Consider the following 72,089-nt stretch of genomic DNA (forward strand, 5'->3'; position numbering starts at 1 on the left):
TGTGTTTGTCCATTGGGATTCCACTTTTACATTACATTTAGTTACAATGGGTATGGCCCATGGTGGTGATGTTGGCTTGACAACTCATGACATGAATTTACAACATTTCTAACATGTACTGGTTGGTCGTGGTGTCCATGTCAATCTATTGCGCTACTATGTGATGGATTTACTCTCGCATGTGCTTTCTCTTCTCCTCTACGTGTCTTGGTGCTGCAAGGTCTTCGATGGTCTTGGTCTTGTAAGATGGTTCCATGCATGTGTTCCTTTCACTTACTGCTTGGTGTGCTTTGTTCGTCCGTTCAGCTACAATTAAGTCTTCTAGCATGTGCACTCCTTCATCCCATTCTTTGTCTTGCCATGATCTCTCAATGTCCCTGTCCCTGCAATTTACTCATGACAGGATGACATCAAATCGAAAACCTCCTAGTCTAGCATGATGTATTATTTTTTGTGTTCAGGGCCCAAGACATATGACAGGCTGGGAGAGGGCCCAATAACTGCGAATGCACAGTTCCAGGTGACAGGGCGGGAGGAATGGTCACTGAGACTAAGATGGATGCAAACCTATGCACAAACCTTAGAGGAGAATGAACCTAGCCCTTAAGGACATAGTGAAGGAAGAATTACAAAATTTGTTGGATATAGGGTTCATATACCCCATCTCAGATAGTGAGTGGGTGTCCCCTCTAGTCTTAGTCCCAAAGATGGGAAGTTGAGGATCATTGTTGATTACAGAGAACTGAACAAGGTCATAAAGAAAGACCATTTCCATTTTCCTTTCATTGACCAAGTTTTAGATGGTCTTTTGGGGAATAAATTATTTTCTTTCTTGGATGGATTTAGTGATTACAATCAGATCCCGATTAGCCCTAAAGACCAAGACAAGACATAATTCACATGTCCTTGGGGTACCTTTTCTTATAGAGTACTCCCATTCGCTCTATGCAATGCCCCTGCCATTTTTCAAAGGGAAGTTTTGAGCATCTTTACTGAGCTTGTTCATGACTCTGTGGATATCTAGATGGATGATTTCACTCCATATGGATGTGACTTCCTAGAGGCTCTCTCTAATCTTAGTAAAGTCCCGAGAAAATGCATTGAAATGAACCTCTCATTTCGTCCTGATAAATGTGAATTATTAATGAATTCAGGGACTATTCTTGGCCATTCCATATCTTAAGAAGTGATACAGGTGGACCCAAACAAGACTGACATCATCAAAAGGGTCCCTACCCCTCAAAAGAAGAGGGATGTTAAGAGTTTCTTGGACTTAACTAGTTATTATAGAAGTTTTATCAAGGATTTTAGTAAAGTGGATTCACCATTGTTTGGATTGTTGGCCAAGGACTCATATTTTTGTTGGTTAAGTAGTTGTCAAAAGCCCCTTGAAATACCAAAAGAGAAATTGGCCACTGCACCCATATTTGGGGGTCCCAATTGGGATTTTCCTTTCCATATCCATATTGATGCATCAAACAAAGATGTGGGGGAAACCTTGGGGAAAATAGATGATAAGTTAACCTATGCCATTTATTTCATTAGTACAAATTTGTCTAAGGCTTAATTGAACTACACTGTCAGTGCAAAATAACTCTTAATTGTTGTACACTCAAACAAATTGAGGCACTATATCACTGGATACCAAACTTTTGTGCATATTGATCATGTAGTTATTAAATTTTTGATGAATATGCCTAATCTAAATGCTAGGATCATTAGATGGTTGTTATTGTTACAACAATTTGATTTGACTACCATTGACAAGCTAGGAAAAGAAAATGTAGGTGCATCTAGACTTTACTTTGCATATAGGTGATGAAGGGATGGTCGAGGATCAACTTCCAAATGAGAACCACTTTTCTATCTCAGTGTTATCTCCTTGGTTTTCTAACATAGCCAATGATCCGGTTGGTGGGAGATTTCCTCCAAATATGTCATCTAGGGAGAAGACTAGAATTGTAAGGAAAAGTGCCCCTTTCACTTGGATTGGGGGAAACCTTTTAAAACTAGGTCCATGATCATATTTTTAGGAGATGTGTCAGGGAATAGGATATCTTTAACATCCTCAGCCTGCCATGATGGGCCCTCTGGGGGTCATTTTGTTGTCAAGAGAACAGCTTCAAAGCTTTACAAGTTGGATACTACTAGCCCACTCTCCATCAATATGCAAGAAGGTATACCAGTAGATGTGATAAGTGTCGAAGGATGGGGAAACCCACACCCAGGGATGAGATGCCTCTACAAACGCAAGTGGCCTTAGAGACATTTGGAAAGTGGGGCATGGATTTCATTGGACATCTTAATCAATCATCAGGGCAGAAAAAGTACATCATTGTGTGCATTGATTACTTGATAAAATGGGCTGAGACAAAAGGTGTCAAAGCAACAATAGAGGAGAAATTGGTTGAGTTCTTAAGGGATAATAGTTTCTACAAGTTTGGGTATCCAAGGGATCTATTCACTGATTAGGGGGCTCAACTCACGTCACATTTTTATAAGAATCTCCTGAGGATGCATAATATCAAACAAAAAACATCTACTGCCTATCACCCTCAAGAAAATGGACAAGTAGAGGTTACAAATAGGGCATTGGGGAGCATCTTCACCAAGGTTGTGAGTAGCAATAGGATAAGTTGAGCAGACAAATTAGTGGAGGTCACTTGGGCCTATAACACCACTTGGAAGACAACTATTGGGTTCACTCCATATGATTTAGTTTATGGGAAGGAATCTATGCTATCTATTGAGTTTTAATATGAAACTTTGAGAATGGAATCCCAATTAGACTTAGATGTCACCAGAGCACAATAAGACAAGCTTCTCAAATTGAATGGCTTGGATGAGTTCAAAATGCAGACCCTCCTACACACTGAAGTTATAGAATTGCAAAGGAAGGTTTGGCATGATAAGCATATCAAGGAAAACATTTTTCAAGAAGGGGATTGGACCTTGTTATATGATTCTAGGTTCAAAGATTTTAAAGGAAAATTAATGACAAGATGGTTAGGCCCATACCTGGTAGAAAAATGTCATGACAATGGAGTTGTCCAAATCAAAACCATTGATGAGGAAGGGATCCCATTTCTTGTCAATGATTATAGGCTAAAGTTATACAAGAAACATATGTCTAAGTCAGAATTCATCAATACATCAGTAGAGAATTTAATTTGATTGGGAGTGGCATAGCTTTCAGTCCACAAAACTTTTAGATATTTATTTTGAAAAAAGAAAAAAAAAGGCTTGGATGAAAAACTCTGAAGCATATGAGGCCAACTCTTGGGTTGAAAACCTCTTTGAGGCAACCTAGGAGAAAAAAGAAGAAAAGAAAAAAATAAAGATCCGTAGGTGAAAACCTCCCTTGAGGCAGCAAGGGAAGGCATCCAGGTTCAAAACCTCCTCTGAGGTAGCCTGTGTGTATCAAGAAGAAAGAAACGAAAAGAAAAAAGAACAAAAAAAAAAAACAAAAGAGAAAACACAAGGAAAGAGTTTATACCATGTCTGCTGACTTTTTTTTCATTTTGCGAGATTATACACATTGGCATATTTCATGGCTATAGGGCCAAAATTCTCAAGATTTCCTTCATTATTCCATCCATCCACTTCCTGTACATCATCTCCATTCATGTGATGAAATACAAGGGTCGAGTTGGTAACTCATGCATATTGCTCCCTCCTCACATCTATACACTCAAGATGTGGATCCCCGTCATGTTGGTCCCTTTGACCATGGCACTTATCCATGAAGTCTTTTCCCCTCTGTACCATTATTATTCACTAACAGCTATCGATTTAAAGGTGGACTGATCAAATGTTACTTCTCCTTGGAGGTTGGAAACACTTAACAAGGTGATCCTTTAGCCACTCCTACCTAGGGAGGAAACACCATTGTGAGTTCAAAGCCCTAATTTTGGAAGGGAAATCTTATTTAAATGTTAGATAACCCTTTAAATTCAAGACTAGTACACTTAGATGTAAAAATTACTAATGTCCCTAATGATTAGTTGTTTTCACTAGAGTTTATGTTGTGATTGTCAAGTGGTTCCGCAGCCCAAGCTTTGGGCACCCTACCCACAGGTACCCAATGCATTTGAGAAGTATATTGGCACCCAGAGGTGAAGTATTGAGAGCCTTGGGTCTCCAAGCAATAGTAGCACATCACACCTACCCTTGGACACCTTCTGCACCCAGGATGTTCTCCCACATTGCATTACATTCGATGACTCTCCGGGATGATGCCCCTGGACTAGCATGCCCACAGGTCGACCTTAGCATTTCCTAAGAGATGGCGGTTGATCCAAAGCCTAGAGGAGGACGGTCTCAAACCTTGAGACAAAGGAGATCTAGCACCACCTTGGAAGCCCTCGGCATTGGAGCAAGGATTGACACTATGGCCATTTGGAGACCCATGAGACGACATTTTGTCCCCCAAGGTGAAATTTGGGGCCCACAGAGAGATTTGACATAAATGTGAAGGCCAACCTTCAATCGCAATTTTATAAGGCTTCTACACCTTGCTTGGCACCAAGAAGGTTCATTGCATGCCTCATATAGCCCTACGCATGGATTATGTCAGCATTTCAGCTCACAATTGTGGGAATTTCACTTGGTTTTATGTTTTGACTGGGGGTTAGCTTGTAATCCAATTCATCATTGAAATTTTACTTGAGATCTAGGGCCTTTCACGCTAATTAGACATTGTTCCTCCTCATATAAATAGAGGAGAGATCATCTTGTCAATCATCATCACTTGGACTTGGATAATTTGACCTCTTTAGAGATTTCAACCTCTTGTTCTAATGAGAAAGATGTGATCTATGGAGCGAAAATTGTCTTGAGCATTTGTTCATCTCTGGAGAGGTCACTTTGGATCAATAATTGTATTGTTTCATGCATAGTCTTGTAGGTACCTTGTTTATTGCAAATTTCTAATTTCATGTCTAATGTATGGAATGAATTGATGATCTAATGTAATTTTGTGCCCTAATTTTGTTGAAGATCAATTTATTGGAAACTAGGTCATATTATTGCATGCATTACTCATAGTATGATATGTGAATGGCAATCCCCTTGGTGATCTCATGTTAGCTCTCCCAAGTGATCTTTGATCCCCCACAAACGTGATAGTTAGGGTTTCGATGCTAGGGCATCAAAATATCCTTACTCTGCAAGATTAAATCAATTTTAACAATCAATAGACTCCATTGACCCTAGGACTATGCGCTGGCCCTCCTTGATGCTCTCCTTGATGCTGATCAACTCTACTCTTTATCCATAAATTTTCTCTCTTATTTCTCTTGACCTAATGTGGCCCCTTTAAGGCCAAGCAATCAAGACAAGGCTTGATGTGAATTCCCGGGGAAGAAGAATTTTCAGTGTAGAAGAGTCAATGTCAAGAGGATAGTGCTTGCCACAAAATCACCCCTTTTGATAGGCATTCAATTCAATTTCATCCATAAAAAATTTTGCCCTAGTTGTTTGCCCTAAGGTAAACCCTAGTTTGGTTTTAGCTTCAACTTGGGAGCATTTTCAGGCAAGTCTGAGATTTGGTAGGAAGGTGACCTCCAATCATGCTTCTTCATGTCTCACTTCTTATTCACTGCCCCTATCTCATTGATGGGTTCCCTACTGGGAGACACTTGGATGATTACAAAAGGTTGCAAATCCTCGTGGCACTGAGTCGAGTTGCTTGCCATCGCCATTTTTTGAAAACATTGATATAAAATCACCTTTCAGGAGTATCCTTCCCCTTATCTTAGAAGATTTGAGCAGTTTTAAGCAGGAATTGCCTTTGCTTGTGAAAGCCAAACACAGTGTTTTCCGTTGTGATGTTTGAGTCCCTTTAGATTGATGTGCAAGAGCATATGCCTGGTCTTGTGGCAATTTTTGAGGAGAGAACTTCCCAGTACCTGTGTTGTTCGTGTGATAACTCACTGACCTATGATGTATAAGCAGCATTTCAGGAAAAAATATCCATTAGATTTTTGAATGTTGGAAGCAGATGTATCCTCCTGCAGCCAATCTGGGAGCTCATCCTTTGTTCGTGATGGGCTTTAAATTTACCGGGTTAGAAAAATAGTTGTTCAAACAATTCACCAGATATAAAAACCAATCATTTTTAAAATTACAGGCTTCTTCACAACTATGGAGACTCAAAGTGGCAAAAAATGTCTAAACATTTCTGGAACCCAAAAGCATGATAATCTTCTAATAAATAAACTCACTCCATGTCAGCCTCAATAACCAAAAAAAAAGCCAATGAACAAGTTCGTTTTAACTCCAACATTAACATATACCAGAAAAACAAAAAGGTATTAGGAAGATAATTGCAGCAGGTTACAAAATTTTATAACTTACCCCAAACTAAGAAATGAGAGGCCTATGTTGGCATCCTTCAAATGAAAACTACTCAAGTTTTGCTGAACAACTTAGTATTATTTGTTTTACAAAGATCCAGTAAACTACACGAGAAGCATGAGATGCTTAATATCAGCCTCCTCAAATTCATAACAGATAAAGCTTTACTGCACTGCCACAGGAAAATCGACCTTAGAAAATGAATCAACATACATTTCAAATTAGTCCATAAATAATATTTGTAGCCAGAACAGAAACCATTGCCTTGAACATTAACTAATCTATACAGCATTTGGCATAACAACATTCCCTAATTCCTGTGCCTGAAAATATAATACAGTTGATAAGTTCTTTGCAATTAAAACTCATCTCTAAGGCCCAGTTCAGCCTCAAGATCATCATCTTCTTCAAATAGTTTCAGTAGGCGTGCATGTTGTTCTTCTCTCTTTTTCTTTTGCCATTTCTTATAAAGAACTGTTGCTATACCTACAACTGCCAGAATTGCAAAACATATGATCATGACATTAAGCCCCGAGTTGCTCTTAACAGAGACGTGTGCATCTCCATTTGTTGGATCATCAGACAAACCTGCAGACCATTGATGCACACAGAATAAGCCACATAAAACTCTCCACAAAGTATCTACGATGCTGTGCACCAAGTTTTCTACGATGTGCACACGAACTTCGAAGCAAACTAAATGCAGGAAAAAATGAAAACCTGCAACATATTCAAGGAATGCACCTTTGCTTTAAGAGATGGACAGCCAAACAATTTAATTGGGTGACATAGAATCAAAACACTACAGTGCTCTAACTATTATAAATCTTTGACTTAAATTAAGTGTATCATTTTTCTTTTCACTTTTTATTTTGAGGTAAAGCTCAGGGTTAAGACAACTCCATGTTTATTAGGCACATTCTCATCGTGTGTAATATACCCTTTAACGGCCAGATCACTGTGGCATAATCATTTTAAATGAAATAGTAAGGGGATGCAACATCTTGATACTTATGTTATGGTTTGCATCATGACAGTTTTGCACTTCAATGAAAACGGTTTGTGCCTAATCATTGCATATTAACAATTTTCATGAACACAGGAAAACTGGATTGCATTGACACGTGGGGATCCTTCTCCCAGAAAAATGTCCTAGGGGGTTGATCATTGTTCTTGCCCTAGAGTTTGAATATGCACCTTTTTGTGTTTTTATTTTTAGAAGGAAATTATTTATTACCCTTGCTTTGTCTAATTTCTATTATATTGAGATATGTGTAATCATTTCTTAAACTTAGCCTTAACTGAACCACATAAAGGTGGTATACATGAGTGGGCCTTGTTACAACAAAATCTAGCACCCCCACATGATATAAATTCGCACACATCAAGGGGCTAGTTTGTGCAACTCAAGTAGGCTACATATTGTCACTCGGTAGCTCTTCCTCTCTCTTTAGGTCAGCTCTTCCCCAACTCGAAAGGGGCGCTTCCCTAACAGGTGGCATTGCTAGGCTATAGGATGGGGCACAATGTGATTTAATGAAGAGTTAGTCTAAGAAAATTAGGTGGTAGTTGTAGCATATGAAATAGGATGGCAATAGAAATGAAATAAGCACAAGATAGGAAAATGAAGCACAAAAAAAAGGAATGCAAAGAAAAAGGAAAACAGTGCCAATCAATCATGTGCCAACAGAATCACAAGGCATTGGATAAAATGAGAGAACTAGTGAGTCATAAACAACTACTTGGAAGTAGGTCATATGGTAGAAGAGGGTTGTTTACAAAGAAACTATTTGATACATTCATCTTTGAGGTGTGTCTTGTTACCTGTTACCCACCACCAGTGGGTGGACCCCATAGGAGAATTTTTTTCTCCTAGATTTGTCTTTAGCCGGCAACCAGCAGCCCCTGACAGCCCCCAATGTAGCGATGCTATGCCAGATATCTCCGCTCCCTGAGCCAGTCATATGTCCCCTCGCTCATCTGTCGAGATCATATGTTTGAAGGTAGGTCATCCAATCCTAAAGGTACGATTTTCATTATGTAATTGGGTGCTTATGCTTGTTTTTCTTGGGCACACTTGGGTATGGATTACTGGGTGACATGGAAGGAGGAAGGGTTTCAACTGTAATCTTGTTCCCCTACCTCAACTGGGGAGTTAATCTTCAACCCTAGTCCCGTGAGATCTCCCCTACTGGCTTACAGCTTTAGGATGGGGATTACTTGGGAAACCCCGATTTAGGTAGCATGGTCCCATTTTCCTGTTCCACATTTTTCACTCTACTCCGCACATTACATACCCCATTTCATCATTCCCTCTCTGGGTCCACATGACCACTAGGTCCACAAGGCTCTAGTATCCCCCTCCCCTTATCCACATGTCTGTGTCAGCCCTGGAACGATACCCCGGAGGTTGATGTAACTAAAAAAAAAAAGATAAAAGCATAATATGTCCACATACAACAAGCAATGTACCAAAAAATGCAAAATATGGTCGGGACAATAAATTTAGCACGTGGGCAAAAGCCAAATGTGAGCTCTACCCTCTATCATTATGACCATCACCCTAGTTGCTAGGGCCCCTAAGAGTGCCCCCTGCATCATTAAGGAACCCGTGTATGTTCCAACCCTTGATGGGCGATGAACTGCCCCACCTTAAGGGGGAAATCACAATGATATCATACATATCATGCTCTCATTCCCTAGAGCCCCTGTTAGAAAATCAGAAAGACAGAAAGATTTTCTTGTTCTTGATAATTACTTGTGATGTTTCTTATTATTACGATTCTTTATATCTTCTTTCTTTAGTTCATTAAGTAATTACCAAAAGCAACAGCACATAAAACAATAGACACCAGATGTAGGCACATGCTAGGGGCAAAACCACCCTCAAGGGGAAAAACCTAGTTAAGATAATCCTTCCTTTCAATAGTATTCTTTGAGACTCTTCACCCTAGACCAAGACCAGACCTTCCCTCCACACCAAGTCAGCTTCCCAGAATTTCGACATCTTTCCAAAAACTTCGACTAGGCAACAATTTACGACAACTGGCAGCTTCTAGCAACAGTGAAACTTGGAAGACTTCGATCTCCCAATCCAAGACATGAAACAGAGAAAGAGAAACACCAAAATTTCGATTTTCCTTCTCTCCTTAGACTTCCCCAAACTCGCATTCACTTCGACTCTCCGGCAGCAGACTTCGCACCTTTTCCCAGCTACAAGACAACTTCGCACTTCTTCCCAGCTACAAGACAACTTCGCACTTCTTCCCAGCTACAAGAGATTTTCTCACTTCTTCCCAGTTACAGGAGAATTCGAACTTGTGTGAGAGAATGCTGCTCCAAATGAATTCAATGAGCTTGTTTTTATAAGCTTCTTGTGGGGTTGAATACGTTCCTTAGGCCGACTTGATCTTCTCTTAGGCCGACATGGTATGGAGGTTACATAATTCATATTTGACTCAATACTTAAACTTTTTACATGATTCAAAAGCCCAAGGAGGGTCTCTTTAAATTCACAATGACTCTATAGACTCAAAATAAATCCTAGAAGTCCTCAATGGGGACTTTGACCTAAAACATGGTGACCCAAGCATGAAACCCATGCTTTAATAAGTCACAATAATAATAATAATAATAATTCTTTTCTTTATTCTTTTGACAAGTACATTACATGATGACTCAAGTACATTAATGAATACCGAACATAGTTATTTTTTCCAACACTCCCTCTTAACTAGGGAGGTATTAATAATGTACAAATACAATGGAAGATCTCAAACTATATGAACCATGAAGAACTTTAGGCGCCGCAATGCCATGGACTAGATTTTTGACCAGGGCAATCTATCCAAACAGTCACTCAACAGTTTAGGCACCACAATGCCATATACTAGATTCCTGACCAACGCAATCTATCCAGGTGGGACTAAGATGGACTCAAGCTTTCAGCGCCTTTAGGTACCCTCGGGCTTACTTGCTAACCATCAACCCAAAAATCCAGGTGTGTATCCAAAACAAAGCTCTAACTAACACTACTTTTCCAACTTCAGGACCCAGACATCAACACAAAATGCCAGCCAAATGTCTTCCTAGGCAATGCTTCACTCACAAAGCCTCAGCACCCCTTGATCTAGCAGATCAAGAATGCCCAATCTCTCCCAATCAAACTGATTGGTAACCAACATGCTATCAAAACCTTCGAGAGATTCACCTGTTCAAACACAACCCCAATCAATAATAAACTTTCACATGTACATCATCAAAACAAGCCTTTGGGGTCATACTCAATGCTGCTCCTCAGCTCAGTAGGACTATCAACCGAATCTTTGATAGAAGATTCATCAATACTTTCTTTTCCTACTCCTCATGCAGCAACATATCCTCCAACATTCGTTCTTCATTTAAAATCAAGTTATGCCCTCCCTCTCAACCAGAAAGCATCATTTTATCCAAACTCCCTCTTAATCTTAGGAAGTTCTCTTCTATTCATGCTTTCTTAGGGAGATCAGCTTCTTCTTTTTGTCATCGAAGAATCTTTCGTGGCTTCCAACCATATCAGAGTTATCATCATCCCCATCATGCTTATCACATCAATGAGCATCTTCACCATATTGAAGATTGTGTACCTACACAACTTAAATAGCAAGTACAACCAAATCTACGAAAGCATGATGTTAGCCATATCAGAATTACGGAAGCATTTCATCTTTATACATATCAGATACCCAAACTTAATTACAAACAAAAGACATATACTCTTCAACATCTTGCTAAGGACTTTATCATAAACCCTAGACTACTTCATAATCATTCCATCTAGGGTTTCAATGTTTCTTCCAAAGGTATGACATACCTTCCTTCAACATATCGCAAACCCTAGAAACAATTCACACAAATATAGATCTACAAGGCATATAACAACCTTTCAAATTCATATGTTAAACTTATCGCTAGGGATTCATACAAATCCTAGATTTCATACAAAAGAATCAATCAAAGTCAATCACAGCTTAGTCATTAACCTGACCAGCTTCCACTAGGGTTAGTTGTAAACCCTAGATTTCTGATCAATATTCAAAACTCAAATTTCAACAATCTTTCACAAATCTCAAATTATCATATTGCCACCATTCATCAGAGATTTCTACTTCGACTAAGGTCCAACTCCAAAACCCTAGAATTCCATTTTCACAATTTCAACAATCTTACACAAATCTCAAATCATCATATTTTAGAGATTTTACTTTGACTAAGGTTCAACTCCAAAACCCTAGAATTCCATTTTCACAATTTCAACAATCATTAAATACATAGATCTCAGATTGTTACATTTCACACTAGATAATGTTACTACTAGGATTTAACTACAAAGCCCTATATTTTCATTTTCAACAATCATTTAATAGATTTCAGATTGTTATATCACACATACTAGACAATTTAACTTCACTAGGGTTTAGCTATAAAACCCTAGATTTCCAAATATCATCATCCTAGAATCTCAGACAAGGATTTCCATTAAATCCTAAGACTTATGACCATCAATAACTAGGTCAACACACATATCTAGGAATTCATACATATAATACATAATCATATCATATGTCCGACAACATTAATATATCCGACCTAGACCAAGCTAGGGTTTCCACCAAAAGGACATATCTATATATGCCTAGATTTCATCATCATGCAAATGCATTTCATATCATGTGTTAGTCAAACCCAACTTCACAATGATCAATAAGAGTTAGATATACAAAGTTACAAACTAGATTAGACTAGGTTTGATCAGACAAACACACATATCAAGGAAATCATTTCTATGAAAATATAAGGGTCTTGCTCACACATTCCACCAAACTCTAATGAGCTTGCTCACACATTCCACCAAACCCTAATGAGCTAGGGTTTCAATGTAGAAACGTAGGAAAACCAACATTACCAAAACTTCAAAGGTTCGGGATTTTAGACCTTATCATTCAACCTTAACAAGTTAGATTTTCCCGATCATACCAAAATCCCAAACATGACATCAAATAGCATTTCACAATCACCCTAAGGAGTTTAGGGTTTTCAGACATTCACATTAACATACCCAAAAACCTGTCTAGGGTTCTACAAAATCAGTTAAGAATATGAGTGGGGTGGGTAGATTTATCAAGAGATGAATCACCCAAACAAGAATCACTATGATTCAATATAGGTAAACATAACAATGTTAGTAATAGATTATCAAATGAATAATCCTTTCAATCAATGTATTAAAGCATACCTTAGTTCCTTGACCAACCATGTCTTGAGAGATCCTACTTCATACTACTTGCAGATGATTTTCCTAATCAAGACAATAGAGGGAGAATGGTGATTAGTATTTAAGATAAGCAAAAACTAAATGAATTCATGAACTCAAAGATTGAAAGGAAATGAGATACTTATCTTTGGGAGTTGTTGGGGGCTCCCTCCAAAGCTTGAGGGACACCTACAAACTTATAAAAACAATAAAAATATCTTTTCCAAAAATATGTTAAAACCTATAAATTCTAAAACACATAAAACAAGATATATAAAGCTACAAGCAAAGGACTTAGTTGTGTAAGTCCCTAATGTCTGACTCTTCGGGCTTGACTTTCTTTGAGTCTCCTTCTTCAGCAAAGTTGGCTTGATCCCTTCCTCAAGATCCAAGCCCGCTAGAGGATCATATTGACACTTGTAGGGGAAGCATTGAGAGCCATGGGTTTCCATCATGTGACAGGGCATTATCTCATGCCATGGGTAGCCTTAGCACCCGCAGTAGCTTGTTCACTGCCCACATTATATGAGAGATGATGCCCTTGGACCCGAAGTGCCCCCAATCAGCGTAGCATTGTATACAAGGTTTGGCAGCTAATCTGAGGCCTAGAGGAGGTTTGTCTCATCCTGAGACATGGGCAAGCACCATCTTTTGTGCCCTCATTTGGAGTAGTCTACAGGCTTATTCTTCATCAGGAGACCCATGAGACCATTCTTCGTGCCCTTGAAGGTTGAGCCACTTCAGAGCACCACATGATGTTTTTATTGGAGATCAAGGGGCCACCCCCTTATGAAGCCCTCTTCTTCATCATGGCACCTTGAGGACTTGATTAGGCCTTCCAACGGCCATCCTTCACCATTGCTACATCATTTCGACTTCACTTTGGATGGCTTATCTTACACTTTTATGGCTAGCTATTTAGTGGGCTTGTCACCAAAGTTATTGTTATTTTGCACATTAAGGTGAATTTAGGGGCATCTTATGCTAATTCAAACTCTTAGAGGCTCGTATAAATAAAGTGAGACCTCATTTGTATCAAACATCATCATCACTTCTTGGATATAATTCTCTTGGAGGAATTTCACACTTTTCTCTTAGTTGTCTATTGGAGATCTCTTAATGCATTTCGATATTTTTGGAGCTGAAATTTCATTTTTTCTTGGAACCATCTTCTTGATCTTGGATTGGATATATCTCTTGGTATCTTGTAAGTAACCTTGTTGAAGGTTTTTACATGAAAAATGTCTAATGTGTGGAAATTTTGTAACTAACTCTTTCTTTTGTGCCCTAATTATTGAATATTATTTTAAATATTGTTAGATTGCAAATTTGTGCATATTAAAAATTGATAACAAGTAGATGAATGTTCCTAGTGGAGTAAAACTTGTTTTTCTTCCATAAAAATCCATAGATCTTGGATGAGTAAATGTTAAAAAGTTCTTTCTAGGGCATCACTAATTTTGAATCACAGACTCTGTAGCCCAAGGGTGCGGCACTAGTCCAAGAAAATTTGGTGGTCACCCCCCTTCTCCTTCTATTTTTCTCCTTTTTCAAAATTTCGGCCCCTACCCTAGACAGCTAGTTAGGGCTGCCTGCGAATTTCATTAGAGGGGTGATCTTGGAAATATGTTTGGATAGCCATTTGCATTGGTGTCTCCTCTAGTGGCCCTCCAAGTTTGGAGCAATTACCATGGTTGGTTCACAATAAAACTCAAGCCTTAGCTACATATTTGGAAGCCATCTTGAACGTCTTGGGTTGGAGGTCTTATTGAGGGTCATTGGCACATAAAACTCTGAGAAATCAATCATTCTTGACCCCTTCCTATCCTAAGCTTGACCTAGTGATCATATTGGAGGACTTCCTCTCACAATTACTCAAAAACCCTTGGTCTTGCTTGGATTTATTTCTAGGTATCTCTAGTAGAGCAAAACCCCTATTTTGAAGAGGACTCATCTTGCAAAGCCCCTAGAGTGGTCTTCCCGCACCTTGAAAGTTTGGATCCTAGGCATACTCTTTATTATTGAATATCCCTAACCCTAGGTCTAGGTCTTCCTCATAGGTCTTTCTTGGAGAGCCCTTAGCTTCTATTGACGCATTGAGCCTCTCCTTGAATGGGCCTTGGAAATCACTTCTTGCCTTGTCATTGATCCTATCATTTCGAGTGATTTCCTTCATATCAAGACTCCTCCCATCCGTGAAAGTTTGTAAAGAGAAGGGGACATTGGCTAAGGTGACAATGGGTCTTTGTCCCATTGTTGTCATTTGGTCTAGCAGTTGTCCCTTAGGTACCCCTCCTAGGACCCTTCTAGATTGTGTGGCAACATTCTTGGCGTCGTTGTCGGGGAGGAAGCAGGTCTACCTCCTTAATTCAATATTTGAAGAGGTGTTTCTTATAATGACAATATATACATCAAAGTCAATGCTGTAGGGTGGAGCAAGCATCTCTTAAGGAACCTTGAATTTACCCTAGTGACTCCACAATTCTTTGTTATGCAAATATTAAGGAAATGTCCCACCCCATTGTTCCCTATAATGAAAAGGATCAAGGGATCATTGACCATCTTAAACTTGCTTCATTCAAACCATTGAACTTTGATCAAAGTAAATGAATCTTGACATGAGTTTCCTCCACCATACAGCTTCCTTTCCTACTTCTCATGCAGCAACATATTCTATAAATAGATCTGGCTCTTTCTTATCTCAGCATCCCTTCAAAATGCATTCTCCAATTTCTTCTCTCACTCGTGGCCTTCACTAAAACTTACAGTTGCTAGTCCTAGTCTAGTGCATGACACATGAAGTAGAAAACCATATCCATCACTCCCCTTAACCAGGGAGGATCTAATTTTCATCCAAGGTCGCTCTCAACTTAGGGAGATTTCTTTCATTCAAGCTCTCTCTTAACTTAATGGGAAATGCATTCTCCAATTTCTTCTCTCACTCGTGGCCTTCACTAAAACTTACAGTTGCTAGTCCTAGTCTAGTGCATGACACATGAAGTAGAAAACCATATCCATCACTCCCCTTAACCAGGGAGGATCTAATTTTCATCCAAGGTCGCTCTCAACTTAGGGAGATTTCTTTCATTCAAGCTCTCTCTTAACTTAATGGGCTGAACTTCTTTTCTACGACATCGGAGAATCTTTCATGGCTTCCATCCTTTCAATCAGAGTTATCATGACCATTAAAACTTTCTTCATCATGCTTATTATATCAACTTTACTTTACGAGCATCTTCATCATCTTGAAGATTATGTACCCGTACAACTTAGATAGCAAGTACAACCAAATCTATAGAAGCATGAAGTTAACCATATCAAAATCATGGAAGCATTTAGCTTTAGATATCAAATATTCAAACTTAGTTACACATACTTTTCAACTTCTTGCTAGGGTTTTTGTCATAAACCCTAGACTATATCATCAAAACTTTGAGCATTTCATAACAACCTTCATTACATCTAGGGTTTCAATGTTTCTTCCAGAGGTATGACATGCCCTACTACAAACCATTGCAAACCCTAAAAGAAAATCAAATAAATATAGATCTATAATCCATCTAACAACTTTTAGAATTCATATGTTAGACTTACAATAGGATTTAGAGCAAAACCCTAGATTTCATACATGAGCTTTAACAATCAAGATCAATCACGGCTCAATTCAAAGTAACAACATGACAAGTTTCCACTAGGGTTTGTTGCAAACCCTAGATTCTACTAATTCTCAACAATCATAACTAAAATTCAGATTTTAGAATCTTACACAAATCTCAAGTTATCACATTGTCATCATATATAAGAGATTTGGACTTCTACCAAGGTTTAGTTACAAAACCCTAGAATTCACAAATACTATCATCCTTCGACTAGGGCTTAGTTCCAAACCCTAGGACGCATGACCATTAACAATTAGGTCAACTCATACATCTAGGATTTCATCATCATGCACAAACATATCATAACATGTGTTAGTCAAACCCAAAGACACAAATATCAATAAAAGTTAGACATATAACAAACTTGATCAGACTAGGGTTTGATCGGACAAACACACACATGCCAAGGATTTCATTTCTAGGACATTATAAGGGTCTTGCTTATACATTCTAACAAACCCTAATGATCTAGGGTTTCAATACAAAACATAGCAAAGCCTAATACTTCAAAGGCTTGGGATTTCAGACATTACCACTCAACCCTAACAAGTTAGGGTCTCACTAACCATGTCAAAACCCCAAACATGTCATCATCAAAGCATCAAGCATATTCTCTAGACTTCAACAATAACCCTAAGTAGGCTAGGGTTTCACACATTATCATCGACATACCCTTGAGTTAGGGTTTTTCACAATGAACCTCTCTAGGGTTCCACAAGAGTAATCAAAAGATATGAGGAGGGTAGATTTATCTAATGATGAATCACCCAATCAAGAATCTTTAAGATTCAAGAAAGTTAGACACAATGATGTTAGCAATAGTTTATCAAGAATGAATATAAAGAGAGCAAAAACTTGTAGTTCAAAACATACCTCTTGTTTCTTAACAAACCTAATAATTCCAATGCTTTGTCTTGTGAGGCCTTCTTCCTTGAGTCTTCAACAAGTTTTTCCTAAACAGGGAAAATATGAGTGGAAATGTGATTATTATTTAATGCAAACAAAACTGGACAAGTAAGGAAAACTAAAAATGAAACAGGTAGTAAGATACTTATCTTTGAAGGTTGGTGAGGGCTCCCTCCAAGCTTGAGGGATACCTATAACCATAAGAACAAAATAAAAATGTTTTTACAAAATATGTTAAACCTACAAATACTAAAAACCAAAAATAAAATAACTACAGCTTAAATCAAAGGACTAAGTAGTGTAAGTCCATTAAATCCAGTTCTTCGGGCTTAGTCTTCTTTAGAAATCCTTCTTCAACTACATTGGCTTGATCCCTGCTTCTTTTCTTGTTCTTCGGATTGTCAGGACAGTCACTTCTATAGTGACCTATTTTGTGGCATTGATAGCATTCTATCTTGGACATATCGACCTTCCTTCTTGGCCCTCTTGACTTCTTGGAGTTTCCTTTCTTGTGAGAAGCGGAGTATGCATTTGAAACCTTTTCTTCTTCATTGTTGGATACTAATGAGATTCTCATTTCTTCTTGGGTGCAAGCATTCCATAATTGCTCGAAGGTAGGAGCTTCTTTCCAACTGTTGAGACCTAAAGCAAAAGAACTCCAAGTAGGTGGTAATCCCAATAATGCAGTGATTACTAGCTCCTTTTCCAGTACAATTTCATCTATGGCTTGAAGTTCATCTCTAATTCTAGATATCCTCACAAAGAAGGAAGCCACAGTATCATCCTTTGTCATTTTTGTAGTCCTTAACTCATTCTTTAAACTTTCTACTTGATCGATGTTCTCGATAGTGAATAATTTTGACAAAGCTTCATACATTTCTTGAGCATGGTCTATATTCGAAATGTATGGGACAAGATTGTCCTTTATGCTTTCTACCATCAATGCCATCGCCAATATATCTGACTCTCTATACTTCACCTTGTCTACCTCACTGGTTTCTTCAGTAGGTCTCTTCAACCTTCCTTTGACTAAATTCAAGACCTTGTACTTTTCAAGAATGAGGTCAATTCTCTTCTTCCAAGACCTACAGTTTGATGCTCCTTCCAATTTGTTCTCTCTTTATTATGTTAGACATTGTCCTTGAAGATAGTGAGTTTCTTCTCTTATAAGAGCTCCTTCTATGATCCCTTGATCAATCCTTTAGATTCCTTCCAATAGATACTCAAAACTGCCTTTTTCCTCCTTCACCTTAGCTCTGAAACCATGTTAGAAAATCAAAAAGGCAGAAAGATTTTCTTATATAGATAATTACTTGTGATTCTTTTATCTTTTAGGATATCAAGCAATTACCAAGACAATAACACAAGGACAACAGATGTAATCGGATAGCCAAGGAAAAACCCCTATCTAGGAGAAAATCCAATCAATAATTCTTCCTTCAATAGTTTCTCGAGATAATCCAAGACTCTAGACCCAGACAGAGACCCCCTCCACACCAAGTCAGCCCTCAATCTTTCTTGCAGATGACAACCCTTTACAAGCAACTTCGACCTGGAAGCAGCAGCTTCGACCCAGTAGCAGCTTCAACCCAGCATCAGCTTCAACCAAACTTGGAGATCTTCGATCTCCCTTTATACACCTCATAACTGAGTGAGACTTGTCCCAAAATTTCAATCTTGAGGTCTTCTCTCCTTCTAGAAACTCGCACATATTTCCAGCTCCTTTTCTAGCCCTTTACCAACTTCACCCTTTTCCAGCTTCCAGCTTCATAGAATGAGATGCTTTAAATGAATTTGAACTACCTTGTGTTAATAGCCTTCCAGGGAGGTCGAATTGCTTGTCTTGAGCTCGACTTGATCTTCATGAGGCCAACTGGATGTGGAGGAGACTAAATTCATTTTTGACTCAAAAATAATTCGTTTTACATGATTCGAAGCCCAAGAAGGGTCTCTTCTAATGTACAATGACTCTAATGACTCAGAATAAATCCTAGAAGTCCTCAATGGGGACTTTGACCTAAAACATGATGACCCAAGCATGAAACCCATGCTTTAATAAGTCATAGACATAATAATAAAAATATTTTCTTCATTCCTTTTGATAAGTACATCTCAAATACATTTATGAAGACTGAACCTAGTTACATATTTCAACATGCCTAGAGCTACTAATTCTACCAGCAAAAAAAAGGATGTTATGTAAGAATAAACCCCTAAAAGGTCTTATTGTTTTCAGTTTGTAACCAACAATGGCATCGCTTGCCATTTGAATTTAAGTAAATGGGCCTATAATCAACTATGAACATTGAAAAGAGGTTTAACATTATGAATGTAAATTAAGCAGATACTAAGGGCATGATGACTTGCAGGCTACCATCAAAAGCCTATCACTTAACCTAATCTGCAGCCACGAGCTTCCACCCTAGAGTGAAGGTCACAAGTCTCCAAGCCCTTTTCCACAGGTTATCCCTGCATTGCAATAATAGTTTATTATCATCCCACTCCCTTAGGGGAAGAGCCACCCAGACTCCTAAAGGCACTTAAGGATTTAAATAATGTTTTCAATGGTAACATTATGCAACTTTCTGACCACAGCTCTATTGTCCTGAGATATGATGATGGTGCATATCACTTCTTTTCTTGGACCCATTTTCACATACATGGCTAATGTAAAGAAAGTAAAGTAAGAACATGAAATCAAAAACTAGAAAGAATAGAATGAAAGATGATGCTTGGAGGCTATGAGGTTTTGTGTATGGTCTTGTCAATCCCTACTACTGCTCTTACTGCTACTAAAATTCACATGATTTACATTTCTTGACCTTAATCGAGCATTCAATTTGCCCTTCAATCTAGTTGGGCAGGGCCCTGAAAATAGCCCATATTGTAGGTGCCAGACATTTTGGTCCATCACCAGAGGAGGATAATGGCTCCAAAGTAAGCACATAAGTTACCCAAGGTGTTTCATGAGGTAGTAATGCTCATGTTCCCACTATTGTTGATCCTATTAAACCCTAACAAATATAAGCAAGCTTGTAATGATTATAGTTGTCATCCCCTAGTTGGCTATTTTGTTGGCCACATCCCTCTAGAAAAATGAACCAAGCTCAGTTTCATGAAGCCCAAGACCCATTTGGTTGGTGTTGAATTTGTAACCATGGTCGGTCTTCATAATGTATATTTGGTCACTTGTTGTATTTGAATTTATCATTGTAAAGCATGTTTATAAATGCTTGAGTCAAAGGAAAACTTATTTTGAGTCGAAGTCCCATTGCAACTTTTTAAAGATGAAAATTTCAATTTATGAAATGTAATTTTTGGCTCCAAAAGTGACAACTCAACTTCCCTCCAAGTCAAGTTGGCCCTGGCTCCAATAGATACCCATTCAACCTAGACCGATCATTATATAAAGGCAACACCTCCTCTTCGACTTACCATTCAATTTATCACACACAAGACAAGTTTTGGGCAAGCAAGCGAAGGACAAGAAGGATGAAATAGGACGAAGGAGGAAGTCTAAATCTCTCTTTTCTCTCTCTCTTGCAACTCGCACATGTGGACTAGTCTCTCTCTCTCTACGATTTGCAAATTTCTGGGCATTCTGTTGCAAGGTGTCGAAATTTTCTGGGTAACTGGGACAACTGTTGTAGTGCCGAAATTTTTGGGGCAACTAATAATTGTAGGAGGGGAAATTTATGGGTCAAACAAGTAGAATGAATTGTTGGATCACATTGGATGACTTGACTTGGAGGAGAAGACCAAGTTTGACCATAGGTCTAGCTGTGTCTCATTGAACAAGAAGAATTTCTAAATTGAAAAAGGGTGTTGGATTTTTCCCCTTAGTGGGTTTTCCCAGGGTAAATCTTGTCTTCTTTCGTGTGTTGTGATCTTTATTGTTATGTTGTTGTTTATGGTTGAATTTTTGAGGTATAATTGTTGAATGTTATATTGGAACAAGTTGAAATAATACCTACATCAAAAGTAATTATTAGAATTTTAGAAATATTGTGCTAACCCTAATTGCATTAAGAAAATCAACAATCAACACATCATTAGCATCAAGAATTTAACAAAGGGTATTTTCACATTTAGATTTAAATAGACCTCACAAATATATTATGTAACATGGGCAATGGGTTTGTAGGTGTTACCACATAAAACGACATATTACCTCATGAGATCATAAGTAACAACCCTACCAAATTTGGTAGTCTAACTCATTTTCGACAGTGCATAGCATACATTTTGCACTCGGGAGGTCAATGGACATGAAGTACGAAGCTTGCCACTTTCTATCCTCCCTATCGGATTTTCACTTGGACCCCTTTGCATGCAACTTTCTTCACATTGCATGCATTATTTCACTTAGAATTTGAAGGTTGCGTACATGATTGGAGCTTGTTAGAGTGTTGACCATACAGGAGCAGATTGAAAATATGATGTACACTTGTTGGGGCCCTTCCCTCATTGAATGACTTACTTTATAGGGAAGACGATGAGTTGGCATACCTATGCTAACTGAAAAGGAGCCTTGGGACCATAAAAGGCCTAGATTTTAAGGAATGATAAAGGTTGATCCTTCAATACATAGTTTGGTTAGTCCATATTTCAAGGATAAAGATGTGATTCCTTCAAGGAGGAAGCCAACAAAGAAGGTTATCAAACAAGAGATTGTCAACCTTGATTAAATTAAAGTTGAATGAATGTTGTTTAAAGGTTTAAGCACGTGGTTAAGGAGGTCAACCTTGACTTGTCATCATTGATCTAGTTTATTGTAACAAACATAAACATATAATACAAATAAGAATTAATAAGTATAAACTAATAAGTTATGAAAGGATATGTCCTTTGGTTGAGACATGTCTATTCATGAAGGGGCACCTTGGCTTGTATATAAACAAGGCCCCCATTTGTAACCATATCATATCAATATCCCTTATACATTCAACATGCTTATATAAATATATTACTCGTCCTATAAATGGATACTTACATATTCTAGATATTCTAAATATTTTCGCTGCGTATATGAACTATGTTCGTTACATTGATCAATTCAACAATAAATACAAGAACATATAGTGCCTTACTCGAATTAGCTCTACTTCACACTCAAAACACCATGTGAAGCCATACATCAACGATGCAGGAGAATTTTGGGTCCTAGGGGTTGGTCAATTCATGCCTTATACTCCGCCCTCATGTAGATGCAGCGAACAAAACTAGGAAGAGACCACGTGGTCCTGTGCCAAATGCTTCACCAAAACTAGAACCTCCATAGAAACAGTCATGTTGGCATCTACCTGACATCCTTCGAGAAGCATTGCCGCCGAAACAAAATGTTGAGGTGCCAACAATGCCCTCAAAGAGATGGGGACAGGCCTCTAAAGCGCCTGTTACACAGAAAAGGGGCAATGTAAAGGCAGTGGTTGGCACCCATTTCCAAAGGCAAATTCGCCATTGTGGATGCGCCAAAAGGAAGTAGCAATAACCAGAAACGCAATTGTTGAAATTCGTCCCCTCACAAAGGACCACGACCATGACAACATTACGATCAACCAAGATCCTGAATATGAAGAAGAAGATAACAATGCCATCATGGTCGTGATCTGTTTCTTTTCTTTGCAAGGGGATGGATTTCAACAATTGCATTTCTGGTTATTGTTGCTTCTTTTTGGCGCATCTGCAATGACGAATTTGCCTTTAGAAATGGGCGCCTTTCGTTGCCCTACATTGCCCCTTTTCTGTGTTACAGGCACTTTAGAGGTTCATCCCCATCTCTTTGAGGGCACTGTTGGCGCCTCAACATTTTGTTTCAATGGCAATGCATCTCGACGGATGCCTGGTGAATGCCAACGTGACCAGTTCTATGGAAGTTTTGGTTCTACTGGAGCATTCGGCGGAGGACCATGTGGTCTCTTCCTAGTTTGGCTTGTCGCCTCTACATGAGGGCGAAGCAGAAGGTGTGAATTGACCGACCCCTGGGACCCGTAATTCTCCTGCATTGGTGATGTATAGCTTCACACAATGTTGTGAGTGTGAAGTAGAGCTAAGTCAAGTAAGGCATTGTATGTTCTTGTATTTATTGTTGAATGGATCAATATAACGAACAAGGTTCATATACACAGCAGAAATATTCAGAATATATGGAATATGTAAATATCCATTTATAGGACAAGTAATATATTTATATAACCATGCCGAATGTAAAAGAGATATTGATATGATATGGTTACAAATGAGGGCCCTGCTTATATACAAGGCAAGGTGTCCCTTCATGAATAGAGATGTCTCAACCAACAGACATGTCCTCTGATAGCTTATTAGTTATACTTGTCAAGTAAGGGTAGACCAAGTGGTTGAGGTGGGTTGTTAACTCCCTCACCACCCGTGTTCAATTCCCTGAAATGATAAGCTTAGCCTATATTGATTGGGCTCAAGGAATAGGCGACCCCAGGGAGTTTTCACTCTGCCCATGGTTGATACAAGACGTCTCAGCTCTTAGTCATTGGGTCATTACTATCAAAAAAAAAATTATTAGATATATTTATTAATTATTATTTATATTATATATTTATGCTTGATACATTCCCTTCCCCTTGAGAAAAACTTTGTTCTCAAAGCTTATTGATGAAAAGGCTTGATATCTTTTTCTGTCTCGAATGTCTTCCTGTCTCGGAACTGTCATCTTCGATCATACAAGACGATATGAATTTCAAATCGTTGTACAAAATTGTCATATTATGGAATGATCTAATTATCCCATATTAATCTTCTATGGAATCTTGCGATTACTGGAGACTTAGGATGAACCGTTACCATACGACCGGATTATGGTGACATCAATATTCTTTGGAACATAATTCAATTTTCTTTGGTCAAAGTGATATGGACTTGCAAACTAGATGAGATGTCTGCTTTTAAGATTCGGGTGTCGATACGGAGTTCTTGTGATCTGATTTCCCATTATCCTGTCTGTGGCGATTTCTTGATTGACTTGAAGTATTTGATTTTCTGCACGTACAGAAGTTACTTTGTTAAATCTTCACTTGTAATTTCCATCGATTGAACTACAACATCTAAATATATTTTACTTCAATTGGTTTGTCATCTTCTTGAGTTGTGATATTGACTAGATCGGTATTCGTTCCTTTTTCCTCAACTTGCACTTTCATATCTTAAGATTTCAATGCTTCCCTCTCAATATTTTGTACTTTGGTTTCCAATGATTACCTATCCTTCTTAAGCTTCTTAATCTGCAAAGTAGTTTTCACTATGGTCCTTGAGCCGAGAAATTTCTTCATTTTTGTCAGCGACAATTTTGTCAACTTAATTTTTCATATTTTGCACTGACTTTTGACTTTCTTGAAAAATTACTTTTGAGATATCTTGTATGTCTTCTGGTGTTACTAAATCTGACTTCAATGTCACATCCTGTAGTGTTATTTTTTTCTTCCCATAGAAAAATGTTAAAAACTTCTTCTTCATATTTAGGATGAAGGACCCTAGTGTTTCCATCCAGGGTGAACCCAAAATAATGTCACCTTGATCGCTCAATATGGATCAAATAGAGAATTGCGATATTAGACCACTAGGACACAAAACACTATGACATAGCCGATTTACATTTGACTCAGGAATCACCAATTGGTTTGTGAGTTTTTGTTTTATATAATTTTTATTTTTGGCAGGCGAGATAGAAATAGTAACATCTTTTCCTACCAAAGTCCCCTTAATTCTAAATAGCACTGAAGCATAGTTATATGCTAACAAACTGGATTCGTCCTCCCCCCCCACATATCACGAATCTTGCATGTTGGAAATGATTCTCGAGAGACGTGTCTAATTCGTGGACCGAGCGTGTCTGAACATGAGGGATTCGTGGACCTAGCGAATCTGATTCGCCAGAGCAACGTGTCATGAGTTTGGGACACATGTCCCTCTTGAAAAGTGTGCCACGGCTCTATAAAAGTCCAATTTGGGCCGCTTTCTTTTCATTGTAATGCGTCTCTCTTGTTGTGGGTGTGTGGGAGCAAGTAGCAAAGGGTTTATAAGTGTTTTGGAGGTGATTCATGTAACTAGTAAGTGCATTTTTCTTTCATCCTCTTGTTGCGAGAGGAATTGGAGCACATATGGGAATTTTTATAGCTTGAAGAGGAGCATGCTTGAGCAATCCAAGGCAGAGACAATGGTGCATGTGCACACCAACCTTCGTCTTATTTACAGGCAGAGGGAGGAGTTGTTGAAGGGAAAGACAAAGATGTGGGATGTGTTTCCTGATGATATGAGTTTAGACAGTAGCATTGAGTTGGCATTAGCCAACTTGGATCTTAATGAGCCAATGCCAAAGCCTATAACTTTTGATGATGGTGATACTCTTGAGGGGTCATCCTCCACACCAGAAGATGTAGAGATTACATTGGATACAGAGGAGGAGGATGCAGTGGAGAGCAGCAGTGACCATGACAATGATGTTGATTTTTATGATGATGATTGATGAGCTACCTACTACTTTGTAGTTGTTTTGTATTTGCTATTTCTATTTGCCATTGTCATTGCTTGTCAGGAGTCATGACTCAATACTTATGTAACACATTTGGATTTTGATGACTTAATGAGAAAATTGTAATTTCTTGTCTTCCTCCTCTTGTCTTTCTTATCTATGTGCCCCGTGTTGGACACTTGAATTTGTGTGTCCTGCATGTCCTGTTTCCCCATGTCAGGTTACTTAGGTTATATGGAGTTTCTAAAAATCTTCCTTCCTTCATCTTATTGATTTTTGATCTTCCAGTGTTTAAAGGCTTGAAAACTTTTAAATATTACTCCAACAAAATATATATATATATATGAACTAACTTTACATATTCCCTCTTTTTTTAATTTTTTCTTTTTTTAAATTTTTTTATATAACTTCTAATTTTCTCCCCTATTTCTAAAGTAACTTTTTTTAAATAGATTTTTAAAATATATATTTTATAAACAACAAACAAATTGGAAAGTCCCAAGGGTTAGCTCAGCCGGTCGAGTCCTTGCTGTTAAGTGCCTCGTCGATAGGGAGGTCACAGGGTCAATTCTCCTCGACGCCTTTGGGGTTATGCCCTGATAGTCTGGCCAGCGGGATTTGATTCCCTTCGGGGTTGATCTGCCCAGATTTTCCTATGTAAAAAATAAAAATAAAAAAACAAAAACAAAACAAAACAAATTGGAAACAATAATTGGACCAAACCGAACCTTTGAAAAGTCGTGTCTTTGCATGAGCCAATGTTACATGGGAGTAGGAGCGAAAGCAGGGAGCAAAAGCGGGGAGCGGAGCGAAAACAGGTGCGGGAGCGACATTATCAAAAGCTCCCAGTTTGGAAGCGAATCCCGAAGCGTTTTTTATATAATATATATATTTTTTATATTTTGATACATATTTGTCAACAAAAACATGTAGAATGATGAATTAGATATAAAAAAACATTTACAAAAATAAAATAAAGAAAATATAATTAAATAAATAAACAAACAAACAAACATAGATTGATCACTGAACCATATAATAAAAATCATCTAGAAGTTATAATCTTCATCAACCACGTCCACAAGTTAGTAACATACAACATATTGAGTCTCATGAATCATGATTCATCAATCTTAAAGTTTCAACTTCAAGCTTTCAAAATTCGAAATTTCAATATATAACATTTATCATCATTGATCACCAAAGTTGTACTTGTAAGCTAAGTTTAACCATTACAACAAATAATATCTAACATGAAATGAAATGTTATAAAATGAAATGAAATGAAACAACTTTCACAAAGCATCATATTCATAATTCATTACCAATGAGTTATAATTGCCAACTTCAAACTTCAAACTTAAATTGTCATATATTGTTTACAAAAAATATCATAATAAATATGAAAGAGTCAATTGTCAATAGTTATGAAAACTACTAGAAACTAGAAAAGACAAGTAAATCTATTATCTACTACTTCATGTGGCCCTTGCCACGAGAAATGTTTGATGTATGAGCGGGTCGTGGTGATCTTCTAGGAGTCTCCTCCCGCACAGACCAACGACCAAAACCAGAAGGCACATGCCCTCCACGTGAGGGTGTAGATGGAGGCGGCGACAGCAAAGGAACAAGACTCGGAACTCGAGCACTGCTATTGGATGGTGGAGGTGGCATGGTTGTTGCTTCATCTTCCTCTCTCATAAGTTCCTCTTCCAGTTATTCAAGATGTATAATGCCATCCTCCAAATTATCATCCTCTAGGTGGTTGTCCCAAATTTTATACGTTGGATCCTCATAAGCCCGATCACAGTAATGACTCAACAACCTCAAGTTGTAGTGCACATAAACCAAGCTTTCTGCCCGGTTTTCATTGAGTCTGTTTCTTTTCACGTTATGTATGAAGTTGTAGGTGCTCCAACACCTCTCTGCAAAAGAAGTATTCACAACCTGTGAGAGAACTTTTTTCTCCAATTTTGGCAAAAGTCCCTTGCCATCATATGCTTCCACCATGTGAGAGCATCAAATTTGTCCCTATCTTCCATTACATGGAAGGTACCAAACAAACCAGTGCAACTGAAGTATCTGCCTAATTCAAGACGCAGACTAGCACATTCCTCCCTGTCAGGTATCAACTTGTCTAATGTTTGCAAATATCCTATAGATACCTCTTCATCTATATGGGGTTTGACCCTAACCCCACCCCCTGGTGCAGGTTGGCCCAACCAAGATGCAAAGTAGTATTTTGGCGTAACGATATACGCCAAGGCATGTAGTGGAACATTAAATTTATCCCATCGTGTACACACAATTGTGAATCAATGTATACAAGTTGGGATCATTTTTATGAATAATATCTTTTATTTGCCCCAACATGGTATCCATCTGCTCATACACCTCCCCAATCACTGGTTTATCTGTATCTACAAACCGAATCATGTGATCAACGGGCTTGTTGAAATCCAATACTTGCCTCACACGTGCCCAAAATATACCATCAAGAGCGGTCTCCTCCACCTGTTCAAAACCTTGCCTGTCAGCTACATTTGTAGCCCTTTCCTTTAATACCTGCCAGTGTGGACTTGATACCATGCTAGCCAATGACTCTCTTACCTTCAAAAGGCGCCTAAAGGTGAGGTAATAGCTACCAAATCTAGTCCTCGCAATCTTCAACAACTCCAATCTTGAGTGACTACGGAAAAGGCCATGGGTATTACTATGATTTGTAATAAATTTTATCATTTCTTTGCCTCTCTTGTACAAATCACCAATCCATTTGTATTTGGTTTTTGTTCTTAACAATATCATGCATCAAAAGATTCATTGTGTGAACCAAACACCCAAACCAAAATACGTTGGGGTATTTATCCTCAATAATTTCTCTCGTTGCCTTACAATAGCATGATCAGTGATGACTTAGATGACATTGTATGGCCCAATACGGTCAATTGTTTCAAGTAATGGTTCTGCAATGTTGATGTCGGTCTTGAACTTGTCTGAGTAATCATATGCTGAAAGAAAGATGGCACCACTAACAAACACAGCAAGAACACTTATCAATGGCTTGCCTTTTACATTTGTCCATCCATCAAATACAATGGACACCCCATGGTTACTCCAAGAACTTGTCATTCTACTCAAAGAATGTGATATTTTTGCTTTTTCATGATCAAGTCCAACGGTTCCGTTGTCATACCCAAGGCTCTTGTATCCTTTAGGGGCATCATTTATGGCAGAAACCATTTCATGCCAATAAGGTGAGCGAAGAACATTGAATGGTATCCCACATGCATAGAGAAACCTGTAAACTTTTGAATCAACATCATTCCTACACCCTTCATCAAGGAAATCTGATATGCTTCTATGCCTTAAACTTGGTGACCATGTGCCTCCATATCCACTGCCATGGGAGGATGTTGAAGGAGTTCTTTGTGCATGTGATTGTGAGCTTGGTTTAAAGAAACCCTTTGATTTTTTAGATTTGTATTGGGCTTCCTCCTCTTCCCTTATGTATTTGGCTCTATCTACTACTGACACACCTATACAAGTTTTGATTCCTATTTGTTTATCTCCATCCCATGGCCTTTTCCCGGAGAGGTGCTTTCTGGCACGGGTGTATGAACCTGTGTAATTATTGTTGCAATGGGGGCAATGAAATTTATTGGTTCGACCCCCCTTCCTTGCTTCAGGCCTGTTAACATATTTCCACAATGGGGTTTGGTCTTGTTTAGTTTTTTGAGCTAACTCATGTTCACTCTCCTCCAGCTCCTCATCACCAAGGTACTCCTCTCTAGGGTTTTCATCAAATCCACTATGACCCACTTCTTCATCCCCTTCTTCATTTTCAACCCTCATTTTTCTACTCTCCAACACCATAATAACCAAGAAGAAGCAAATGCCAAGAAATATAACCATGATGTTTGAAATTTGAAGTTTTGAATCTGCAAAAAAATAGAATGGGAATGGGAATGGGAAATAGAGAAAAAAAATTATTTATTTATTTAGGAATGAACATTAAAAAAAAATTGCTAGAATAGAGAGTAAAGCCTACATCTTTGGCCTCCAATCTCCCCTTGCAAACTCTTGCAAGCTCTTCAATCTCCCCTTGCTCCTTGCTTTCCCTTGCTCTCTTGCTCCTTGCTTCTTGCTCCTTGCTCTCTCTTGCTCTCTCTCGCTCTCTCTTGCCCCTCACTCTCTCTTGCTCTCTCTTATTTTCACTCTCACTGACTCTCTCAATTTCTCAAATAATGAAATTCATTTGAGGGAGGGTTTATTTATATTCCCTCCCTCCCTCCCTTCCCTCCCATTATTTTCCTACCTGTCGCTTTTTTTTTTTCCAACGTATTTTTTTTCCAGCGTATTTTTTTCTGGCAGCGCTCCCGGGTTGTAACAATAGCTCCCGGAGCAACGGGAGCAATGCTCCCTAAGTCGAATCGGAAATAAGCAAGGAGTGCAAATTTTTTTTAGGGAGCGCGCTCCCAAGTCGCTCCCGCTCGGAGCGCGGATTGGGAGCAGGATCGGGGGGGGGGCGCTCCCCCGCAACACTGGCATGAGCATTAAACTTCGATATGTGGGATGAATAACAATGGCAATGCAAATTATGTGGCAAGTTATTTTTCCTAGACAGCAACAAAATCACCGAATGACAGTTGGTATTGTATGACAGTTCAGACGAATCAGGGTTTGTATAGCGGTGATAGGATTGTCAATGTTAAAGCAACCGTACGAAATTAGTATGATAGCATCATTGTAGGAGAAATTGGTATGGTGGAAAATAGTGGCGATGATACTAGTTGCTGCAATAGCACAGCGGCAAATGACGACAGTGGATGGACGAGGCAAATAGGAGTCAGAGGCGGCTAGTCGAAGCGGCAGTGATGGCTGCAAACGGCCATAGGATGATTAATTTTTGTTTTGTTTTTTTTATTTAAACTATTTTTTATATAACTTTTTTTATTTTAATTTTTTTTATAATTTTATTTCTTCCTTCTTTTAAATATATATATTTCTTTTTTTAATATTTTGACTTCTTTTTTGTATAATTTTTAATATATATATATATTCTTTTTTTAATATTTTGACTTCTTTTTTGTATAATTTTTAATATATATATATATTCTTTTTTTAATATTTTGACTTCTTTTGTATGATTTTTAATATATATATATATATATTATTTTTTTAATTATTTTTAAATGGCCAAATCTTTAACGGCAAAATGGAGAACCTCTAAACAAACTTTTTGTGGCTAAAGCCTCAATTGCAATGGCAACAAACTGGACGAAGGGTTTATAGCCAAAGGCCTAGTGATCAGATAGCGCGGCTCTGATACCAATGTAACGAACAGAGTTCATATACACATCGGAAATATTTAGGATATCTAGATTATGAAAATATCCATTTATAGGACAAGTAATATATTTATATAAGCACGTTGAATGTACAAGAGATATTGATATGCCAATGGTTACAAATGAACGTCCTACTTATATCCAAGGCAAGGTGCCTCTTCACGAATAGACATGTCCTTTCATAACTTATTAGTTTATACCTATTAATTATTATTTATATTATATATTTATGTTTGTTACACCCATTTCGAGGAGTTCGTTAAACTTGTTTTCATGGGATGGTTATCTATGACCTTCTCGAGATTAATCCATCATGAGGTATAATGTAAAGCTTTAAGTAAGATAGAAGAATCAATTCTAAACATTGAGAGGAGGGGAGGTTGGTTAGATGTTGAACCACTTGCTAAGTGAGAGAGTGACCTATGCTTCAAGACATCGATTTGTGTGACTTAGGGTATACTCTTCATCTCTTGTTCTAGTCAATCTGCTGCTATAACACGTGTTGCAACCTAAGGTAGTCTTTGGAGCAATGCAACTATCTCTTTCATTTAGAGATGTATTTCTCCTTAGAGGTTTGAGCGGGACAAGGCACAAGTTACAACATTGAGACTATTCCTTGTGTTTTTATAATAAGTTAATAACTGAAGGATCAGTGATCCCTAATGTCAGACATGTTGTGACTCAAACCCTCACCTAAAGGTAAAATTCCTAATCCTAGCAGAAGAGCCCAGAAGCAATTATCAAGCAAGCCACCCACTACTGCCTTGGTGGCTTTGCCTCTCACTTTAAGGCTGAAGAAGGGGCTTTCCAACCAAAGGAGGGTTTTCCTATGAGCCAAACTAACCTAGGTTGAGTAGTAGAAAGGGAAAGTTCTTCAATTTGAGCTTGACTAAGGCAACTTGGTATTTAATCTCAAGGGTTGGATTATGCCAGTATAAGTACTGAATTACCAATATGATATTTGAAAGATACTATAGACAATAACAACCTGTCCAATGTAATGCTTGAATATGAAAACTTGCTCAAGGAAAACTCTCAAGTGTTCATGAAATGTCACATCAATTAAAACATAGACCACATATTATGCTTGTCAGTAATTACAAATTACGCATCCACATATCATATATGGCATGCAAAGAGTTACTCCAAATAGTTGAAAATTCCAGAATGGACAATTTTATTTGTTTCAAAACACCTGTAAAGCTTTGTATAGATCAAAGCAGTGAACAATGTAAAATGGTTAGATAAGCGCACTCGAGTTTATGATATCAGCATTCAAACACGCTTAATTCCATGCAGTGAAGTAGAATTACCATCCCAACTTGACAAAGTATCAAGGATAGATCTGCCCCAACATTAACCACTATAATCAAACTGTAAACACTGAGTTAATTCCAAACAAATGCACCAGCAGTGGAATACATTAGGTTATATGATGGTTCTCTTCATCATTATAATGGACATGTAACAGTGAATAAGATCTTCAAATAATCATTCAAAATATGCCAGACTTGCATCAATCCAACAGTGAATTCTTGATAGAAAATATGTCATTCCCAAACACCATTGAATATAAAATGTAAGAGAACATTTAACCATTGATCATGTCAATACTTTAATTTATGTCTCAGATATCATTGCAATGATATGTAGAGTGTTGCAAGGTTTCCAGCTCACTCAGAAACGACAATGTTCAGAAATGAAAGTCTCACTATGTAAGAACATTTTATTATTTCAGTATTTAAAAGACATAGACCTTGTTCAAAGGCTAATTAAATCTGATACCTTGAGCCCATAAATAACACTTTAGAACATAGTTGCAACCATCATCATGAAAAATCGCTCGGAAAAATAACCCAACCAATGATACCAAAGTGAAAATCAGAAAACAAACAGCATTACATTGACAATGTGTGTTAGGGCGTTTAATTTACAGTTTGCGTCAATGTGTCTTGAGTTACATTCACAGTTAGAAATAACACAGAAGATGTTGAAAGAACAAGCCAGCAAGAAAAACTTGTTATGTCAACCCAAGAAACATTCAACTCACAAATAATGACAGTAATTCTGCACATCAATTTCAGAAAAGCAAATCAGTGATCTAGTTCCAATGTTGGATCAGATAAATAGAGCATTCAAGCACATAAGAGTTTTTCCTTTTATCATAGCATATAAGCCAGGGATAAGACTCAACACTGAACCTTAGCAAGTTGGGAAATTGCAGAGCAGAGTTAAAAGCAACAGTGTGAAAGTAAACCCTTGTATATGAATGCATAAGAGCAAGATCAAGAACATGTAATTCCAGCATTATTAACTCATCACCAAAAATGAAATGCGGCACTTGAGTTGTTAATTAATTTAGGGTTAGATCTGCAATTTCAAAAACCAACCACATGAACTCTTGTTATGCTAGTTCAAATAAAGAATTCCTTGATATATCATATATCAATTAGCATAAGAGATACAAGAATGAAAATATAAAGCGAGTGCAATAGACCCTTGGATTTAGATGACCAAGATTAAGATCTAACAAGCATACTGTAGGTTCAGAAACAAACAGAAAATAAAAGGAAAATGAAGAAATTTTTTGGTTTTTTGGTTGAAGATAAGTGATAGACTAGTGCCTTAAGGGTTATGGACACACTATGCAAAGAAACAAGTGAAATCTAGGGCTTAGGATGAGATAGTGTTGATTGAACCTGGAGGATTGCCCCTCAAACGATATCTAGGGTTGCTAGATCTTGAACAAGGATGGATGGGGGGATTGGTCCATGAAGAATCTTCTCCAAGTAAGGTGATCTTGAAGGATGATGGCCAAGGCAAAAGGGAAGAGCCCTAGGAAGTCCTACCTCAATGCAAAGGTGCAAATCTTCAATGGTCAGAAGGTAAAGGCAAGAGATCTATACCATGAAATTCCCTTCCAAGTGGAGCATGGTGCCATTCTTTGGCTTTGATGCAGCTTTGTTCTCCAACAAACCTATAAAAATGCCATAGTCTAATCCTTGTACAATATCCAAAAATCACTTAGACAATGATAGATGCACAATAGCTCTTCAAGCTAGTTTTTGGAGTTCTCATTAATCTCCAACAAATAAAAATGAAAGAGGTCTCTTCCTTATGTAGATGGACAGCCTCCTCAATACATGAGATAATACAATGTTCTTTAGGTCAGACCATGGGCAAAAAAAAATGGCCCACGTCAAAATAATAAGAAAACCAACCTCAAAAGGAATACCGAAATATCAAACAATGAACCCATGGCGAATATAAGACCAAGCTGCAAGAATCCAATCAAGTGGTGAATCCAAACCAACCAAAAATCTATTTGAAGAGCACTAACCATGGCACCTAAAGCAAAGCAAAGAGTACCTAACCATGCAAGAGCCCCATCTAATGAATCTTGCTCCTCTCATAGAGAGAACAAAATCATCTAAAAAGTGATTATTAATCATCTCTAAACCATCCTATTATCCCCCAAGGGATAACTACCTTAGAGGCCGAATTCAGTTGCTTAATCCAAGGCCGAAAATCTTCAGTTAAGGGGCTGAATTATTCATCGATGTTCAAATATGTTTAGGAGATACACAAGATGAAATCAAGTTTCTCCAGCTCAAACCATAGCTCCAACAAAATGAATTATAACGAAGAAATCAACATTTAGAACTACTACTTGTCCAAAACAATTCTCTATTTGAGATTGAACCCCATCAGTAGCCAGCACATAATCAAATTAGAGACACCACTTCAGGAGCACTTTCAAGTGAAGTTGTAGAAGTTTACCTTGCACTTTCCAAGCGCATCATCAAACCTTCGACAGAAGTAGTCAACAACAAGCACAAAACCAATCTTGGATACAAAAAGGAAGTGATCTTTCACATTCCAGACTACTCCAAACCCATCCAGTTTTAGAGTGCTGGGTTTCTTCAAGAAAACTCATCTTCACCTACTCCACTTCCACATCAGATTTGAAAATGCCAACATTGTTTTCAAGTTGGCCACATGAAAGATCAATGTTTTGATCTTCACTAAGTTGCACGAGTTGCCGAAACATTTCAGAGTTGTCGAAACGTTTCGGAGTTACCGAAACGGGTACGTTTAGAAACTTCACCTCCCAAAAATGGAAACGTCAATATATATATATATATATATATATATATATATAAGTGAATAACACATTATCTTGCAAGAAAAAAGGGACTAAGACCCATAGATGACAATTTAGAAGGAAAAACAAGTCTATATTAACTCTCATAGATGATTACATGATGGTCAAGTTTCGGCCGAGTTTCAACCAAGTTTCGGAGTTTCAGGTACAGGTACGGCCCGAAACGTCGGGTTCCTAGAAGTTTCGTGCAACATAGGATCTTCACCCTTGTGAGCATTGTGGAAAACATACTCATCATTCAGACAGATGCCCAGTCACAAGAACCCTGCAAGAGCAAAGATTCACCTTGGATGGATCGCTTCTTGGCAATGGTCTTCAACAACCAAGAAGATATATTGGTCATACCATAAAATTCATTTGAGTATTGACACCTCTTGTAGTGGAGAGATTTTCATCTTCTCACCTTGTATCTAACAAAGGGGGAATTGATGGTCAGCTTCAAGTTTCAAATTCATCTCAATCGAGCCTAAGCCACAGCTGGAACCAAATCCAGTAGCCAAAAACTAAAGCCAAAGACAGACTCATGTTCCATGAGCACGATTTAGTTTGTGGTCATCCCAAAACCACCATTTGGTTGTTGGCCCTCCTTAAACCACCACTCAATAGAAGACTTACTACTACTTCCAGAAAACAGTTTATGGTCATCTTTAAACCACCATCAAAGAGCACTTCCATTTTGCAGAAGACATCAACTTCTAGTCAAATTCAGAATTGTTCCAAGAACTGCTTTGAGCCAAGTTCTAAAGTTGGTGGTTAGCCTTCAACCACCATGAATAGAAGACTTTGGCTTTTTTTAACCATTTGGTTTGTAGTCTTCTTTGAACTACCATATTTAGAGAGCACATACTGTGAAAATTTCAAAATAGAAATCCTACTGCAGTGATAATATTATTTCTTCTACTTATTAATTCAAAAATAAGTTATTCACTGTGTTCTTACAGTTAATAATATCATAATAAATTCTACTACAAACTTCACAAATAAAATTATGAAAGTGAATGCAATAACACAAGAATAACCACAATGACACAGTTATTTTTGGACAATCGTCCCCAGAAAAAACCCAATGTGGGAAAACCGGTGCAGAAGATGAGGGTTTTTTTATTATTCTTCAGCAAAAATCTCTTGTACAATATACAACCAACAGAACAAAAGTGAGAAACTTTACAGACGCTTCCTGACAAATCTTTGATCCAGGAGAAGTGCTTCTCAGCCCTCTGAATCCCTCTGCGTCTTCCTGCGTCACTTTTCCTCACACTGACCCAGCATCAAACTACTCACACAGTCCCAGCGTCAACCTGCCCTACGTTGCCTCTTTCTGCGTCACACTTTTGCGTTGGCTCTCCCTGCTCTGTGTCTTCTTGCCTTGTACTCCCGACTGATGTTAATGCCCTCTCTCTCTTTCTCACATGCAACTCTCCCTCTGATTCAATTTTCTCTTGTCGAACTTCGACTAGTGAGAAAATTGATCTTACTCGAGTAATTGAGTATCTGCCTCTAGTGTGTTCTCCAAGTGCCCATCAAGCCTCCTCTTATAATCTTCTTGTTAATCAATCAACAGCGCAGATTAGATTCTAATCAATGGCTAGGATCATATTGAATTGATCTCCGCCTTCTTCTAGAAGTTTCACCCACAGTTTAGATTAATACCCATTAATTATTTTAATTTCCTAAGTTTAGATTTAGGGTCCCATTAAAAATAATTAACTATTTTAATAAAATTGTCTCCGGGTAGAATTTCCCAAAACGATTTCTAGGTATTGGAGAATGCATGTGTATAAGCCTCTCTGCAAATTTTGAGACTCAGAGCACATCGGATGCTACCAAAAATCAACACTCCCTCTTAGCGAAGAATGTGCTCTAGCAATGTAACCTGCTGAAGCATCACTTTGTTCTGTAACATATCCCTCTGCGTTGTTGATGTCTAACATGCTATCCACCAACCTCTGCACAAATGTTGCATTTGTACATTGTTGACCCTGTCACTGTCAACACTGCATCCGTACTACAACTCCCTCTGAATTTCTACATCCGTGTTGTTGTTGGTACTGACACTGCCAACTGCCCCTGCACTGCAGAGTGTTGCTGCTACTGAAACGGATTTTCTACCATACCCATATGCTCTCTGAACTGAGTGAACTTAGCTCTTCCGAGAGCCTTTGTGAGTATATCAGCTACCTGCTCTCCTGTGGGGACATATTGTAGCTGTATTGCCCCACGCTGAACACAGTCTCTGATAAAGTGACATCTGATATCTATGTGTTTCGACCGATCATGAAATACTGGATTCTCAGAGAGTTTGATACAACTCTGATTATCACAGTAAACCCTGGTCGCTTCCATCCTTTTTCTGAACAAGCTCACAAGCAATTTTCTGAGCCATATAGCTTCGCACGTAGTTGTGTTGGCTGCCATATATTCTACTTCTACTGAGCTCAGAGCTACCGATTTTTGCTTCCTGCTGCACCAAGATATCATCCCTGATCCAACACTGAAGCAGTACCCCGAGGTACTTTTTCGGTCTACTAAACTACCTACCCAATCTGCATCTATGAACCCATTCAATCTGATGTCCTCCCCTTGGGAGTATTTCAACCCATATCCGATTGTTTCATGCACATATCTAAGAATGTGTCTAGCTGCCTCCCAATGCACCCTTTTTGGTTCCACCATGAACTGACTAAGAGTGTTGACGGCAAAGCAAATGTTCGGCCCAGTGTTGACCAGATACATGAGCGACCCAATGAGTTGCCTGTACAAGGTGGGGTCTACTTCCTTGTCTCATGATGCATCTATTTTCTTCCAGTTGGTGATCATGGGAGCAGCCATGGGTCTACAATCCTGCATTCTGAATCTCTTCAAAAAAATGGTAGCATATCTTCTTTGTCCAAGGAAGATCTCCCCATTCTTCTGCCAAACTTCCAACCCTAGAAAATAATGCACCAACCCCATATCCTTTATGTCGAATTCAGCTTCAAGGTTCTTCTTGAAATCCTGTATAAGCCTGGATGACCCAGTTAGGAACAAGTCATCCACATATAATACCAGAATAAGTGGCTCATTCTCTACCATCAAATAGTAGAGATTGGGATCTGCATCACTGTTGAAAAATCCCAACTACTGCAACTAACTATCAATCCAACCATACCATGCTCTAGGTGCCTGCTTGAGCCCATACAGGGCTTTCTTTAATTTGCAAACATGAGTTCTCTTCTCATGAGTTTCGAAGCCTTCGGGTTGTTCTATATACACCTCCTCTTCTATCACCCCGTTCAAGAATGTTGTCTTGACATCCATCGGTGAATCTCCCATCCCATTTGAGTTGTTAGGGATATAACAGATATGATAGAGGTGTATCAAGCAACTGGGGCGAAGGTCTCTTCATAGTCTATTCCTTCTTTCTGAGCATACCCCTTTGCCACGAACCTAGCCTTGTACTTCTCTATACTGCCATCTGCAACATACTTGATCTTGTAGATCCATCGTGATCCTACAACTGATCTATCTTCTAGTCTAGGTACTACTTCCCAGACATCATTCGTCATGATAGAGTTGTATTCTTCTACCATGGCATCCACCCATACTTGGTGTTGAATAGCTTCCTGAAAGCTAGAGGGTTCTTCAACCTGAGCTACTAATGCCTGGTATCTGTCAGGTTGTCTACGTTGCCTTTTCTCGGTTCTAGGAGCTCCAACAAACTCCTTTGCGTCCCTCAGTGTCTGTTAGACTTCTCTGTTGGTTCTACCACTGGTGGTGGGAGGCTCAACCAACTCCTCCTGATCCTCTTGTTCCATCTGCCGAGAACTATCTGCATTTCCTCCATTTGAAGAGATACTGGTACTGGTCACTGTCCTCGATCCAGGTGTCTGTCCTCCTTCCTGTCCTCCTTGCTGCCTGTGCTGCTCCTGGACTAATGGAACGTCTCCTGACTGATCTTCTGCAAGCACCTCATGAGATTTCCTAAAAGCTCTGTCCTCCATGAACTTTGCATCCCGTCTCACTACAATCTTCCTACTGCTAAGAATGTAGATTTTGTATACCTTTGAGGTCTCGTTGTATCCTACGAGATACCCTTTTTCTACAGTCTGATCCAGTTCACTGTGCTTCTCGTCTAGAATGTGACAATAAGCCACGCTTCCAATTATCCTGAGATGACTGACTTCCGGCTTCTTCCCTGTGAAGACCCCTTCGGGCGTTTTCTTCCCCAATGCTCTATGAGGAGTTCTATTTTGGATATACACTGTTGTGTTGCAAGTTTTTGCCCATAAATACCTAGGTATATCCTGATCATACAACATAGCTTTGGTTGCACCAACAATAGTTCTATTTTTCCGTTCTGCTACTCCATTCTGCTCCGAATTATATGGAGTTGTCCACTCTCTTTTGATGCCCTCCTGTGCACAAAAAACTGTGAAGTCTTTGTCCATATTCTCCACCATTATCTGAACGCAATACCTTTATCTTTTTCCCTATCATATTTTCAACAAGAGCTTTAAACTCTCGGAAACGATCAAAGACCTCACCCTCGGTCTTTAAGAAATAGATCCAGGTTTTTTTGGAGTGATCATCAATAAAGGTGACGAAGTATTCGCCACCACTAAGAGCTCTTGTGGACATAGGACAAAAGATATCTGAGTGTATCAATCCTAATACATGTTTTGCTCTATTGTGTGAAGATTCCTAGATCTAACAATCTCAGGAATCCTACTGCAACCAACTGAATTTACTTCACCTAGATCGTGAATTACATTACAAACTTATTTCAGATTTCTTCTTGAAACATTGAAGTAAATTATTGAAGCAGCCTACACCAAATTAAATATGATTCTCAAACATAGAAACTGAGCAAGGAAATACAAACACATAGGACAACGTTATTTTTGGACAAATGTCCCCGGAAAAACCCAACTTGGGAAAACCGGTGCAACAATGAGGGTTTTATTTTATTATGCAGCAGTGAAATCTGAGTACATTTATGGATGCCCAACTGGCAATCCAAACAACAAGAAAATCTAGCAGAGATATTCCCTAAGCAACCCCGACACTCATGTTGCCTGCACTCGCGTTCTTGCACTTGCGTGTTCCTGCACTTGCGTTCCTGCACTCGCGAGTTCCTGCACTTGCGCGTTCCTGCACTCGCGAGTTCCTGCACTGGGAATAACTCAGCCTCTTGCTACTGCCTCTCCGGATCTGGAAATCTTCCTCTGGATCATTGTCCCTACCCCTCTACTGCAAAGGATCTCTTCGATTAGAATTTCCTCCTGAGAACTTCTCACTTCATAAATTCGATCTCTTGATCTCTCGGTGTATCTTCCAAATGACCCTCAAGCCCCTTCTTATATCTTCCTGTTGGACAACCAACGGCCTAGTTTAACTCTTAATCAAAGGTACTAATATTTTTATTTTCCTAAGTTTAGACTTAGGAACTCCATTAAAAATATTAATTATTTTAATATAATCACCTCTGGTTGGAATTTCCCAAAACGGTTTATGGGTTCTTTGGAATGCATGTGCCCAAGCCTCCCTGCAAAATTTGAGGCTTAGAGCACATCCGATGCTACCCCAAATCAACACTCCCTCTTAGAAAGGAATGAACTCTAGCAATATATTGCTACTACATACTGCGTTGTTGATGTCTGACACGCTGTCCACCAACTACTACGTTGTTGCAGCTACTGTACTGCTACCTTTGACACTGCCACTGCCAATGCTACATCTGTACTACAGCTCCCTCTCAAATGCTACATCTGCTATGCTGCTAGCACTACCACTGCTAAAACTGCATCCACACTGCAACTTAGTTGCTGAGCGAAGCAACTGAAAACACCCAAAACTGGATAAGTATCCCGTGGATACACCTCGGTGTTGAAAGCTTGATTGTTGCTAGTCCCACTGTCCTCTGAAGCCACTGCACCGTTGAAGCTCTGCATTGTTGCCTCTCTGCTCTGTGCTGCTCAAGTTCTAGCGCTGCTAACTACTACATCTGTCGCTCCAACACTCCATGGCACCAACTGAAAAACTCCTCCATCCCGCTACTACTAATCATGGGCTCCCGTATCAAGGTGATGATCCAAGAGGTGGGCTCCTCAAGGATCCTGCCGATCTGTAGCTCTATCGAACTATAGTTCTATATCATCCCACCTTCCTCCTGGAGGTATCTTGGCTGTCATGGCAAACTCTTGTTCGATCTTTACGGCTGCAACCCTAGGATCGTGCTTCTCATCCTTGTCCTTTTTCTTCAAGGGACACTGGGATGCATAGTGGCCCATCTCGCCACATCTAAAACACTTCACCTTGGAGACATTCTTCTTTCGTCTCTGTTGCACCTGCTGTCCCTTCGATGCAAGGGTTGCATTATCCTCCTCCTCTACTTTGGGCTTCGACCCACTGCTATCGCTGCTTCCGTCAAGTTTGACCTTGACCAAGTCTCTCCCCAGCTCTTCTTGTTTTAGAGCTACCCATATCTCATCCCAATTAGGCAATGTTTCTCTACCCAGGATACTCTAGACAAAGACTTGCCACTCGTCCGAGACAAAATTTAGGGTCAGTCTCACTAACTCTGAATCCTGAGGTGTATGTTCCGCAGCTGACAACTCATCACGGGTCTCCTTCAGTTTCGTGAGGAATGGATCCACACATTCTCCACTTCTCAACTTCTGTTCCAATTACATCTTTCGTTGCTCAGAAGATCCCTAATACAATGTGGCCAAAGCATCCCACATCTCCTTAGCAATTGCTCTACTAGCAACATGGCACACCACATGATCCTTGACTCCATCCAAGATCATCATCTTGGCCTACGCCATCTCCTTTCTGTACTTTTTCAGTTGATCTGTGTCATGGGGAACTGCTACCACTGCATCAATATACATCTTCAGGCCAAACTCATCCAGAAGGAAGGGCATCCTTGCCTTCCAGATGACATAGTTGGAAGCTCCATCCAACCTGTCTTAATCACGAAGCCCATTCGTGGCCATCTCAACAAATGTTGAAAATCTCTTCTTTTCCTTATGCTCAGTTATTCGCACTCCCTCCTGGAGTGATAAAACCTGCTCATGACGATTGTTGATCTGCAAGGAAAAAATTGAACTTCTCAAGACTAGATATTCCCTAAGGAAAATTTTCCCTCAACGTGTTCTCTTCTTCCTTCCACCCAACGCTAGCTCTGCTAACAAGCTGTTGCAAAACCACTATGTCCAACTAAAGATCTGCTCTACGAAAATACTTAGCTGCTCCCTCTGCCTCTGGAATCACTCAATCTGGAGAGATCAATTTTTTTTGTCCCTCACTCAGAAAAATCAAATCTCCTCAAGTAACTCGGCCTCTTGGCAAAGTGACTGCGCTGCCCCTGGGAATTTTAGCCTGCTGCCCACAATGAGCAACGAAATTCCTTCAATCTTCACCTTTGAGCTCTTTGGCTAATCAACTGCGCTCTGATACCATGTGGAAATTCCTAGATCTAAAAATCTCAGGAATCCTACTGCAACCAACTGAAGACTTCACCTAGATCTAAATTACATTACAAACTTATTTCAGATTTCTTCTTGAAACATTGAAGTAAATTACTAAAGCAGCCTACACCAAATTAAATATGATTCTGAAACATAGAAACTGAGCAAGGAAATATGTGTTCTGTTGCAAAACAACTACGTCCAGCTAAAGATATTCTCTACGCAAATACTGAGTTGCTCCCTCTGCCTCTGGAATCACTCGATTTGGAGAGATCGATTTTTTCTGCCCCACTCTGAAAAATCGAATCTCCTCAAGTAACTCGGCCTCTTGGCAAAGTGACTGCGCTGCCCCTGGGAATTTCGGCCTGCTGCCCACAATGAGCAACGAAATTCCTTCAATCTTCACCTTTGAGCTCTCCGACTGATCAACTGTGCTCTGATACCATGTGGAAATTCCTAGATCTAACAATCTCAGGAATCCTACTGCAACCAACTGAAGACTTCACCTATATCGTAAATTACATTACAAACTTATTTCAGATTTCTTCTTGAAACATTGAAGTAAATTACTAAAGCAACCTACACCAAATATATGATTCTGAAACATAGAAACTGAGCAAGGAAATACAAACACAAAGAACACCATTATTTATGGACAAATGTCCTCGGAAAAACCCAACTTGGGAAAACCAGTGCAGCAGTGAGGGTTTTATTTTATTATGCAGCAGTGAAATCTGAGTACAACTATGGATGCCCAACTGGCAATCCAAACAGCAAGAAAATCTGGCAGAGATATTCCCTAAGCAACCCCGGCCCTCATGTTGCCTACACTCATGTTCCTACACTTGCGCGTTCTTGCACTAGCACGTTCTTACACTCGCGTTCCTGCACTCGCGTTCCTGCACTCGTGCGTTCCTGCACTCGCGTGTTCTTGCACTCGCACGTTCCTGCACTAGGAATAACTCAGCCTCTTGCTACTATCTCTCTGAATCTGGAAATCTTCCTCTGGATCACTGTTCTTGCACTCGCGAGTTCCTACACTCGCGTGTTCCTGCACTCGCGCGTTCCTACACTGGGAATAACTCAGCCTCTTGCTACTGTCTCTCCGTATCTGGAAATCTTCCTCCGGATCACTGTCCCTGCCCCTCTACTGCAAAGGATCTCTTCGATCAAAATTTCCTCCTGAGAACTTCTCACTTCAGAAATTCGATCTCTTGATCTCGGTGTATCTTCCAAATGACCCTCAAGCCCCTTCTTATATCTTCCTGTTGGACAACCAACGACCTAGATTAACCCCTAATCAAAGGCTCAGATCATTTTGACTTGAGCTTCGTCTTTATCTAGAAGATTCACCCACAATTAGATTAATACCCATTAATATTTTAATTACATATTAATTATTTTAATATAATCATCTTTGGGTGGAATTTCCCAAATCGGTTTCTGGTTCTTTGGAATGCATGTGCCCAAGCCTCCCTACAAAATTTGAGGCTTAGAGCACATCCGATGCTACCGCAAATCAACATATTGTTACTTCTGGAAAAAGCTACTTTAGTGTACTTCCCTAGTACACACCCTCTGCACAAGTCATGATTTTCATTACTAAGGACTGGTACTCCTGTAAAGTTTCTCTGAGCATCCTCAGTGCTCCATGGTGTAAATGCCCCACTCGCCTGTGCCATAATTCATTTTGTTCATTTTCACCATCATAGTTGTTGCCTATCATTGCCATTGAAGACTCAAGCTGCAACCTATACAATTTGTTCCTACGAGTTCCAATTTGTCTTTTCTTCTTCCAGCTTGGATCCTTGACATATACTTTCTTTCCAATGAAGTATACATCGTATCCCTTGTCTTGTAACTAAGACACTTAAATCAGATTCATTCCTAACCCCGGCACATGCAGAACATTGGTGGCTCCCGATGTTGGTTCCTACTTCTATCTGAAATGTTGTGGTGCACTGGAGTACACTTTGTCATATTTCCCATTGTAATATGAAAATCCATTTGTTCTTCTTGATAGCTCGAGAAATATTCTCGTACTCTAGTCATATGAGTTGAAGCCCCGCAATCAATATACCAAACATCTGTCGACGCTGAACTTGCTAGGCAAGCGAATTCTTCTTCTAGTCTAGAACCCAATTCTGAGTTACTTTGAGTGTCCATCTTTGTGTTGTTTTCTAACGCTATCCTACCCTTGCAACTGATGTAAAATAAATTGCGTCCTTTCCTAAGAACTACACAATTCTCTAGGGTTTCTATTTTTTGCCTTTGTAGCAATATCGAACTTCCTCCTTTTCCTCAACGAGAGCTCTTCAGTCTGCACTCCTGCTTAACCTTCCTCTGATACCATGTGAAAATTAAAAAACAGAAATCCTACTACAGTGATAATATTATTTCTTCTACTTATTAATTCAGAAATAAGTTATTCACTGTGTTCTTACGGTGAATATCAAAATAAATTCTACTGCAGACTTCACAAATAAAATTCTGAAAGCGAATGCAATAACAACACAAGAATAACCACAATGACACAGTTATTTTTGGACAATCATCCCCGGAAAAACCCAATGTGGGAAAACCAGTGCAGCAGATGAGGGTTTCTTTATTATTCTTCAGCAAAAATCTCTTGTACAATATACAACCAACAGAACAGAAGTGAGAAACTTTACAGATGCTTCCTGACAAATCTCTGATCCAGGAGAAGTGCTTCTCAACCCTTTGAATCCCTCTGTGTCTTCCTACATCAATTTTCCTCACGTTGGCCCAGCGTCAGACTGCTCACGCAGTCCCAACGTCAACCTGCCCTGCACTGCCTCTTTCTGCGTCACACTTCTGCACTGGCTCTCCCTGCTCTGCGTCTTCTTGCCTTGTACTCCCGACTGATGTTGATGCCCTCTCTCTCTTTCTCACCTGCAACTCTCCCTCTGATTCGATTTTCTCTTGCCAAACTTCGACCAGTGAGAAAATCAATCTTACTCGGGTAACTGAGTATCTGCCTCTGGTGTGTTCTCCAAGTGCCCATCAAGCCTCCTCTTATAATCTTCTCGTTGATCAATCAACGACCCAGATTAGATTCTAATCAATGGCTAGGATCATATTGACTTGACCTCTGCCTTCTTTTATAAGTTTCACCCGCAGTTTAGATTAATACCCATTAGTTATTTTAATTTCCTAAGTTTAGACTTATGGTCCCATTAAAAATAATTAATTATTTTAATAAAATTGTCTCCGGGTGGAATTTCCCAAAACGATTTCTAGGTATTGGAGAATGCATGTGTCTAAGCCTCTCCGCAAATTTTGGGACTCATAGCACATCCGATGCTACCAGAAATCAACACATACAACATTGGATTGGCTATTATCCATCTCCATATTTCAGCTCTTTTCTTGGACTCACATACACCCCTTGGGATTGGGGGGCATGTTGGAAACATCTCTTAGGGATTATGTAAACTTGGATTATTACTTGCAAGGAAGGGTAAAGTGTTAAAATTGGCAACTAGGGCCAAACTCCACATGGGTCATCTTATTTATGACAGCTGATATTTTTAATAGACTCCTCTCTCGAAGAGGTGTGGGATTGATCTAAAGATCATCCAATTCTGATTTGTACAAATGAAGATATGAATTTATTTATATTAAGGACAACTTGTCAAAGTCATCCAACAAACTCATGTAGGCTCAGAAGCCCAACAGTCACGTCTAGTCATCCTCAACGTTAGCCTATAAATATGTGATGCCTCATCCTCATTTGGACATCACTCATCTTCACACATCTCTCTCTCCTCATCTGATTGGGTACGCATTTCTAGGCAGCCTCTCTCTCCACACGTGCGAAGCAAAGGACAACAATTTTTTTTGTTTTGGGTTTGACCAGTGTTGACTAGCCATCATTGACTTGTTTGACTATGTTTTTGTGAGGGTTATTTCTGTTTGGGCAGGTCACATTTCTAGGCACGAAATTGAGGCAATTCGTATTGTTTGACCAACGTTGACTGTGGTTAGCGCTAACCGCAAGTTGACTGTTTGACCAGAGTGTGACTGGGCAAAATTCGATTGTTTTGAGGGTTGTTTCATCTTGTTGTTTGGAGGTCGAAGTTTATTGAAGTTGACCAAATCTTTGAGGGTCAAATCTGCCCTGTTGACCAGCGTTGACTTTTCTGGTTAGGGCTCTTTTGCTACTGTTATAAATTATCAGAATTTGTAAATTGTACTATCTCTCTCCGCTGAACTATTGAAGACTAAAAGAAGATTTGACCAAGGGTTTCCCCACATTGGGGTTTGTCCCTGGTTGGTGCCACATATTGTGTCCTCTTGTCTTGGCTTGTCTTCTATTAATTATGTTTATGTTCTATCAACATTTTACTTACATGTTTATGTGATTGCTAAACTGAAATTGATATTGGGCTCATAAAGAAATTGAAGTAAAATTGCTCTAAAGCATAGAACATACCATTGTTGCCTAAAATTAACATGGTATGATTGGTATTATAGCGGAGGTGAAGACAAAGCCCAAGCAAGAGTGAAAGAGCAATCACCAAAGACAGTTGGACAAGGACAAAAAACTCAATGGGTTCCTCATCCTACTTCCCGACTGAAGACAAGCTCCATGATAAATCTGACTATCATGGATGGAAGATGTCTCTTGATTTGACCTTGGAAGAGAAGGAAGTGATGGATTATGTGCAGGGTAAAATCCTTGAGCCTCCTTCAAATGCATCGGCTGCTGCGAAGACCAAGTACAATAAGGCTAAAGTCAAAGTGAAGAAGATTATCAGGGATTCCATTGACAAGCATCTGGTGGCCTATATCTCTGAATTGAAGACCTCCAAGGAGATATACGACAGGTTGGTCGGCATGTTCAAGGTTAGTAATGCTAATCAAATTCTCTTTCTCAAGAATAAGTTGAAGGATATTAAGAAGGGCAAGGACAAGGACATTCAATCCTATTTCTTGAGGATTACTGAGATCAAGAATGATCTACTCTCGATTGGAGAAGTCATTCCTGACAAGGAACTTACTCTCACCACCCTTGGAGGACTCCCACCTGAGTGGTATGTATTTAGAACCACTATACTCAACAATGATCGAATTCCAAGGTTTGAAGAATTGATGTCGAGATGCATTCAAGAAGAAACAAGAATGGTGGAGCAAGAAATGCCTTCTAATAGAAGCAACCCCACTGCATTCTCCGCTCATGCCAAGAGGAAGAACAATGCAAGTTCAAAGAAGCAAAGTCAAGGAAGATCGGGATTCAAAAATGGAAGGAAGGGAAGATGCTTTGTTTGCAATAAGTTTGGCCACTATGCAAGGGAGTGTCCTAATAGAAGGGATACACCTCGAGATGATGACTATCATAACAACTCCAGGGGCAACTTCAACAACAACGATCAAAGGAATGGCAGGTCTAATGGCAAAGGAAAAAGGAATGCGAGACATCAAGGAAATGGTCGACCCTCCAAGAAATCAAGGAACTCCAGGTATGATGAATCCAATGTTGTTAACAATAAGCAAAAAGAGTACTATCTTATATCGGCACTCTCACTGCCTCTCCTCCGACACTTTGGGAAATTCGTTGATTGATAGTGTGTGCCTCAAGGCACTTCACCGGATACAAGGAAGCCCTCTCTAATCTAATAGAAAAGGAGACAAACTTGGAGATCATCCTTGGAGACAATGCCACCTATACTGTGAAGGGAGTAGGGAATGTTACCCTTCAATTGAATCAAGGTAACACTATTCATTTGTAAGAAGTACTATATGTACCCGATCTCAAGAAGAACATGGTGTCCATTTCAGCAATGGAAGATAAAGGATTCAAGGTGGCTTTTATCGATGGAAAGGTACGTGTTTGGAAAAGAAATTTCAATGATGCTTTTACTCTTGGGTTCAGGGTTGACACTTTGTATCAAGTTGGAGGAAGTCCATTGGGAGCCATGTCTTGCGACACATCTCTACAATTTGAACTATGGCACCGGAGGTTCGCCCATCTTCATTATAAGGCCCTACCCGATGTGAGACAGATGGTGACAGGTATGCCCGAGTTCAAAGTAGAGCATGAAGGTGTATGTTCGAGATGTGCTGAAGGAAAACTTACAAGGGGACCATTCCCCTCAAGTAATAGCAAGACCACAGACATATTGCAATTGATCCACTCCGACATATCTGGTATGATGCCCGTAAACTCCTTGGGAGGATACTTATATTATCTCACCTTTGTGGATGATTATTCTCGCAAGACCTGGATCTACTTCTTGAAGAAGAAGGATGAAGTGTTCACCTGGTTCCGACATTTCAAAGCCTTGATCGAAAACCAATTCGAGAAGAAAATCAAGATATTGAGGACTGATAATGGGACCAAGTATGAATCCAATGAATTCCAAGATTATTGCAGAGAAGTTGGCATTAAGAGGGAGACTACAACGCCATACACTCCCGAGCAGAATGGTGTGGCTGAAAGGAAGAATCGCTCTATTGTAGAAGTTGTTTGTGCCATGCTTCATGATCAAGGCCTTCCGAAGTTTCTATGGGCTGAAGCTACAAATATCGTCGTGTATGTTCAAACCGATGCCCTCATCAAGCATTGGACTCCAAGAGTCCCGAAAAAATGTTCACTGATAAGAAACCATGTCTGATGTTGATGAACCTATGGATCCTATTGATCCACTCCCTCATGAGTTTTCCTCCTCCAAGAGGAGACCCTCGTGGCTTAGGGAGACTCTCAAAGATGCTGAGAGGCATATTGCACCAAGGGGAATTTTCGTGAAAGCAAGAAGTCCAACAAGTATCAAGGATAATTGACCGCCATGAGCACTATCATTCAAAATGAGCCTTCATCATTCGAAGAAGCCGTGAAGCAACAAGTATGGAAGGATGTTATTACTGAAGAATACGAGTCAATTATGAAGAATGATGTATGGGATGTGGTCCTTAGACCCCAAGACAAATCGGTTCTCACTTCTAAGTGGCTCTACAAAATCAAGCATGGAGCTGATGGAAGTGCAGAAAAGTTCAAAGCTCGCTTTGTTGCTCAAGGCTTCTCTCAAAAGGAAGGTGTAGATTACGATGAGATATTTGCACCTGTTGCCCAATACACCACCATCCGCTCGATCATAGCCCTTGCTGCCTCGCAAGAATGGAACCTACATCAGATGGATGTCCAGATCGCCTACTTGCATGGTTCAATCAAAGAGGAAGTCTATGTGGAACAACCCGAGGGGTTTGAAGTTCATGATCGGGAATCTCATGTATGCAAGTTGAAGAAAGCTCTCTATGGATTGAAGCAAGCACCCCGAGCTTGGTATGAGAGGATTGATAGCTATCTGATGAAGCTGGGATTCACTAGAAGTGAAGCCGATCCGAACCTTTACTTTAAGGTTGAAAATGATAAACCTCTCATTCTGGTACTTTATGTGGACGACCTCTTTCTGACAGGTGCAGACCCTCTCATTCACAAATGTAAGAGGGAGTTGGCTTCTAAATTTGAGATGAAGGACCTAGGACCGATGCACTATTTCCTAGGGTTGGAGGTCTGGCAAAAGCTAGGTGAAATTTTCCTCTCTCAAGGAAAATATGTTGTGAAGATATTGGAAAGATTTGGGATGGTGGACTGCAAGCTTGTGACTACTCCAATGGAACTTAACTTTAAGAAGTTATGTGGTAGAAATGCTTTTGAGTATCGTCAACTCATAGGAGCATTGATGTTCTTGGTAAACTCCCGTCCAAACATATGTTTTGCAGTTAACACATTGAGCCAATACATGGTTGAGCCTCATCATATACATTGGATTGCCAACTCATAGGAGCACTGATGTTCTTGGTAAACTCTCGTCCAGACATATGTTTTGCAATTAACACATTGAGCCAATACATGGTTGAGCCTCATCATATACATTGGATTGCCGCCAAGAATCTTCTGAGATATCTTCGGGGCACAATCACTCATGCACTGAGATACATTGTCGGAAATGTGAGGTTGCATGGTTATTCTGATGCTGATTGGGCTGGCAATGTGGTGGATCGCAAAAGCACTTCTGGATGTCGTTTTTCTTTGGGTTCCACTTTGATATCCTGGATGAGCAAGAATCAGAAATCGGTTGCCTTGAGCACCACCGAGGCCGAATACATAGCTGCTAGTATGGCCTCCTGTGAAGTTGTCTGGTTGAGGAAGCTCTTCAGTGAGCTGTTTGGACATGTGTTGGATACCACCGTGATCCTCTGCGACAACCAGAGTGGGATCTGATTATCAGAGAATCTCATGTTTCATGATCGCTCCACGCATACAAATATCAAGTACCACTTTATCCGGGGTATGATACAACGAGAAGCAATAGGGCTCCATCACATTGGGACTGATGAGCAAGTCGCCGATATTCTAACAAAGCCCCTGGGGAAGGTCAAATTCTTGGCCTTCCGAGAATGACTTGGAGTCGTGGAGAGACCCTCTTATGAGGGTCCTGTATGAGATGGACATTGAGCTCTGGGAGCTCCAGGGGGCTTGGGGTACTTCTTGGAGCGGTGAGCAACCATAGGGTGAGTGGTTCAGCCTTCCCCTAGTGGTTTGTTGTGTATAGGGTGAGTGGTTCATCCTTCCCCTGTGATACCCCTTGGCGACATGTGAGCAGGACGAGTGGTTCATCCTTCTCCTGCCGAGACATCCTACCCATGCAGTCTGGGACTCATGGGAAGTACCTCTCATCTGGACAATGAGTAGGGAAATGAGGATAGGGACCATAGTACTACCGATGGACGCATCGTGTACGACCGTACTCCCAATGCTAGGATGTCCAATATTGATCTAGGATCAATGGAAACTAACTTCGGGTCAGTAAGAGTGGTATGAGACACTCTCTTTTGATTGGGACTGACTTCGGGTCAATAGAGAATGGTATGATACTTTCTCAATCACTTCTTCTTCTTCATAGTTCAGCAAAGCAGTGCAGAGCAGTGCATGGATGGCAGAGATAGTACAAATTGGCAGATGGATTAGCAGGTGGAGTTCTCCCTAGTTGAGAGGGAGTGTTAAAATTGGCAACTAGGGCCAAACTCCACATGGGTCATCTTATTTATGACAATTGATATTTTTATTAGACTCCTCTCTCGAAGAGGTGTAGGATTGATTTAAAGATCATTCGATGAAGATATGAATTTATTTATATTATGGACAAATTGTCAAGGTCGGCCAGCAAACTCATGTAGGCTCAGAAGCCCAACAGTCACGTCTATCCATCCTCAACGTTAGCCTATAAATACACGATGCCTCATCCTCATTTGGACATCACTCATCTTCACACATCTCTCTCTCCTCATCTGATTGGGTACGCATTTCTGGGCAATCTCTCTCTCCACACGTGCGAAGGAAAGGACAGCCATTTTTCTGTTTTGGGTTTGACCAGAGTTGACCTGTTTGACTGTGTTTTTGTGAGGGTTATTTCTGTTTGGGCAAGCCGCATTTCTAGGCACAGAAATCGAGGCAATTCGTACTGTTTGACCAACGTTGACTATGGTTAGCGCTGACTACAGGTTGACTGTTTGACCAAACTTTGACTGGGCAGAATTTGACTATTTTGAGGGTTGTTTCATCTTGTTGTTTGAAGGCTGAGGTTGACTGAAGTTGACCGAATCTTTGAGGGTTAAATCTGCCTTGTTGACCAGCGTTGACTTTTCTGGTTAGGGCTCTTTTGCTGCTGCTATAAATTATAAGAATTTGTAAATTGTACTATCTCTCTCTGTTGAACTATTTTTTTTTTTAACCACATGGTGAATCGGTAACTGCCAGGCCTAATCTATGGGAGACCAAGGATCAAACCTCATAGCTGCCACTATAACACCAAGAGCATAACCAACCACCTGCAAGTCGGGTATACTAAGTTCCTATGATTTTAGCAAGAGCAGACTCACGGGAAAGGGGAATCTGCCCCTCTAGCAGCCACCAAAGCAGGTCATTGTACTCAATGAGATTTGAACTTCGGTCTGCCCGGGCTTCGCCCATGTGACTTACCGTCAAACCACACATGAAGACTAAAAGAAGATTTGAGCAAGGGTTTCCCCACATTGGGGTTTGTCCCTGGCTAGTGCCACATCTTCTGTCCTCTTGTCTTGGCTTGGCTTCTATTGTTTATGTTTATGTTCTATCATCATTTTACTTACATGTTTATGTGATTGCTAAATTGAAATCGATATTGGGCTCATAAAGAAATTAAAGTAAAATTGCTCTAAAGCACAGAACATACCATTGTTGCCTAAAATTAACATAAAGCCACAAATGAATGTGAAGAGTCATAAGGAATCCAAAAGCAGCATGGAAGATGAAACCAAGGGTCATAAAATTGTATTTATATGTGTATCATTTGAATAATAGGTATCAAATGTTTATCTAATCCTCTTGCATTTTCAAGTGTGTTCTAACAATTCTTTGATCTACACCTATGGACTTGATCCCTCAAGTTCATTATGGTTTCTACTAACCATTGGTTTCCAACTCACCATCATGTAATCCATATTTGCAATCTAGAGTGCAAATCAAGTGGTAAGGCTTTGTTCTATGGTAATTTTTCCAAAATCATACATATTTAAACTAAATGAATGTATAAATTGTATAAAGAATTTTCAAGAATCATTGCATCCAATTTGAATCAACAAACCAAACCTAAACACTCGCCTAGGGTATCTCAGAAGAGAGACCTAGGTGTTCTTCCACTTAGACACCAATCGCCTAGACCTACATATTTAAACTAGAAAACAACCAACTCGCCTAAACACGATACCAACTCGCCTAGACCTACACTCGCCTAGGGTATCTCAGAAGAGAGACCTAGGTGTTCTTCCACTTAGGTGTTCTTCCACTATGAGTTTAAATATGTAGTTTAAACACTCGCCTAAACACTATTTAGTGAATCACTTCTTTCTTCCCAGTGCTCCCAATGGATAGGGCCACCAAGAGGTAAGCAGTGCATGAGGAAGCACCCAAAGCATTGAAGCTCCCCTTGTACTCAGCTCTAGAGCATTGTAGTTTCTTTTGGCATGGTGATCGTTGTGTCTAGATCATAGAGATTAGCTTATTTTTTGCTTTTGTAGGAGTGGCCTTCACACTCCCACTTTGTATTGCCACTTATGTAGTTAACACTCTTATTGAGCTACTTTTGGTAATTTGTTGGACATCAATAAGTTTATTTTATCTTAATTATAGGTCAGCTCTAAAATGTCCCATGACATGTGATATGCTTTTAATTTAGCAACCATTTGATCAAGGAGGCATAGGTTGAATAATTAGATCTTTACAAAGGCTAGTAAGAAGTCCTCAAATCCTATTGACTAGATCAGCATTACTACCTAGTTAGCCTTAAAGCCATCAACAAGGCTTCCCTCCCAGCAAGGTAATATGAAGATTGACCTCATATCACACAAGATTCAGGATCAAAGCTTGTAGCATGCTTAGTTGAGTGAATTTGACATAAGCTTCTTTCTTGGACATAGGAGTAAGAAATTTGTTTTATATCACGATACAATTAGCAAGGATAAGCATGCTATACACATGACCATTCAAGTGGTTTAGGAAGTTGTTAAAAGCAAGAGCTTACACAGTATCATCTTTCCCTTCAAAGAGTGTTATCAAAACTGGACCAATCATTTCTTGAACCAGACAAGAACTGGAAAAAAAATTGGAAAAAAACTGAACCACAAAACCAATCAACCAAAAAATACATAAAATATTGAAACCATATATATATATATATATATATATATATATATTCAAACCATTATATACAAATATGCAAAGTTTCTCATGTATATATCAAGTAAGGGTTAGGTTTTTTTGCTTGCACTTTTCCTTTGGTTAAATTTGATTTTCAAAGGTTCCTATTCTAGCCATGTCACATGGCATCGTAAATAATCAGCCCAGTACGGCCAAGTAATTTCCATAAGGAACTGGCCCAGTACGGCCCCCAACAGTCAAAACGACTGATTTTGTCAATTCCGATAGCACTGCCTTCAAGAAAGAAGGCAAGACTTTGTGTAATGATTGCCAAAATGAGAGTCAAAGGTGCACTAGGCTATAAATATGAATTGAACCTCCATTGGTAATCACTTTTGTTTACAAATAATTGAAATTCTCTCTGTACCCCAATCTTATTTCCATATACAATGGGCGCAACATCTGGTAAATTTTATACTCTCTTCTTGCAGATAATCCGTTGGGTAAATTTTGTACTCTCTTCGTGTATGGTTACAAGTGTCATGTTATGGGGGTTAACAACTATAATGTTTAATCACTGAGACTTTAGGTTGTAGCATTCCTTACCTCTGTCAATAACTTATTTCCATAAATTCTGCATACAGTACAAAATTGATGATCTTCCATCACCCTGGACTCTTGTTATAAAGCAAGTGTGCCAGACAAAGGTAAAAAGAACGCCACATGAAGAGATCCCATACAAGAATTGGTTAGAATCGAGCATTCTAAAGAATTTGGAAGGTTCACTGCACTAAGAGGCATTTAAAATGTGGCATTTAAAATAAAATAAAAACTAAGAGGCGCTTTCTACAGCGCAGCAAGAGGACAACATGTAATTTTCTGCTCAACTTCAAGCTGAAATGTGGCGTTCAAAATAAAACAAAATATATTTCAATGTAGGCTTTTAAGTAAAATATTTTATTGCAGGCCTTAGGTAGGAAAACAAAAATATATCTACAACTTTGAAAAAAAGGGACATCTCTCCCATCTACCCGTCACATAATAGGAAGAGAAAGGATGGTGAAAGTTAATGGGCAGCTTTTATAAGTTTTAATCCATGGTTATTACTGATTCTTGCCATTGATTAAAGAAATTTATATATATATATTACAAAAGTTACTCAACAAACGCAGTGTAAGTGTCCACATCATCATCCCGTTGAATTCAAATTCTACTCAATAATAATGACAAAACATTCGCTTTGTCAATATTGCATTTGGTTCTGTCCTCTTTGATTCTAGGTTGCTTATGAGACGAATAAACAAGCAAGAAAGTTAGCTGGGCATCCCAGCATTGCATTTGGTTTTCTTCCTTTTGTTTTTTTATCGCTTTTGGTGTGTATAAACAACAGGGAAAAGCCTTTTTTCCCCGCTACCTTGGAAGATAAACATTGAGTGCAGCAAAGGATATGGATTAACCCACATAAGATCCATCTTAACTTTGGCTATATCAATCTTTGAAAAGGATCAAATCTGTATAGATAAAAACTTTTTTGAGGAAGTAAAATTTGAGGAAGATAAAAAACTTTTTTAGCAAGCAAAATTTGAGGAAGGTTTGCACCCTGACAGATTTATCCCCTGAACACTGGTTTGAGCTGGAGTTAAGATGCATCTATGCTGGTATTTGTCTTTTGACATTAAAAACAATTATGGGTTATCTTAAAGATTGTCCAGATTTGTAAGTATGGTCAGCTATAGCTCCCGGAATTTGGCATGAAACGTCAGACGCCTTGCACGACAGTAATACCAAAAATCGACTGCGACCACTGGTCCCCGTTGAATCCACAGAGGGAGAAGATATGCATCTATAACATAGACAAAATAATTCTTCTTTAGAATTAGACTTTCAGCTTAACTGCGTAATCCTGACTTGCAAGTTACCAAATGACAGGGCAAAACATATGCTCCATCTTCACAAATTGACACTGTAACACAAATTGAAACGGATTTTAAAGCACAAATTAACACCATCTTACCCTGATAAGTTAAACCAATGTTTACAGACTTAGCCAATCTAGGGTTTCACTCAACGCCGCTTCTAAAACGCCATCAATTCCATCCTCGAGTTTCCGAGGCTGGAAGAGACCGTCAGAAAATGTATTTCTTTTCAAAATCAATTCAATTTTGCAAACAAAGGACCAGAATTCGACGATTTCCGAAAATAGTTCCGCCTAGCTAGAATATAGCATATGGGATCTAAACTACCAAGGAAGAAAAACAGTGGCCAACAGTAGAATGCCGGAGAAATCTCAAATATAACACAAGTGTGCGAATTCAAGCATAAATAATAGTACAAATTATTTATGATCACATCTGATAAAATTGAAAACAGGGGGGTGGGTCGATTACCTGCAGACCAACATGCGGAAAGGATGAAAAGGGAAAGAAGTGTTTCACGGAGTCTTCGATGAATCTTCATGGCGATCCTTCGTTCTGCAGGCCCTCCGGGAAAGAGTTCTTGACCACGCCAAGCCAATCCAATCCAATATACAACTTTCCCCCTCCCTGTTACCAGAATTACTGTGGTTTCGTTGGCTGGCCTGATTTCATTTTATATTAGTTTTCTGGTTGAAATACATAAAGTTGGAAGAAATGAAACGAATCTGAATGAAATTAAAAGTTCGAATAAAGTGAAACGTTTCGATGGAACAGGAGGAAGAAAAAAATATATATATATATCATTTCACATTAATTTATAAATTTAAAATATTAAAATAATATTATTACATCTGTTTCCTATACAGATTATAAATTCTAGTGGAGTGATCTAAGTTGTTGTACCATCACCAACTTAGGTGTTGCGTCTTTGTTTACCAATCAGAATTCGTTGGTGCTTTATACAAGGATATTGTAATTGGTTACATATTAAAGATAGTCATGTCATTTTAAATTTTGTGGGGTTTTAAATTAGGGAGTTTTTAACTTTATAAAATATGAATCTAGTGTGTATGTGAAAAAATGATATCTAACGGAAAACTCCTCATACTTATTCGACGACACAGGGAGGAGTGGAGAAGTTAGGGTTGGAGTTGAAGACAGGGTTTTGGTTTCAGGGTACCATGGCGGGGAGTGCAGGGGGGAGTGTTGCTCCCTCCTACAGCCAGGAAGCCACAAGAGGAAGTCAGAACACGGGAAAGAAACATTTCAAAAAACCACTGGACAAGATCTCAGAAACCAGAAGTCAGGGGACATCTGGAAGAAGTGGAGATCGGGATCAGGAAGGGGATCAATAGGAAATGAGAAAAGAAAAGGAGATTGGAGGCAGTAGTGAAAAACCGGCTTCCAGAAAGACTACGGGAGTCTGCAAGCCCAAGTCAGGCATTATTCCTCGAGTCGTATTAAGCGACCCAGCGATACAAGCTCATAGAGATCATATGACAGAGCATGCAATTATATGCAAGTTCATGGGGCTATGGCCGACGAAAAGGGCTTTACATGTCTGGATAAGGAGCCATTGGAAGCCAAAGGAAATACATTTACATTTGAATTCTAAGGGTTTTTTCACAGTAGTGTTTGCAAGCCTAGAAGACAAAGACAGCGTGTTTGAAGGGGAGCCATATTTCTGTGCTGCGGCAGGACCCTACATGCGGCCATGGATGATGAACTTTGTCCCGGAACGTGAAACATTCACTTTAGTACCGGTTTGGATCAGACTATATTCCCTTCCTTTGGATTATTGGTTGCCAGAATCTTTGAAAACCATAGGCAACAAGCTAGGACATTTTCTAAAAATCTCAGAGGCAACTCTGAAAGGGAGATATACCTCCTTTGCCCGAATATGTGTGGAAATGGATCTATCTGGAGCCCTACCGAAAGCGATCATTTTAGAAGTATATGATGAAGAATGGGTGCAGACAGTGGACTATGAGCACATACCATTCAGATGCCGCAAATGCCATGAACATGGGCATCTATATAGAGACTGCCCTACAATCAACAGGGAAGATAATAAAAAAACCACTGTCGAGAGAGACCACGAGGGTTTCACCAAAGTTGGGAGTAAAGGAAAAGGAGGAAAGCGTCCACACAAGAAGGCAAATGAGGACAAACGCACAAGACAAAACAGCTTCAAGATCTTGGAGGAAGAAGAGGGGAACAAGGAGACAGTCCAGGACATGGAGAATGTAACAAAAGAACAGGATAGGGTAGCTGACATGGAGGATATCACAGTAGACAACCAGCAAAAGGATGATCTACCAAGCCTAATGGAGATCAGTAGGGACCAGGAGATGACTCCAAGTGAAGCAGGAACAGAGGACCATGAATTACAAGAGATTCTGGATAGGGAAAATCTAGATCTAGAGAAATTTCTGGAACAAGGTAAAAAAATAGGGGTGGACTCCCTGCCAAAAGAGGACTATGATAGAGTACAACAGCTCTTTCTCTGGAGGTCACAAGCGAAGGGAGCGGGAGTCAAAAGAAATCATGAAAGCCAGGAGCCAAGTGGGGTCAAGATGATGGAGAATCCTCAGGCACAATCTCCAAAGAACTCAGGCAGGAAAAGAGGAAGAAAGAGGCAGAATGAACTGTTGAACGAATGTGGAAAACTGTTGATCAACTCAGGTAAGATGAAAGATCTTACCAGTTATTCCTTTACTAATCTTTCTTAATGAAGTTCACAACCTGGAACATTAGAGGAATAGGTAATAGAAGGAAACAAAGAAATCTTAGTAACAGAATGAAAGAAGAAAAACCAGACATGGTTTTTATTCAGGAGACAAAATGTTCGATGGAAAAGATAAGAGATATTCATAATAAGTGGTTATTCAATTATGAGTATTTAGAGGTCAAGGCAGATCATTCGGCGGGGGGGGTTCTCACTTTGTGGGACCCACAAAAATTGGGAATTCTGGATGATAAAGCATCCAGGAACTACCTTTCCCTGATATGTCAACCTGTAGGGGACAAGGAGATATACATGATTACGAATGTTTATGGACCTCAAAGCTAGCAAATAAGCTCAAGCTTCTCACTTCCCTAGAGGAACTTAGACAGAGACATCCCACTCTGCCCTGGATTGTTGCAGGAGATTTCAATATGATAAGATCTCTTTCGGAAAAAGAAGGAGGCACTAGACAGCTAGGCAGAGACTCCATGGCCTTCCAGAACTTCATTAGGAACATGAGGCTGGTGGATACTAAAACAATAAATGGAACCTTCACTTGGAACAACAAAAGGGGAGGGACCCATCAAGTTACTTCCAAACTTGATAGATTCATGATTTCAGAGGACCTCTTTCTCTCAGGACCTGCCATGACAACCTCCATTCTGCCCTTTGGAGGATCAGATCATTGGCCTGTACAACTGGAAGCCACCTTTATGGGCACTCCGAGAAACAGACCTTTCAAGTTTGAAAATGCCTGGCTCTCACATCCTAATTTCACTAATAACGTTGAGACATGGTGGAGAGAGGAGTTGAATATTCAAGGTTCAAAAATGTATATGCTCCAGCAGAAACTTAAACATATAAAATCTCGTCTTAAAGTTTGGAACAAAAATGAATTTGGAGATATCTTCAAAGCCAAAAGATAAACTGAACTGAAGCTCCTGGAGATCAATCAGATCATCATCACAGATGGCTTCACCGAAGAGAGCCAAAAATTAACTGACTCTCTGCAGGAAGAATGGGAGAATCGTTGCTTACAAGAATAAATTTTCTGGAGGCAGAAATCAAGAATACAATGGATTAAAGAGGGAGAAAGAAACACAAAATTCTTCCACAAAACCACCATAGCTCACAGGGCACACAACAGAATCACAAAGATCAAAGATTCTCAAGGCATTGAGCTAGTTTCTCACAGTGATATGGAATCGGTCCTTGTTTAGCACTTCTGCAACATTGCAAAGGAGCCTCTGGAGGATAGATCTAGGTTCATTGAACATTTCACTCAATATATCCCTCAGCTGGTTACCAGAGAGGACAACCACAATCTCAACAGGCCAGTTTCGGAAGAGGAGGTCAGTGAAGTGATTAATGAAATGCAGAGTGGAAAAGCACCAGGCCCAGATGGATTCAATGTAGACTTCAGATGGTGGAAGACTCAAGAAGATCCAAAAAGGTACTAAAGGCTCTGAATGCATCCTTCATAGCTTTGATCCCAAAGCAAGAAAATGCCATGACTCTGGATGGTTTTCGGCCCATAGCCTTATGTAATGTGGTGTATAAAATTATCTCCAAAGTAATAGCCAATCGACTCAAACCACTTCTACCCTCTCTCATTTCGGAGGAACAAACAGGCTATGTGGAGGGAAGACAAATCCTCAACAATATCATCCAAGCTCATGAGGTGGTACACTCTCTCAAAAGTAACAATCAAGCTGGCATGATCATTCAGTTGGACCTCGCGAAAGCCTATGACAAATTGAGCTGGGCTTACATAAGATCAATTCTAAAAGCCTATGGTTTTGATCAGAACTGGATAAGATGGGTCATGGCATTAGTTAACTCAACCAGTTTTTCCATACTGCTTAATGGAGCTCCTTCAAGGACCTTCACTCCCTCCAGAGGGCTTAGACAAGGAGATCCGCTTTCACCGTTCCTCTTCGTCCTCATGATGGAAGGGCTAGGTAGAGCGATTAAGATGGCAAATGCTAAAGGAAGAATTCAGGGTATTAAACTTACCGCAGATGGAGAGGCAAACACTCATAAACAATTTGTAGATGATACTATGCTGCAAGGCATACCTACTGTCAGGGAGGCTAGAGCAATCAAAAATATCTTAAATGACTTTGCTATGGCAGCAGGCACTGAGGTAAGCCTTAACAAGTCCAAAGTTTTTTTCTTTAATACTAATATTGCTATTCAGAGAAATATTACCAGAATTCTTGGATTTCAAAGAGAACAGCTACCTTCCAAATATCTTGGCATTCCTCTTACTGACAAACCGCTAAGCAAGAAAGTGTGGGAACCCATTTTAAATAAACTTCAGGACAAGATCAAAAAATGGACATGCAGATCACTAAATCTGGCAGGACACCTTGTGCTCACACAGGCGGTCTTGCAGGCCATTCCCATTTTTATGTTTTCAGCTCTTCCTACTCCTCAAGGTATTAAGCAGCTAATAAGAAGCATTCAAAGGGACTTTCTGTGGGGCAGAGGGGAAGAGAAAAAGAAGTGGGCTTTAGTAGCCTGGGACAAGCTTTGTAAGCCCAAGAGCCATGGTGGTTTGGGGCTTCATGATCCTGAGACCCTCAGCAAAGTCTCAGGAGCCAAGCTTTGGTGGAGATGGATTAAGGAACCGAATGCCCCCTGGGCTAAGCTTTGGAAACAAAAATATGCCAAGCACTGGTAGGAAAAGGATCATATTAGAATGTCAGGGAAAATCAGGGGCTCCCATATTTGGAACCTTGCCTGGGATAATAAAAACATTGTTCAGCACCATTGTTTTTGGGAAATTCGGGCAGGGGATCTTGCTCGATTTTGGGAGGATAACTGGCAACAGGAACCCAACCTTTATAGGGATGAATTTGCAGATCTCAAAAATGACACAAACAACAAAGGTATGGTTCTGGTAAAAGACTTCTGGGATCAGGGAAGGAATAATGGAAAATGGAGGGAGTGGAAGGATCTAGGATATAGTGATGAAAACCAACTAAAAACCAAGGCAGAAGCCCTCACCCAAGAGCTCGAGCATAGAAGGATTCTTGTCTCTTCCTCAACGGATCAATTAAGATGGGGAAAGAACACTGAAGGCAACTTTAACCTCAAAGAGGCCAAACAGGAAGTCACAGGATTTAACTTTGTGAATCCTGATCAGATCTGGAAGAAACTTTGGCAAAGTCCGCATTGGATGAAAATAAAGCTTTTCATCTGGCTAGTGCATCAAAGGAAGATCTTAACTTGGGAGAATCTCCTCAAGAAAGGCTTCATTGGTCCTTCCAGGTGTTACCTTTGTGGCGCGCATGAGGAGACGATTGAACACCTTCTCAACCTTTGTCCTTTCACTTCAAAGGTGTGGGACTGGGTGGCTGCTATCTTTAGACAAACTGATAGGGACAGTCTCAGCATATCCAACACTCTAAAGAACTGGAGGAAGAACTTCTCAGGGAATGAGATAGTTAATAAAGCCTGGATTCTGGTTCCAGGTTTTGTCATCTGGCATGTGTGGAAAGAATGCAACAGTCGAATCTTCAAAAACAAAACTCACAGGCCCCAACACATAATTGAGCAAATTCTAAGGCAACTCAAAGATACAGTTAGAAGCTTGCTGAGGACCCTTCCTAAAGATCCTCCCCTGCCCCATGAGGAGAGAATTTTACTTCACTTGGGGCTCCAGTATATTAATCCTTTAGGAATAGTGAAGACAGTGAACCTTCTAAACATGTGTGCTACCATCTGGAAGCCTCCTCCTTATGGTTTCTTAAAAATCAATATTGATGGAGCAGCTAAGGGCAACCCAAGATTAGCGGGCTTTGGGGGTGCCATAAGAGATGATCAGGGACAAATACAGATGATCTTCCATGGCCACTTGGGGAAGGCTACAAACAACATGGCTGAGCTCATGGCATTAGAGCAATGCTTGGAAATCCTGGTGAATTCAGGTTCACACAATGTTATAATTGAAGCGGATTCGGAATTAATTATTAGAGCGGCTAAGAAGATTAGTAATGGCACCTCTCCAAATAAAGTGTCGAAGCACTGGAAGCTCTTGCAGGTTTTTTACCGCATCTATTCTCACTTGCGAACCCTCAAAACTGTCAGATTTGATCATGTGTAAAGGAAGGCTAATATGTTAGCGGATCGGTTGGTGAATGGAGTCACAAATAGGGACAGGGATTCTAGGTATGCTTGGGATTCGCTTCCCCCAGGTAAATTGCAGGAGGACTGTCTATGTAACGCTACCCAGGATATGGAACTATGGACTAACAGGGAGGATCAGAGGAACCCTGAAGACCAGCGGGAGGTTGGAGGACTCCATACAGTCCAACCCACCATGGTTCGGTGATTTTCCAAGGTCAGGATTCCCTTTGATTGAATGAAGAATGGTTTGACTCGGACTGTTCCACAAGGCGGGGTAGCCCTTGTCATTTGGCTTAGGTGGTGGTTGACAGAGAATCCAGGTGAACGGGATTGGCTCAAGTACTGCCCGCTGGAAGGAATTAAGGGACAGCACGTGGCGAAAGGTCGGGTGGGTTTTTACAAGAGTCAACCGGTCCAATACCACAAGCAGTATATCAGGCGGGGTCTGAATGGTTTCCGGTTTTTCTGTGTTTGGCTCCGATTCCACTCTTTGAGCGACACGTTGCGGAACAAGGAGAGAGAAAACCGCCCTCATCGGGTGGTTAACTCTCGCGTTTCTCGTCCTTCCGATATCCATGATGACCGTTGGATCTTAATCAGTGGATCAACGGTGGCGATTGTGTATGCGCGTTGGTCGGACCCGAAAAATATTTAGAGTGTTATGCTTTAACTTCCTTCGGGTCCGTTTGTCAGTTTGTCAGTTTGTCAGTTTTCAGTTTGACTTGTGGTGGGACCTCTTGTGGTTCCATGGTGGGTTTTGGACTTGCCCTCCAAGGTTTACTATGCTCCTTGTGCTTTGTTTGGCGGTTCTCCCCGGTTTTCCAGTTTAGGTTCTCTTAGTTTTGGGAGATTGGTTTGGTTTGGCCTGCCCGGCTGACTGTTGAACTCTCACAGAGCGGGTGTGGCTCCTTGTAAATTATGTATATTTGACTAAGTTTAATAGAAGGTCCTACTCTTACTTGATCAAAAAAGAGAAAACTCCCCATACTTAATAAATATAATTACAAAAAAGAAGCATTCATTGGAAGTGATGGAAACATGTTGTTGGTTTCTTCTTCGAATTTATAATAGTATATACAAATAATAAGTAATAATTACTACTTATACTATCTAACTAATAATAAAAATAAAATAAAAAATTTAGTTTTATTTAATATTAATTATTGTATTACTTTCTATTTTAAAAACACTATATAGCATGGTGTTTTAAAAATGGAAGTTCTATTATCTTTAAAAAGTTTTCAGATTTTGCTTTAAAAAAGGTACTACATGCATTGTTGAAGACTCTAGATTTTGTGACTTTTCTTAATCACTCATCTGAAGCATGTATTTGTTAAAAGGTCGGCTATTGGAGCAATGAAGCATGTATTCGTTAAAAGGTCGACTATTGGAGCAACATCACAGTGTAAGTGGTGGCTGAGTTGTAGTGTGTGCCAAGGCATTGTCCACGTAAAATAGGTTGAGTTGTAAAGAGTGTATGGTTGTTATATGTGCATGTCATTTTTTGTTTGTTTTTTAAAATCACTTATCTCTTTAGATAAGTTTTAAGAATGGATATGCTACTAAGTATTTGAGTGACATTAATCATGTATAATAATGGGAATAATGTTTTAATATTTTTAAAAAATGATTATTAAATTATTGATATCATAGCCAAATAAATATTGAAAAAAAAAATAAAAAAATCTATGTTTATTATTATGAAAATATAAAATAATATTGGGCATTTGAAAAAAAGAAAATTATCATCCAAAAATTTTGGAAAGCAACAAAATGTAATCTGTCTATTAATTATTTATATTATTAAAATAAATTAAAACACAACATTTTGATTAATATAAAATAAAATAAAGTATGTGCTTTGTCATGTTCTCCAAAACAATGGTACTTCCCATTATGGTCGGATAATACTTTGACTCCAAATACTCATTTTACGCCAACAAGCCGACTAGCTGACTACCTGCGGCGTTGTTCACAATGTTGGGGTTGGGATGATGTTGACAAATGGCACATGGACATTGGGGCTCATTTCTAACCCTTGTTCATTTGTTCGATAAACGAGATCTTCTGTTATTCAATTTCATATGCATTTGATGGCAACAAATGGTGTCACAATTGTCCAACTTGTCACTGGGGTTGCCAATTCAATTGGTTATGAACTCAAAATAATGGTCCTTTCGTGTTTTATCCAACAAACTGGTGTCATATTTACAGTTATTTTATCGGTCCAAGTAACAGGCGACATGTGAAATGGAGAAGTGCCAAGATTATGCATTTAGAGAGGGGAGGTTATGCAATCCATTTGTGGAACAAATAGAACAGGGGGTTAAAGGTAGAAGAAGGGAGCATTATGCATGAAATCTTCAATAAGCAGTATATTTCTGCCATTCTGTACTTGAAGGCACTTAAATAAAGGAAAATTAGGTGGAAGGTGTTGTTCTCCTCTTCCTCCTCTGTACAGTTGATCATGTGTTGTCCATGATCATGAAAAATTGACCATGGTTCTCTTTTGCATTCCATAGATGATTATTGTATTTTCTGAACTTTCAGAGTCCCATCATTCATTACAATTATGTTGTAATTTGAGATTCTCAAAAGGTTTAATAAGAAGTTGTATTCCATGATAACATGGGACAATGCAGAGTACAAAATTTGTGTTACAAAAAGAGTTGAAGACATTTAGGAATTGTCACCTTGATGCAGTAGAAAACATTAGGAATTCGATAATCGCAAAAGCCACATTTGAGCTAAGGCCAATAGTATAAACCTTAGTTAACACATCATCTCCTAGTCTTCAGTATTCCATTAAGAATAGAATGGAATCTTTGGTTGAAATCTTCAATTGACTCACGAGAATTCATTCTAATATTTGACATCTCCACAATATGTACAACATTAATTTCTTCTGCTTGCCTAAGGGAAACTCGCCTTCTTTAGGGGCAGAAAGAAGGTATGAAAACTAGTCAAGGAGATATTGGGTGGATGCTTTATTACTTTTAGGAAACGTACAATAAATTTTCATAGTCTTTGAAGTAAATGACCCATAGGTTCCTTTTCCATTCCTATGTATTGTATCAAATTCACTATAAAGTTCTTCATAATCATACTTTTGCCTCATCAATGATAGAGAGTTGCATGAATTATTTCCAACTATGAGCTAATTTGGCTAGTAATGTGTTATATTTCCAGTGTAGGGGTAATCAATTGACATATTCCATTTTCTTGAACAAATTTTAAATCCTAATAGGCAACATTAAAATTGGTTAAGATGACTAAATACAAAGACTCCCCTTCACCATCAAACTTCAAGTTTGACAAGAGATTAGTTTAAATTACTAAAATGTGATTTAGGGGTCTGAAAGAAATTGAAAGGGTGATCTCATATAGGAATACGAAGAATAGCTATTGGTTTATTAGAATAATTTCTTGAAATGGCTCGACGTTGGTTGGCTTGTCTTTCGTTGATGGGTCAAAATGAGCTTGTCCAATAGCATGTGTTATGCCTAGTGAAAACTTGCAATCATGTCGGAATGTAGCTTTGTAGCTTTGTCCGTACCTGACTAGAGTAAAAGGAAAACATAGAACAATACATACTCTTATCAATGACCCATTAATTTAGATTCCTAAGAGTAAATACAAGACCATGAGTAGCCAACAACAAACCTAGAATAATCAAGCATTGAAACGATCATAGATAGACCTATGTTGACAGCTTTTAACAAACATTTTCAGAGGATCTCTCAACATATACGACAAAGAATTGATGTTCAAGTTAAATTGCTCCTAGTTTCAGGGATAACATAAACTGTTTAATGTGCTTCTCAACAGTGATGAGTCCATTTAGATTAAACTTAGGAAGCCATCCCTTATAATCTTATGTTTAAATGGCTTTATACTCTACGAAACCAATGCTTGGTTGCCTATACTGACTTAAATTATAACTAAACTAAAAAGTGCAAATGATAAAATTAAACTAAATAATAGGGAAAATATATGACATATGTTTATACTTACATTTACATACACAAGAATATACAAGTTGTTGTTGATGCCCAGTAATTTTGAATTGATGAAACAAATAACAGTGAAGCCACACAAGATGTTTCTGAAGAAGCTCTTAAACCAAAAGTGCAATGAAAAGTGTTTTGATTTTAGATTTCATCATCAAATAAGAACAGAAACAACTAACATTTCATAATCTTTGTATGATAGTAAAAATACACTACAACATATCTTCATAAATGTTAATAGAATATCTCAAGATTCAATCAGAGTTGAATATGAACAATGTTAGAACATGAATACCACATATATCCATTAATTAATTAAAATGATGACAACACATCAAATTTATAAGCATAACCCATAAACAAGATTAATTTTGAATTTGGTCTTCAAAAAAGCTTAGCCCCAAAAATTGATTATATAGTGCAAGTCTTCAATTCTATAATTCATCAACCCTTTGAACACTGTAACAAGCCATATAAACATTAGAATAATTAGAAAATTTTCAAGATTTTATTTAACCAGACATGATGTTAAGAATGAAATATTATCCTTGTCTAAGGATAATTTCCTAGGAAAAGTGGCAAATTCTTTCAAACTTCCTCTTCGTGTTCAAAATCCTTATATTCGATGGTGAGCAAATGTGGAGCATTTGTTTCGATAAAGCTTACCTAATATGTATATACCTGAGAAATTGCAGAAAAGTGAATCAAATGGAAATGAGTAATGTTATTCTGGCACATTGACACCAATTTCTGAATAAACATTTTCTTTCTACTATACTTAACAACAAATTTTGAAATTAGTTTGATCTGTTCAAAAGGAAATTGCAGAAACTTTTGGAAAGTTTGTTGCATCCAAATTTCGGTTTCAATTATCACTCTCAGATCTTCTATTGTGCAATATTTTTTTCTGCAGTTCATTCAAAGATCCAAGGACTATCTCCCTTATTGGTTTGGATATAGGAAGATCAAATTCTTGAATGAAATTTGTCCCAATCTCCCATACCTTGATGTAATGTTCGACGAATTTCTTGATCCACACTTGGATTTCCTTTGCTTCTGATTCTTTGCGATTTAATGAAGCATACATGAGTCTCTTGTCCTTCTTAGTGGTTTTAGGAATGTGCTCAGGTTGCAATTGCTTTTCCCATTCAAGAATTGATGAAAATCTTTCTTTAACACTTGTATCTTCTTCAACCAAAGATTCAATACTTTCATTGAGATTCATAGTCTCGTGACAAGTCTACAAATTTTATCCATTCTTTTGTAGAATCTAATTTTATCTTTTTTCTAGTGTACGGTTAACATGCACTGCCTGTTCTTTGAATACATTCAGGCTTTGTTTAGCATCATGATCCTATTTTAGTTGAGACTACAGAGTCTCAATTTTTTCTTTTAGTGCTCTAGTCATAACTTCAATGGTGCTTTTAGCTTATTCTTTCAATATCTTGTTTTATTTTTCATGTGCCTCTCTCATTTGTCCAATCTATTATGAATGCTTCAATCCTAATTCTTTTAATTGACTTTCAAACTGACTTTGTAAGTTGGCTCTTTCAATAGTAAAGCCTCCAACCAGGGCTGCAGAATGAGCTTATCGATTTTCTTCAATAAATGCTTTGTTCTTTTCAAGTTGCAATTCTAACTCTTTAATTATTTGCAGCTTACTTTGATAAGTTGCTCCAAGTTCACTGACATGATATTTCTTACTATTAACAAATGCTCTAAGGGCCTGTGAAGTTTCTTCATCTTTCCCCCTCACATCTCCAGTTAGCTGCCAGCTATGTTCAAACATTGTTTCAACAATGTCAAGCTTCCTCTTCTTAGCCCTTCTTACAACAGATTTTGTCTATGTATTGAAATAATATTCAGTTAAAGATGGAACGGTTTCAGATATTGGTTCCATCTCATTGACTTGCTTAAAACTAAATAAAGTTGGAGGAATTTTTGTGGACATGGGAGTCATGGAAACGGTGTGGCATGTTTATGGCACTAAAAGATTAGTTGTTTTATTGTGTTATTCAATTAACTCTCTCTCTCTCTTTACCAAGAGTATCTGTAACTATTGAGTGAACAGATTCTTGTTCATCCTTTTTATAAATTTCCATCTCTTCAACTTGTTCAACATTTTTTTAGATTGTAAGTCCTATTGGGTGGTTTCCTCAAGAGAATCAAGAACAATAATGTCTTTCGGGAAGATAGTTTGCTTGGTTACTTGCTCCTCTGCTTCTTGTTTCTAGTCCTTAGCCTATGTTATTATCATGTTTTCCTCAATCATCTGACCTTATTGTTGTTTTTCTTTAAAATTAATGTCTTTGCTAGCTTCTAGACTCATTGATTGTTGGACTGTAATGAAAACATTAGGCATATTTTCAATTTTAATTTCTTGAAACTATTGACAAAAAGGCGTTGGTTCTAAAAGCAGTTGAGTAAAACTAACTTCCAAACATTCAAAAGATTTCAAATCTTCAATTGCAATAGAACACAAGACACTTTTTTGTTTAAGAAAATATTCATAAGTTTTTTTCTCTAAATTCCTGAAGTTTTTCCCTATCCTCAACACTGATTAGTTTTCCGCTTTCAATCGCTTGATCAAAACTATCAATGTTTTTGAAAACATCATCAAAATGAGACTTTTTATGTGTAAAAGTTTTCATATAGCTCACAGTCCTATAATGATTATTTATTATTCCACTAGGGTCATAATCAAAATGGGGTAATGAGTGTAACCACACATTGTTAAGTTATTCAACTTCGTTATATGCATGGCCATTGTCCTTCAATTTTATTCTTCCAAACATGGTTGGAGAATTTGGCCAAATCTTCTTCTGAAGTTTACTCATCTTTCGTGCTTGACCATTTAATGTTGTTTGATTTTCTACTTCTCTAAGAGTAATTATTTCAGGAATGTACCTTGGTAATGCATGTGGACTGACCTCACTCCCATATATTTTGATATAGGAAAAAAAAACTTCAACAAACCAGTCTCTTATTGTTCAAGTGCCTCTTTCAACTCTTGGCTAATCCTTGGAGGAGCACTGCCAAAGATGACCTCATGTAGAGGGATCATTACATAATTGCAAATGTCATAAAAATGAAATTTATAATTACTTTCCCATAACATTGAAGCATAATTTTGAATGGGTAGTTGATGGTCAGTGGGATAATTCCACTTCATGAGAGGAAAGGGGACAAAGGCAATCACAATGTCCAAAAGATAAGCAAACATACAAAAAATGTGTTCATAGCCCGGAGGGCATGAAACTACCAACTTCAAATCATCTAACAAGTTTTGAGAGAGAATGTCAGCCTAATTGAAATGCTTTGAGTCATGGTGGATACTATGAATCAATGACATCCATTGAGTTTTGCAATTCTCAGGGTCCTTTTCCCCATATAATTTGGACAACATTTTGACGATGAACCTAAAAGGCCTTTTGAAAATAAAAATAGGGTAATCTTTAGATGATTTGAGTTTGAAGCCATCTTTCTCTTCTTGCAACCAGTCTTCAATCAATTTATCATAATTTTTGCCACTTTGTTTAAAAAATGTATTGTGGAAATTATCAAGAAACTTAGAAGTAAAGTAGATTTGTGGAGAACTGAGCTTATAAATTGCTGAAAGGTTGTTTGACCTCCAGGATGCTATCAAATTTCTATTAGAATCTGTAACTCTACATGTACGAATGTCAATATGCCCCAAAATCCATTGTATCATGTCATAATAAGGAAAAAATTTAGCCCTAGCAGCAACCTTGTGTAATTATGTCCTTCTAATGTTCTCATACTATGCATTTTTGTCCTTACTATGACTTTCCGACTTTAGCCACTCTCTATTATCAAAGAAATTATAAATTTCCTCCCGTTTCATCATACTTACATCTTGTGTTTTGAAAGTGGTGTTGGAAATCAAAGCTGGATTCAGATTATATTTCTTGGTTCTGGATCCTCTACCTCTTTTAGTCTATCTTTAATTTGTTGAGCTTCTTGCCTTGAAGTAGAGGATTTGTTCTTTTTTTTCCCCATTGTTTGGCTTGTATGGCCAATAAAACAAATAATTAACATTTTTTATGAAGACCACTCTAATTCAATAGAAGGTAACTTTTTGAAATATCACCACTTACCAAAAGTTACATGTTATAGGGCAAGCTGTTGCAATTCAGGTTGAAGTTTAGGTCTTTGGGTTGTGGTTTCAGAGAACAATTAACACAAGAGGTTTAACCGGAAACACAAGGTTTTGAAAGTCTAGGAAATCAAGTTGTATAATTTGCATGATACATAATGAATTTCAAATTAATGCAAAAAGACCTCTCAATTATTTTTCGAAAAATGAGGCAAGATTAGCGTCACAGTTAGAAAAACCTCTATTTAAAACCTAAAGCCAAAGGCGACAAACAACTAGTTTTATAAGGGAAAAGAAGAATCTAAGAATAACGAAAGCCATGCAGGTCGAGAAAAAATATTATTTTATTCCCAAACGGAGGATCGAAAAGTTGGATAGTCAAATAGTCAGAGGTACTTCAAGAAAACTTAAATAGATTTGCTGGTTTTGACGCCGACTCAAAACCAAGTCAGGGCAAGGTCTAGAGAAAGGGGATCAGAGGAATTATCAGGTTAGGAGGTCGAAGGTCAGAAGAGGAAAAGTTTTAAGAAATAATCATATGTTCAACTTCTTTTTCCACTGCTACAAAATGATCATTGATTGTTTTGTGCTTGTATGTCCCAAGATATGTACAAAATAATAAAGATGATAACACATGAACGAAAATTACAATTGTGCAATGCATAGTTCCAAGGGGTTGAGAGGGTCCAAGTTGGCCAGACAAAAAATCTTCTGGACCAATGAGGAAGAGGTGAAACTAAGGTTGGACTTGAACATGATCAAACACTCATAACAATCTACAACATAACATTGAACACTCATCACT

At 38.9% G+C, this 72,089-nt stretch overlaps 1 protein-coding gene across 1 annotated transcript; it reads right to left on the reverse strand.

Annotated features, from left to right (window-relative positions):
- Positions 1-6,549: 6,549 nt before the first annotated feature.
- On the reverse strand, positions 6,550-57,006 carry LOC149180793 (uncharacterized). Its single transcript, XM_089416297.1, has 2 exons — positions 56,767-57,006; positions 6,550-6,945 (listed from the first exon to the last, which is right to left on the reverse strand). Exons 1-2 carry the CDS (start codon positions 56,834-56,836, stop codon positions 6,716-6,718), a joined length of 300 nt encoding a protein of 99 aa, XP_089272423.1. The 5' UTR covers positions 56,837-57,006; the 3' UTR covers positions 6,550-6,715.
- Positions 57,007-72,089: the final 15,083 nt, after the last annotated feature.

This window comes from Pinus tabuliformis, chromosome 3_2 (assembly GCF_031772625.1).
Source record: "Pinus tabuliformis cultivar Carrire ecotype Pingquan chromosome 3_2, CPIR1, whole genome shotgun sequence".
NCBI lineage: Eukaryota > Viridiplantae > Streptophyta > Pinopsida > Pinales > Pinaceae > Pinus > Pinus tabuliformis.

Bases quoted from the DNA above. Each gene is read 5' to 3' on its own strand.
- LOC149180793 (XM_089416297.1), bottom strand. From the start codon at position 56,836: ATGAAGATTCATCGAAGACTCCGTGAAACACTTCTTTCCCTTTTCATC. The intron at 6,946-56,766 runs GTAATCGACCCA...AATGGTCTGCAG, and splicing joins TTCCGCATGTTGGTCTGCAG to GTTTGTCTGATGATCCAACA.